General features: G+C 52.8%; 4 protein-coding genes across 8 annotated transcripts in view; 3 read left to right on the top strand and 1 right to left on the bottom strand.

Annotated features, from left to right (window-relative positions):
- Positions 1 to 52, bottom strand: part of ABHD17A (abhydrolase domain containing 17A, depalmitoylase) — an 8,742-nt gene extending 8,690 nt beyond the window's left edge. Inside the window, exon 1 of the mRNA XM_045831843.1 lies at positions 1 to 52. This exon is cut by the window's left edge and continues 96 nt beyond it. The gene's annotated coding sequence lies outside the window, so the exon portion shown is untranslated.
- A 12,376-nt stretch (positions 53 to 12,428) lies between these two features.
- SCAMP4 (secretory carrier membrane protein 4) lies at positions 12,429 to 33,806 on the top strand. 3 transcript variants are annotated; one of them, XM_045831552.1, is made up of 7 exons: positions 12,429 to 12,512; positions 19,274 to 19,321; positions 22,179 to 22,307; positions 22,631 to 22,787; positions 23,818 to 23,919; positions 29,881 to 29,998; positions 31,786 to 33,806. In XM_045831552.1, the coding sequence occupies exons 2-7, from the start codon at positions 19,315 to 19,317 to the stop codon at positions 31,963 to 31,965; spliced, it is 693 nt and encodes a 230-aa protein (XP_045687508.1). In that variant the 5' UTR covers positions 12,429 to 12,512; positions 19,274 to 19,314; the 3' UTR covers positions 31,966 to 33,806. The 3 variants fall into 3 exon arrangements, with proteins under 3 accessions (XP_045687508.1, XP_045687510.1, XP_045687509.1); XM_045831554.1 differs by lacking the exon at positions 12,429 to 12,512 and adding an exon at positions 12,729 to 12,877; XM_045831553.1 differs by lacking the exon at positions 12,429 to 12,512 and adding an exon at positions 12,759 to 12,883.
- On the top strand, positions 12,435 to 18,180 carry ADAT3 (adenosine deaminase tRNA specific 3). Of its 2 annotated transcripts, none has more exons than XM_045831550.1 (2): positions 12,435 to 12,512; positions 16,714 to 18,177. In XM_045831550.1, the coding sequence occupies exon 2, from the start codon at positions 16,731 to 16,733 to the stop codon at positions 17,793 to 17,795; it is 1,065 nt and encodes a 354-aa protein (XP_045687506.1). In that variant the 5' UTR covers positions 12,435 to 12,512; positions 16,714 to 16,730; the 3' UTR covers positions 17,796 to 18,177. The 2 variants fall into 2 exon arrangements, with proteins under 2 accessions (XP_045687506.1, XP_045687507.1); XM_045831551.1 differs by lacking the exon at positions 12,435 to 12,512 and adding an exon at positions 12,779 to 12,883 and having other exon boundaries at positions 16,714 to 18,180.
- An 8,812-nt stretch (positions 33,807 to 42,618) lies between the features above and the next one.
- Positions 42,619 to 66,766, top strand: CSNK1G2 (casein kinase 1 gamma 2). 2 transcript variants are annotated; one of them, XM_045831139.1, is made up of 12 exons: positions 42,619 to 42,891; positions 56,900 to 57,137; positions 63,672 to 63,712; positions 63,845 to 63,914; positions 64,016 to 64,164; positions 64,287 to 64,521; positions 64,587 to 64,672; positions 64,748 to 64,832; positions 64,951 to 65,099; positions 65,498 to 65,581; positions 65,668 to 65,774; positions 65,888 to 66,766. In XM_045831139.1, the coding sequence occupies exons 5-12, from the start codon at positions 64,066 to 64,068 to the stop codon at positions 65,940 to 65,942; spliced, it is 900 nt and encodes a 299-aa protein (XP_045687095.1). In that variant the 5' UTR covers positions 42,619 to 42,891; positions 56,900 to 57,137; positions 63,672 to 63,712; positions 63,845 to 63,914; positions 64,016 to 64,065; the 3' UTR covers positions 65,943 to 66,766. The 2 variants fall into 2 exon arrangements, with proteins under 2 accessions (XP_045687095.1, XP_045687093.1); XM_045831137.1 differs by having other exon boundaries at positions 42,620 to 42,891; positions 56,900 to 57,334.
- The last annotated feature ends 1,985 nt before the right edge of the window (positions 66,767 to 68,751 follow it).

Below are 68,751 nucleotides of genomic sequence, written 5' to 3'. Positions count from 1 at the left end.
CTCTGCACCGCTGCCGCCGCCGCCGCTCCCCCGCGGGCGGAAGTCAGCCTCGCTCCCGGCACCGCCCCGGAAGTGACGCGAGTCCGTGCTAAGGCTAGAAGGTCTGCTTTGGTTTTCGGGAGTCTAGTCCCCTCATCATTCATTCCTTCTTTTACTCACACTAGGGCCGGGACTAAGGGGAAGCGAATGAAGCACGGTTGCGGAAATGCCGGGTCTGATAATGCCTTTATTTAAAATCACGATATTTTGGCCATGATCGGTGTGGCTCTGCTGCTTGGGTGTCGTCCTGCGACGCGGGTTCAATTCCCAGTTAGGACACACGCTGGGAAGGGACTCATGGGAGACGCAACCAATCTCTCTCACATAGGTTTCTCACCATGTCTTTGTTCCTTCCTTCCCTCACTCTAAAAATAAATATTTTCCAAAAAGTCATGAATTTTGTTCCTCCTGGGTTCTTTTGCACATTTCATCTTTTTAAGTATTGCATGAAAATACTACAAATTCTGGTAGCTCAGTTTTTTGGTGTTCCTTAAATTCTGTACCTAAGGCAAGTGCCTTGTACTCCTTACCCCAGTCCTCCCCAGCTCTGCTCACCCTACAAGGAGAGGATAAAGGCTGGGAACAAAATAGGGAGTATGGCCAAAGATGACAGGTGGCCAAGCCATCTTAGGAGATAACAGTGACAGAGTCAGGAAGACTGCAGAGGCCAATAGGGCCCAGCTTGAGGCAAGACTGTGAATTAGTTGGGCACTCTCGCCCTTGCAGGCCACCTGCCTTTATGCCTTGCCCCCTGCCTGCCCTTTCCCAGCTCAAAATGCCCCATCCCCAGCCAGCAGTCCCCAACCTACTCTCACCCCCACTGCTTCCCAAGGACTCTAATCTTTAGCTATATTTACAGAGATAAGCCTGAGGCTCTGGGCTTCCGAGCCAGACCTCCTCCTCCAGGGCCCCATTCTTCCAATCAGCTGCCTGTAGAGGACTCAGGCTCAGGAGTAGACACTGCCCAGGGCTGTTTTCCTCTGGTCCCCAGCTCTGGCCCTCTGACCTGGGCTCAGTCAGCACTTTGGCCTTGCCAGGTTCATTCCAACCTCAAGACTTTTGCATAAGTTGCACCCCCTGCCTGGAGTGCCCTGTTGCCAAACAGCCACATGACTGGTTCCTCATCTTCAGGCATGCTGTCATATGTCACCTCTTCAGAGAGCCCTCCCTGGCCACTGCCTCCAGTCCAAGTCCCTACTACACATCCCATCCCATCACACTATTTCTTACATCATTTTATTGAGCTGTTTCCTTGTTTATCATCTGTCTTCCCCATATTTCATCCGCTTCCCAGGGCAGGGACCCAGGCTTTCATCCACCATGTTCCCAGCTGTCACTTAGGCTGTCTGATGAATTGAAGGATGCGTAACAAATGGAATAAAAATAATTCCCAACCTAGAGGATGATTTCTGTGAGGGTGGGAGGAGACTCACTGAGCCTTTTGAGTGCCACCAAGCACAGACCTCAGGCCATCCCTCACTCTCTGGTTGACTTGAGACACACAATCTGTTTGGAAATTAATTTGGCTACAGGAATCAATGATCGTAAAAGCACTCCCACAGGGAACCATGAATTCCAGTCCCCAGCTCTCCAATATGGAACCATTAACCCCACGTGGTACTTATTACAGTTAAACGAATTGATTAAAAATCAATAAAATTTGCCCTGACTGGTGTGATTCAGTGGAGTGATTGCTAGCCTATGAACCAAAGGGTCGCCAGTTCGATTCCCAGTCAGGGCACATGCCTGGGTTTTGTGCCAGGTCCCCAGTAGGGGGCGCACAAGAAGCAACCACACATTGGTATTTCTCTTCCTCTCTTTCTCCCTCTCTTCCTCTTTCTCTAAAAATAAACACATAAAATTTTTTAAAAAGTTAATAAAATTTTTAATTTTGTTCTTCAGTTCTTGAGTGCTCAAAAACCAGTGGAACTGGTGGCTCCCATATTGAATGGCATAGATGGAGAACATGTCTATCAACAGGAAAGTCCCAGAAGCACCAGTCTACACAGTGAGTCCCACCAAGAAAGGCATCTGTGTCTATATTTCCCCATTGTGTCCCCAGTGCCCAACTCAGGACTTAGCGTTCAGTAAATGTTCAATAAATGTTTATGGAAGAAGAGAAGGAAGGAAGCAAGGGAGGAATTCTCCTTCTAAAGATCTAAGTAAACATGGAAAAGTTATTTGAACAAATAATAAAGGAGAACTTTCCCAATCTGGCAAAGGAAATAGACTTCCAGGAAGTCCAGGAAGCTCAGAGAGTCCCAAAGAAGTTGGACCCAAGGAGGAACACACCAAGGCATCTCGTAATTACATTAGCCAAGGTAAAAATGAAGGAGAGAATCCTAGAAGCAGCAAGAGAAAAGGAGACAGTTACCTACAAAGGAGTTCCCATCAGACTGTCAGCTGATTTCTCAAAAGAGACCTTGCAGGCAAGAAGGGGCTGGAAAGAAGTGTTCCAACTGACATAGCAAGGCAAGGACCTACATCCAAGATTGCTCTATCCAGCAAAGCTTTCATTTAGAATGGAAGGGCAGATAAAGTGCTTCTCAGATAAGGTCAAGTTTAAGGAGTTCATCATCACCAAGCCCTTATTATATGAAATGTTAAAGGGACTTATCTAAGAAAAAGAAGATAAAAAGCATGAACAGTAAAACAACAGCAAACTCACAATCATTAACAACCACACCTAAAATAAAAACAAACTAAGCAAACAACTAAAACAGGAACAGAGCCACAGAGATGGAGATCACACGGAGGGTTAGCAGCAGCGGAGTGGGAGGAGGAGAGAGGGGGAAAGGTATGGAAAACAAGTAACATAGATGGTAGGTAGAAGATAGACAGGGGGAGGGTAAGAATAGTATGGAAAATGTAAAAGCTAAAGAACTTATGGCACATGGACATGAACTAAAGGCGGGAATGTGGGTGGGAGAGGGTGTGCAGGGTGGAAGGGAGTGAAGGGGGGAAATGGGACAACTGTAATAGCATACTCAATAAAATATATTTTAAAAAATAAAGATCTAAGTAAACAATATGAAGCACAGCGGCCCTGGCTGGTGCAGCTCAGTGGACTGAGTACCAGCTTGCAAACCAAAGGGTCACCGGTGTGATTCCCAGTCAAGGCACATGCCTGGGTTATAGGCCAGGTCCCCAATAAAGGGCACGTGAGAGACAACCACACATTGATGTTTCTCTCTCTTTCTCCTTCCTTCACCCTCTGTCTAAAATAAATAAATAAAATATTTTTAAAAAACCACCATGGAGATGGTCACTTTTTCTGTCTTGACCTATCTGCAATGCTCTCATGAAACCCCCAGGGCTGACCACTGCTTGCGTATTCAGTCCTCTCTTGTTGGACATAGAGGTTGATTCCCTCTCTGGCCAAAATAGAAATAGCATGTGAGATTTTCACCCTGAGGGGCAGGGACCTTTCGGTTGGGGGAGGCATGGAGGAACAGATGATTCCTGGAAGAAGAGGCTTCTAATGAGAAGGTCCACTCAGCTGCATCCAGGAAACGAAACCATCATAGGTTCCTCCCAATTCTGCCCCTAGAAAAACACACCACAATGGGAACAGGAGTGACGTGGGAGGATGAGAAGACGGATGAGTTTTTCTCTTCTTCACACTTTGACATCTTCTGAGTTTGTTCTGTTTTTTCTTGGCAAAGGATGTGTTACACTGTTATGATCAGGCAGAGGCTGAAATAAAGCTAGATGGCTAAAAAATCATGCTTATACTTCTTGGTAGGCGCCCAGAAGAATTAAAAGCAGGGACTCAAACAGGGACTTGTACTTGATTATTTGTAGCAGCATGATTCACAATAGCCATGGATGGATGAATGGGTGAACAAAATCTGTTCCACCCACCCAGTGAAGTAGTATTTAGCCTTAAAAAGGATAGGCACATTCTGGCACCAGTGACCACGTGGATGAACTTTTTTATAAGCACTGATTTTTAATATGTTTTATTTATTGATTTTAGAGAGAGAGGAAAGGGAAGAGAGAGAGAGAAACATCGATTTGTTGTTCCACTTATTGATGCATTCATGGGTTGATTCTTGTATGTCCCTGACTGGGAATCAAACTGGCAACCTTCAGGGTGATACTCTAACCACCTGAGCTATCTGGCCAGGGATATGTGCATGATTCTTGAGGACATTAGGCTGAGTGACATAAGCCAGACAGAGAAGGACAAATACTGTGTAATTCCGCTCGTGGGAGGTCCCTAGAAGAGTCAGATTCATAGAGACAGAAAGTGGATGGTCGGAGCCAGGGGATGGGGATTTAGTGTTTAATGGGGATGGAGTTTCAGATTGGGGAGATTCTGTATATGAGAAAGTTCTGGATATGAGGAAGTTCTGGAAATGGATGGTGGGGATAGTTGCACACCTTGTGAGTGTACTTAATGCCACCAAGTTGTACCCTTAAAATGATTAAGATGGTAAATTTGATTTTTAAATGTTTATTTTTTAAAGACTATTTATTTATTTTTAGACAGAGGGGGTGGAACAGAGAAAGAGAAACATCATTGTGTGGTTGCCTCTTTCACACCCCCTACTGGGGACCAGGCCCGAATCCCAGGCATATACCTTGACTGAAAATCGAACCACAGCACTTTGGTTCACCGTCCAGTCCTCAACCCACTGAGCCACACCAACCAGGGCATACATGTTTATTTACTGATTTGAGAAAGAGAGAGGAAGGAGGTGGGGAGAGAGACATCAATTTGTTGTTCCACTTATTTATGCATTCATTGGTTGATTTTTTTATGTGCCCTGACTGGGGAATCAAACCCACAAAATTGTTGTGTCAGGATGATGCTGTAACGAACCCAGCCATGGCAAGATGGTAAATTTTATATTATGTATATTTCACCACAATAAAATAAATAAAGTTCATAAAACCATGAGGTTGGGGGAGAAACCCAAGTGCTTGGAGAAGTGACAGCTTCATGGGCTGAGACCTGTGCGGTCACTCAGGGCTTTGACCTCAGAAGGGCACCCCCCATGACTTACTGCCCTGTGGCTGCTGTCTTGGAATTCCTAATAATTTTTTTAACAAGGGGTCCTGTATTTTCATTTCAAACTGGAATCTGCAAATTATGTGGCCTGTCTTGGTTTGGGGAAAGGACCAAGAGGCCCAAGGTCATGGTCTGGGACCCTGGCACTGGTAAAGAAGCACCCTAACCTGCAGGTTGTCTGCCCCACCCCAAAGGGAGAGAGCGAGACCTAGTCAGGAAGTGGGCTCCTGACACAGCCAGGAAGGAAGTGTGTGTGTGGCGTGAGGGGGGGTGGCTCCTAAAATAGCAGCAGTTGCTAGCTGATTGGGTAAGGGGTGGGGATGGGAGGTTGGACAGGAGTGAGCCAGCCACAGGAAGCATGGGGTCTTTCCTAAAGAATCCCCTTCCCTGAACTGGGCCCTCTTCCATCTACACAGCCAGAAGTAATGTTTAAAAAATTAAATCATGCCCTGGCTGGCATAGCTCAGTGGATTGAGCGCGGGCTGGGAACCAAAGTGTCCCAGGTTCGATTCCCAGCCAGGGTACATTCCTGGGTTGCAGGCCATAGCCCCCAGCAACGGCACATTGATGTTTCTCTTTCTTTCTCTCTCTCTCTTTCTCTCTCTCCCTCCCTTCCCTCTCTAAACAATAAATAAATAAAATATTTAAAAAAATTAAATCATAACTTACAGACCATATGTGCACAAATCTTATTTGCACAACTTAATTAAACTGCACGCATACGGGTAAAACCATGGGTGCAACAGAAAATCCAGTGATGCGAGGGCTGGGGGGAAGGATGAATACACAGAGCACAGAAGATTTTTAGGGCAGTGAAAATGCTCTCTGCCTGATGCCATAATGATGGACACAGGTCATTATACATTTGTTCAAACCCATAGAACATACAACGCTAAGAGTGAACCCCCATGTAAACTGTGGATGTTAGATAACAATGACGCGTGTCAGTGTAGGCGCATCCTTGAAACCAGTGTCCCCCTGTGGTTGGGGCACATTGATAATGGGGGAGGCTGTGCATGTGTTGGAGCAGGGGTACATGGGAAATCTCTGTAGCTTCCTCTTGATTTGCTGTGAACTTAAAACTGATAAAAAAAAAGTCATTTAAACACACACACACATACATATACAAGCCTCTGGATTGTAATCCACTTCCAACCCCCAACCTCGTGCCAGAGGCTCCCTCCTATACTGTCCTTGTCCTTTCCCTCCAGAGACCATTACTAGTTGACTTCTCTAGGTGCTGACTCATTCATTCATTAAAAAAAAGTTTTTTTACTTTCTGTAAATAAAAGCATACAGTACGCTCACTTTTGTGTTGGTTACTTTCACCCCACACTTGGTGCATGTGTGTAGCAGGCGTTCGCCTTTTTCATTACTGCATTTATTCCATTGTATTATTGCACCACTTTTGTTGATGCATTCTCCTGCAGATGGACGATTGGGTTGTTTACAGTTTGGGGCTATTATGAACGAAGTTGCTGTGAACATTCATAAGTGTTTTACTGGGCACAAATACTCATTTAATTGGATGCTATATTAGTTTGCTGGGGCTGGCATAACACAATTGGATAGGGGGGTGGCTTAAACAACAATCATTGAGGTTCTTCTAGTGCTAGAGGCTGGAAGTTTGAGATTAAGGTTTCAGCAGGGCTGGTTCTTCCAGAGTTCTCTCTCCTTGGCATGTGGATAGCCATCTTCTCCCTGTATTTCACATGGTCTTCCTCCTATACAAGTCTATATTCTAATTTCCTTTTCTTTTTTAGAAAAGATACTTTATTTGTTTATCTTTAGAGCAGGGGGAAAGGAGGGAGAAAGAAAGGGAGAGAAACATCAATGTGTGGTTGCCTCTTGCATGCCCCCTACTGGGGACCTAGCCTGCAATCCAAACATGTGCCCTGCTGGGAATCGAACCAGCGACCCTTTGGTTTGCAGGCCAGTGCTCAATCTACTGAGCTGCACCAGCCAGGGCTGATCTCTTCTTATAAGGACACTGGTCATGTTGGATTAAGACCCAAAGCAATTATTTCACTTTATCTTAATCTCTGCTTTAAAGACTTTGTCTTCCAACACAGTCACATCCTGAGGTCCTAACAGTTAGGGCTTCAGTGTATGACTTGTGAAGGACACAACCCAATCCATAACAGGTTATCCTTTCAGGAGCTGATTAGCTGGATCATAGAATATACATGAGTTCAGTTTTAGTGGAAACTGCCAAAAGGTTTCCCAAGTGGCTGAGCTCTCTGGCCTCACTCCTCCATGTGCCCCAGAGCTCCCCACAATTTACCCTGTGGGATCTTCCTGGTTTGCATATGCCCAGCCAGGGCCTGCCTCAAGACCTTTGCACAGGCTGTTCCCTCTGCCTGGAACACTCTTCCCTCAGAAAATCTCTCATCACTCAGGGCTCAGGGAAAGCGTCACCTCTGCAGAGATATCTTCCTTGACCACTCCTTTTACCATAGCCACTCTGTCACCATGCATTCCACTGGAAATGATCTCATCTTTATTTTATTTTGCTTGGTGCATAGCAAGCGTGCAGTAATGATCATCTCTTCAACATCCAAGCCATCAGGGAAATGCTAACCAAAACCATGGTGCATAGTGCTTCATCCCCTCTAGAAGCTGTACCCGAAAAGATAGGTAATAACAAGCGTTGGGAAGGATGTGGAGACCTCTAAACCCTCACATGAGGTAAGGGGAGTGTAAGGAGCAGCTTCTTTTGGAAACAGTGTAGCACCTCCTCAAAAGGTTAAACCCAGAGCCACCATCTGGTCCAACAGACCATTGCCAAAGGTCTCACACTATGGTTAGCATGCCTGTTCGGCTCTAGGACAGGATCTCTCTCCCTTGGCACTATTGACATTTAGGTGCTGGATGATTCGTGGCTGTGGGGTCATCCCGGGAACTGTGGAGGGTTGAGCAGCATCCTTGGACCCCATCCACTCAATGCCAGGAGCACCCCCAGTCACGATGACCACAGATGTCCCCAGACATTGTAAATGTGGGGGAACAAAGTCACTGCTCCCTCCAGGGCCTGGTCCTCAAACCTGAGCATGCACTGGAATCTCCTGAGGGCCAGATCAAGCCCCTAGTTTCTGATTCAGTAGGTTTGGGGTGAGGCCCAAGAACTTGCATTTCTAAAGGACCCCAGGTGCTGCTGGAGCCTGCTTGGATCCCCACTGCTGATGCACCGCCCCTGCCACGCAGGACCTGCAGCCTGGCTCTAGTCTCTCTGACTCTGAGGAGCCAGGGGCAGTGGCTGTGGCTGTTTTTGGAAGCACTCAACAAAAGCTGCCTGTCCCGCCTGGAGTCGAGAATTTGTCTATTCCGCCTTTTGCCGGTAGGTGGCAGCAGTGACTGTTTGATAAAGGTGGCAGGTCTGGGGAGCGAGGGATGCCTGGGTAATTCCATTTGTCTTGCCAAAATAATAACAATAATAACAACAACATTGTCTGTTCACATGACTGGGTGCTCACCCTGGGCCAGGCAGTGGGGATCTGCAGTGAACAAAATTTCTAGTCCTCGTGGAGCAGACACTCTAGATAAATATCACCAAGTGATAGTAAGCAGTGGGGAGACAGTGAAGTAAAGAGTGAGCCAGGAGAGAACAGGACCACTGGAGATGGGGGCTTCCCTCACACCTCAGTCCCACGTGGCCAGTGGCCAGGGCTTTAGGGAGAATTTGCTGTGAAACTGTGTACCTGGTGGGGTGCACTTCTAGCCCCCCGACCCGTGAAGGCTGTGGCACTTACACTGTCCTACAGACTTGTTGTAAGGATTAAATGAAATTATGTAAAGTGTTTAGAATCAAAATCGTGTCTGGTTCCAAATAAGTACTCAGTAAATATTAGCCATTATTAATTAGTAATAATGACAATTATTGACATTAATAATGACTATTGCATTATATCATTACATCATTAGTGTCAGCCTCTAAAACCTGGGAAAGCAGAGAACCAGCTTGGTTATTATTGTGTTCAAACTAAAAGTTAAAGGTCTATGAGCAAAGAGGTTGGCTTTTTAAAAATTTTATTTACTTATTTTTAGAAAGAGGAAGGGGATGAGAAAGAGGGAAACATCAGTGTGTGGTTGCCTCTCATGCACACCCCACTGGGGACCTGGCCCGAGACCCAGACATGTGCCCTGACTGGGAATCGAAACAGCGACTCTGTGAATTGAAAGCCTGCGCTCAATCCATGGAGCCACACCAGCCAGGGAAAGAGGTTGGATTTTAAAATTTGGTGTTACTTGAGTTTGCTTTTTGGAAACCGATGTTTTCAGGCCAAGGGAAGTGACCAGTGGTTGGTGGCTGGTGAATTCCGTGTGTGTGTGTGTGTGCGCGCACATGTGCATGTTTGTGTGTGTGCACATGTTTGTGTGTGATGGGGTCCTGGAACCCTCTAAGAATCTGGGCAGGTAGGCAGAAATTCATTTGTCAAGAGATCGGCTGGGGGCAGCATAGTGTTCTATAACCGCCAGGAAACAGGAGGTGGCACTTTCCCGTCCTCTTCGAGGTCCAGCAGGCTTTGTCTGGCCTTGTTAGGCATTTAAAGGAAGTCCCCTCACCTCACCCTTTTTCTGGAAGGAGTTTGGCCTGAGGATCACCACAGAAGTGGGAAACACCTGAGGCCACACTGCTGCCCCTTGCAACCTCAGAAAGTCAGCGGGATGATGAACTGGGTAAACACAGGCCACACAACTTGAGAGGAATGTGCAGCTCAGGGAGGCTTTCAGGGAAGCCCCTCACCTCCCACAGACTCATTTCTTGACAGCCTCGCAGAGGTAGACAAGCTTATGGCCACCCAGCTGGTCAGCAGCTGACCCAGGCTTCAGACTGACTCCAGGGCACTTTCTGCTGCCATTAAGCTTACATTTGGGGAACCAATTCCATGTGTTTTTTCAGCCTTTTGGTGTTGGACACGAACCTGTTGCCATGAGTTTTGAGGGTCATGTTATGTGAGAAAGGTGCTGGATGATGAACATCAAAACAAAAGGGACTTTATCAGTTGAAGTTCATGGTCTATAAAGGACTGAAATCATGACTCAAATTAGTTTAAGTCAAAAAAGAAAAAAACGACCCCCCCCATACAGGAAAGCTCAAAGGCGACCTGACTCAGGCATGGCTGGATCCAGGTTCATCAACAATGTTGTCAAAGCATGGACTGCTTTTTCTCTCTGGGATCTGCTCTCTTCTGTTTTGGTTTCATTCACAGACAATTTCCACTGCTAGGTGGCAAAAATGATTCCCAGTACCTCCAGGCTTACACCCTACTCTGTATTTCAAAGACCCAGGAGTAATTCTCATTGGTCTTACTTGAGTCACATGTCTATTTCTGACCCAGTCACTGTGGCCAGGGGGAGGAAAATGTTCTAATTGATAGGGCTGAGTTGGCCATGGGGTCCTGGTACTTGAACTGAGAGTTGGGGAGGGACAATCTCCCACAAAAACAACTGGGATGACAGGTCCAGAAAAAGTATCTGGGTGCTGAGTGGGCAGAATGCAGATGCCACCTGTAGCAGGGTTTTCACTTTAGGGGATGCCAATCTATCCATCTCCTTTTCCACCCAATCTGGGTCCTGGGAACATGAGCTCAGGTGGTTCCCTCACCTCTTTCTGACCAGGGGCTAATGCTAAATAAGATTCCACTATGTGATGAACCAGACTTTGTGTATTCATTCATCTGTTTAGGAGTAGGTAAGTTTTTCCACCCTTTGGCTATTGTGGGGAATGCTGCTGTGAACATGGGTGTACAAATATCTGTGAGTGCTTGCTTTCAATTCTCTTGTGCACACACTATACTTAGTGTGGAACTGCCAGGTCACAGAGTAATTGTGTTAAACTTTTTGAAGAACCACGAAACTGTTTGCAAAGGCAGCTGCACAATTTTACACCCCTCTCTGTATGTCTTTTTGCATTTTGAGAAATTAAAAACTGGCAGAAAATTACATTGATGAGATTGGTTTGGGGAGAGGGGGGTACTTCATTTTTTACATGCAGAAAATTTAGGCATTTAAAAAACAATTTTATTAATTTCATATGATCTCACCTTTAACGGGAACCTAAACAACAAAACAAACAAACAAGCAAAATATAACCGAAGACACTGAAATAGAGAACAGGCTGACAGTGACCAGAGGGGAGAGGGGAGGGAATTTCAGGTGAAAAGGGGAAGAAGGGTTTACAGGAAGAAGTATAAAGGACACATGGACAAAAACTAGGAGGGGGCGGAAGTGGGAGGGAGGTGGGAAGAGCTGGGGGGATGGGCTGGGATGAGAGTAAAAGACAGAGACTATATTTGAACAACAATTAAAATAAAAAAATTAAAAACCCCACAATTTTATTCATTTATTTTTAGAGAGAGGAGAAAGGAGGGAGAAAGAGAGGGAAAGAAACATCAATGTGAGAGAGAAACATTGTACCTTCCCTGACCAGGGACTAAACCAGCAACCCAGTCATGTGCCTTGACTGGGGAATCCAATCTGCAACACTTTGCTTTGTGGGTCAACGCCCAATGAACCGGGCCACGCCTGCCAGGGCTAGGCAGTATTTTTAATAACATGCCAATCAGAGATCACCGTCAATTTTTTTTTTTTTGACTAATCAACAAACAGGGGTCCTTTCAGACCTGGGTTTTTCTCTTTTCTTAGCAATAGGGTTAAACCAGGGTTTTCCAGCCTCTGCACTGTGGGCATTTGGGGCCGATTCTGTTTGTGGCGAGTGTCCTGTGTACTGTACGGTGTTGAATGGCATCCCTGGCATCCAGGTTTTGATGTCATTGTATGCCACGTGCACCTCCCAGTCACAACCGCAAATGTCCCCAGACATATCGCCTCAGTGCCCTTTTGGGGTGGGGTGGGACAACTGCCCCTGATTGAAAATCACTGGTTTAAACCTGTTTAACTAGAATCAGTAACTGGATTCGCTCATAAAATGAGAATGGCTTGTCTAGGAGAATCAAGAGGTCCCCTTCGCCCACTATATAGCTGGGAAAACTGGGGCCAATAGTTGACCAAAGACCCAGACCAGAATTGGAAGCTGATTCCATCCAGTGGGGCAGCTCCCGGAGAACTACGTGGCAACAGCAAACTGGGCGCGGGTGAGTGACTGCAGCGGGTGTCATGTGCTCCTCTGACTCAGTGTCCTACTCTGCTGATTTCCCAAAAGGCCAACTTTTCCCCGCCCGCTTGGGTCTCGAACCTACAATTCAGCGCACTCCTGCGCTCCTGCGGTTCGTGGGACTAGAGGCCAGGGACCGGATAGGTGAGGGACTGGCCGAGCCCAGGTGGCCACGGGCGGCTCTGTGGGGATTGTAGTCCTGACCCCGCCTCCCTCAGGCACCGCCCTCTCCCCTGGAACTACGCTCCCATCGTGCTCCGCGGTGCCAGGAGGAGGCTGAGCGAGCGGGCGGGCTGGTTGCTAAGCCTTGGGAAAGCGCAAGGCTCACGCCTTTCTCCTCAGGTAAGCGCGCGGCCTCCGGCTCTCGGGCTCTCGTGTCCCAGGCTTCCGGGGAGGGCGGGCTGGGGAGGCCACGTGGGTCTCGGCTTCGGGTGGCGCTGGCCGCGCTGGGGCGAAAGGGCATCCAGGCCGGACTGGCACGCGCCTCGGACAGTCCGGGGAGCGTCGCGTGTGCGCGTGCGCGCGCGCGTGGGCCGGGCTCCGGGACCTGGCTCCATGCGCCCATCACCCTTCTGCGCGTGCGTGCGCCCCTGAGGCGCGGCCCTAGGACCCCGTGCGTCCAGCGGCTTCGGGCGCTCCCTGCTCTCGGGTCTTCAGGACCAGCCCTCTGCCTCCGGGCTGGTTGACCATCTTCCTCCTCGTCTTAGGTAAAGGTCCGTAATCTTTCCTGTGTCCTGAACATCGATGGTTCTCTTTCTGATACTTATGGGAAGTGTGAGTTTTCAAGGCCCTTTCTAAAAAAAAAAATATCGTCACCCAGCGGTATGTGTGTTGATTTGAGAGAGAAACATAAATGTGAGAAAAAAACTTAAGCCTGTTCCCGCCTACCCATAGATGCCCCAACAGGTATGGAACCTACAACCTAAGTATGTGCCTGGACCTGGGATCGAACCTGTATCTTTTGGTGTATGGAGGATTCTCCAACCAAGCCACCTGGCCAGTGCTTAAGGCTTTTTCTGATCTCAACCCAAATAAGGGGCTCTCTCCAACTCCCCACAAGCCCAAGATTCTTGGACTTTCATGCACAGAAGGCCCACTTGTAGGGTACCACATCTAGCAAATGAACATTCAGGATACCCAGCTGAGTTTGAATTCCACAAACAATGAATACCTTTTTTTTTTTTTCTTAGTATAAGTATGTCCCAAAGATTGCATGGGGCACAGTTACACTAAAAAATTCCCCCCATCAGGAATTGGAATTTAACAGGGTGTCCTATGTGTTATCTGGCAACCGCACTCCATGTAGGAGCTTGTTAGAAATGCAGATTGCAGCGCCCTGGCTGGTATAGCTCAGTAGATTGAGCACGGGCCTGTGAACAAAAAGGTGGTCAATTCGATTCCTAGTCAGGGCAGATGCCTGGGTTGCTGGCCAGGTCCCCAATTAGGAGTGTGGGAGGGGCAATCACACACTGATGTTTCTCTCCCTCTCTTACTCCTTCCTTTTCCCTCTCTAAAAAATAAATAAATCTTTAAAAAGAAAGAAAGAAAGAAATGCAGATTGTGGCCCCCTCCCCGTTGTGGGGTGAGGTCCTAGAAAATGTATTTAAAACTGTGGGTGTATCTGAGGCTGCAGCATTGGTTATTCCTTCTGCTCAGGTCTTCCTACCCTGCTTTGATTGTTTTCTAGGCCCTGCTGTGGGTCACTGCCTCTGAAGAGGTGAATTTTCTTACTTTGTGCCCCTGTGTGCTTGCATGGTGGTGATGGATTCCCTTTTATAGAGGGGGAAGCTGCAGTGTGGGGGAGGACAGGGCCAGGCTCTGGTCTTTCTAATCCACGGATAAAATAAGTCCTCCTTGAGGTTTACATTGTCGCCTGCAGAACCTGACTCAGCTCACTAAATAAGCACCATTTCCAGTGTCCCTCCCAGAGCCAGAGTCCACGCCTGCTGAGACCCCGCCCACTGCCCTCCCTACCAATCTCCCAGAGTGCTGCTGCCCAGTGTCCCCAGGAATTCCATCATACACCTGTTTTCCAGTTCCATGCCATTGGAGGGCAATCTTAAGCTGCTAAGAGGACTTGCAATTGGGGGTCTATCTCACTGGTCCACCAGACCTTCCAGGGGCTGCCAGTGGAGTTGAGCCTCTGGCCTTGGACAGTTGGTGCCCAGGGCAGAGGTGCCACCACCATAAATGTAACTAGGTCATCTGAAGAGGCTCTGGCTGCCCCCTGGAGACCAGAGGACTGGCATTTTTAGAAGGCAGCTAATGGTGCAGGCAGAGGAGATGGGCACACCCAGAGAAGGGACTGAGCTAGACAGGATCACAGAGAGCTGGGTGGGGTGGGGGTGGAGCAGACGGGTGGGTCACAGGTACAGTCAGGGCGCCTGGAGCTTGGGGCTTCGAGGATGGAAAGAGGAACCCCAGAGCAGCAGCCGCCTCCCACTGTGCTTCAATCCCTGGATGTGTTTAAGCAAAAATGTTTGTGTGTGTTCAGTTCACATGTGGACTGGCACTCCCTGTAGGGTTTTTGGGGTTGCGGGCTTGGGTGGGTCACCCTCTGTAGAACCTGTTTATTTCTCATCTGTGGAGTGGGGTCAGGACCCCTGTCTTGCAGAGGAACTCGAAATGCAGAGTCAGTAAGCTGGTAAGCACCAGCCACATGCCCTGGTCAAGGCCCTCCACCTCAGGGAGCCTGGTCTTGTCCTATAGAAAGGGAGCAGTCCCAGGTCTCTGGGAAGGGTAGAGGAGCCCACTCATGGAGATGTGAGGACACATGGTGTTACGGAAGGGCAGCTGTCATCCGAGGCAGGCCTTGTTTGGGGTTTGCTGACCTAGTGACTGCCTGATGTCCTTCCCCTGTCCATTTTCTTTCATAGCAGCTTTACTGAGATGCAGTTCACGCATTTAAAGTGTATGTTTTAGTGGTTTTTAGTATAGTCATAGGGTCGTGGATATGTCATCACTATCTAACTCTAGAACATTCTGTCACCCCAAAAAGAAACCTGTCCCCATTAGTAGTCACCCTCACCCCTCTTTCCCAGTCCCTGTCAACCACTAACCCACTTTCTGTCTCTGGATTTGCTTGTTTTGGACATGTCATATACATGTCACATGCATGCGCACACACTGCGTGGCTTTTATGTCTGGCTTCTCTCCCTGAGTGCCATGTGTTCAAGGTCCTTGTGTGCTGCAGTGAGTGTCAGAGCTTCACTCCTTTTCCTGGCTGAGTAGTACTCCAGTGTGAGCACGAACCACCTTGTGTTTATCTATTATCTGTTGCTGGACACAGATTTCCACCTTTTGGCTGTTGTGAATCCTGTTGCTGTGAACATGTATATACAGGTTTCTGTGTGGATGTGAGTTTTCTGTTTTTCTGGGCACATACCTAGGAGTGGAGGGGAGTTGCTATGTCAAATGGCGACCATCCGGTGGTATTTATCTGTTCCCTTTAGAAGCTGGCCAAGCCAGACATGTCCCAAAGGCACCGCCTTTATTTGTCTCTTGTTTTGCTCAGACAGAGGTTGAACTCGGAGAAACAAGTAAAGCTGTGTCTGTGTTTTTCTTGCAGATAGTGAGAGTTTTCATGGCCCAGGACAGGCCATACGGGGTGTGGGGTCCTGGGCACACTGTGTACTGGGAGCAGATTTAGAGTTGGCACTGTGGACGCTTCTGTGGGCCCCACCCAGCACAGGCATTATGGACGCATGAAGGGCACCCTTCGCACGTTCCACTTCTCGTGGCTGCTATTGGTGTCCTGGTTCACTATGTTTGTCACACTTGTATTGTGAGCTTAGGACGCATTGTGGTGGGTGAGGACCTCACATGCCCTGTGAAGGGCCTGGCCGATGAATAAATGGGGGCCCATGGGGCCAAGGAGTACATGGCAGGGCACATCATGAGCAGGAAAAGCCCACGGTTGTAAAATGATTTCAGTATTTCCTCTCCACAGGGGAGAGGTGGGAGGGGCTGGTCCACTCCAAGTACCTGGCTGGGCAGCATGTTCTGGGCGGGCAGCGGCACCTGAGCTACTCTGGAATCTAGCTGAGATGATCTGTGGTTTATCTCTAATGTTCGCCAAGGCAGCTCTGACCAATAGGAATAGAATATGAGGCACATATGTAAAGTCAAGTTTTTTGGAGGCCACACTTTTAGGAAGTACAAAGTAACGGTTACAGTTAATTTTAATAATGTATTGAAGTTAACCTAACACATGAAATGTTATCATTTCAACACATAGTCAATAAATAAAAAGTAATGAGATAGTTTACATCCTTCCTTTCACATTAAGTCTCTGAGGCTCAGTGTTCATTTTTGCTCACTGCGTATCTCAAATAAAAAGGGGGAAAAGTCGATGGTGGGTTAAGCTCTGCAGACCAAGAGCTGGTAGGACTAAGTGAGAGCATGACCAGCGGTGCGTTTCACTCAGGCTGGAGCTCTTGGACGAGGCCTCAGATTCGGCACGCTCCTGGGACGGATTCCTCGGCTCACCCAGGCCTCCTGTGGCTGACAGATGATGCTCTGCTCCGATCTCTGTCTCCCACAGTCAAAGCTCTGCCAAGGATGGACCCCCTGGGTACCATGGAGCAGTGTGAGGACAAGAAGGCTGGGAGCCCACACCCAGAGCCTGCTCCGTGGCAAGCCCTTCCTGTCCTGTCGGAGCAGCAGTCCAGGGATGTGGAGCTGGTGCTGGCCTATGCTGCGCCCATCCTCGACAAGCGCCAGACCTCACGACTCCTCAAGGAAGTGTCAGCCGTCCATCCACTGCCCGCCCAGCCTCACCTCAAAAGGGTTCGGCCGAGCCATGATGCCAGCTGTCCACACACACTAGAGATACTGTTGTGCTTGGCGGGGCCGGCTGTAGGCACACGATCTCTGGCTGAGCTCCTCCCGTGGCCTGCAGTGGACCCCCGTGGCCTGGGACAGCCCTTCCTGGTGCCCGTGCCTGCCTGGCCACCCCTGACCAGGGGCCAATTTGAGGAGGCGCGAGTGCACTGGCCCACATCCTTCCACGAGGACAAGCATGTGACCCGTGCCCTGGCTGGGCGGCTTTTCTCGGCAGAGGAGCAGGCTGAAATGCAAGGCCACATGGAGCGGGCTGTGCGGGCAGCACAACAGGCGGCCACCAGGGGCCTAAGGGCTGTGGGGGCTGTAGTGGTGGACCCAGCCTCAGGACGGGTGCTGGCCACAGGCCATGACTGCAGTAGCGCAGCCAGCCCTCTGCTGCATGCCACCATGGTGTGCATTGACTTGGTGGCCCAGGGCCAGGGTCAAGGCACCTATGACCTCAGGCCTCACCCCGCCTGCTCATACACCCCAGCTGTCACCCCTCTGGGTGTCCAGACCATCTCTGTGCGCAAGATGGACGAAGACGCAGACGTGGAAGAGGATGGCCTTCCCTACGTGTGCACTGGCTATGACCTCTACATTACCCGTGAGCCCTGTGCCATGTGTGCCATGGCCCTGGTGCACTCTCGTGTGCAGCGTGTCTTCTATGGGGCACCTTCTCCCGACGGCGCCCTGGGCACCCGCTTCCGCATCCACGCGAGGCCTGACCTCAACCACCGTTTCCAGGTGTTCCACGGTGTGCTGGAGGCCCAGTGCTGCCAGCTGGACCCCGACACGTAGGCGCCGTGCTTGCTGGCTCCAGACTGTCCCCTGCTCTGCCAGCCTCAGCTTCCTCAGACCCGTGTGGGCCTTGGCTCCCTCGTTGTCATCCAGGGGCTGCAATCCTGTTTGTGGGTTTCAGGGACACGCCTCCGGGCCCTGGAGCCCGTGCCCACACCATTCCCACCAGTGCGCGGGGCTGCATTTCTGCCTGGCCAAGGTTTTCTCTGGGCTGGAGCTTAATGGGGGTCTAGTCAGACCTTGTCATCGAGCACTCAGGCCTCCCTCCTTCGTCCGCCTTCACACTGAACCCACAGGTGCACTGGGGTTGTGTCCCCTTTGTCTCATCTGACCCGTGAAAATAAACACAACCCCCAAACCGGGTTGGTGTCTGTTGACATTTGTGGGGCTGGTTCCACGGAGTGCCTCAATGTGCATGGGGAGGGGAAGCTTCTGAATCCACTGTGAGCAGAGCTTGCTCGAGTCCTGGCTCTGGAAGGGTGTAGCAGGCTAGGGTGTGGCTGGACTCAGTTGATGGAAAGGCTCCTTTGGGGTTGTCATTTCCCATCCTTCTTAGGTAGCCAGAGGAATCCCCAAAGACTGATTGCCACAGAGCAGCCAGCACTAGAACCAACTTGTGTGGGACTCCCAGCAGGCCGCTTGTCCATCCAGCAGCCATGCACTATCTGACCATAAAGACATTGCAAGGATTCCAAAATATCCTTGTCCCAAGCTGACCCTTAGGCCCCTGGGGATGCTCCCAGGCTGTGGGGACAGGGCAGGCAGGGGCCCCTACCTGGGAGCCAATGCACTGGACAGATATGGGTGAGGCATGAGCCTGCTTGCCTTGGCTGGCAGGGTGAGCCAGCCAGGGCAGGACAGAGGGTCTCGGTGAGAACATCGATTAGCTGAGGGATGGGCCCTGGGCACCTCAGCATCACTGGAACCTTTTTGCCTGCACTGTGGGTGAGAAACACATTCCCAGTGCCTGGCCCCAAGTATAACTCCTGGCCTCCTTTGGTGTAAAGTGTCCCCTGGACCTCCACTTGGGTTGTAGTGGGGCCCTTGGCCCTGCAAGCCTCGTAGTGGAGGAAACCAGAGAGTCAGTGTGAACCTGGTCCTGGTGATCTGGAAGTTGGGCCCTGCATCTGTAATGAGGCTCTCAGAGCTATCTCTGGATAAAGGGTGAGGGAGGATGAGGTGGCAGGAGGGTAGTGTAGGTGGTCACTGGATTCCCAGAAATGGCCTGGCTTCAGGCTGGCCTGAGGTTGTCAGGGGGCTGCAGCTTGACCTCCCGCCATTGCAGATGCTGCCCAGGGGGCTCTGAGGTGAAGTGATGGCTCGGGTCACTTGTTAGGGGTGGCCTTTCAGGTAAGAGCCCAGACACCCCATGAATAGCCTGGAGGTTAGAACTCTGTTGTAGCCATATGGGCTGCAGCTGGTGTTGGGGTCACCTAACAGCCACAGGGTCCCCCTGACTGTTGCTGTTTCCCCTCCAGGTGGCTGCAGGCTTCAGCCTCACCAAGTCATCACAGCAGAAATGTCAGGTGAGTCTTTCCTAGGGGCTCCGGGGGTTTCTGTGTCTGTTCCTCTGGGAAGTGTCCCCAGGTGGCCAGACCTGTTATGACCACTGCAGGCACCTACCTCACATTCCTCCTTCCACAGTGGCTGTCAGAGTTGCCTCCCAGCACCGAGCAGGTGACAGGGAGGTGCCTGGTTTCCACATGAGCTGTCAGCCAGCATTTGGCCCAGCCAGGCCTTCTGCTGGGAGTCGTTTCGTTGTTGACACCATGGGTGGACCCCATGGGTTGGCCAACCCTATACTTGGTAAATAAATTGAGTCAGGTGACCCAAAGTTTGGTCACCTGAGTTCATGCCCCTACATGTAAGATGACCCCCTCATTTACTCATGGAGGCTGTGGTGAGCCCCCAGGGTGGCCTACCTCGTCCTGCTTGGAAATGGGCAGAGCATACAAGTGAAGTCAGGTGGACCGTAGTTAGCCCACTGGGGGCCGATCTGGGATTTGAACCCAGACACATGAGTTCCAAGTCAATGCAGAATGTCTCACCAGGAAAACAAGGTGTCAGGGGCCTCGAGATCCAGCTGGTGGTTTTCTGCCTCCTTCCTGTCATTGTGTGTTCTGGTGGGACTGACTGCTGGGAATATCACCCCGTTCTTCCTGTGGGGGCTGGACGTCTGTCAGGAAAGGAGCGGGTCCCAAGGGCCGCGGGAGCAACAGGACCTGGGGCTGGGTGGCTGGGTGGGGGACTATGGTTGGGGTCTGGGTTGCCTGGCCGCAGGGCTTGGTTGGGGACCATCAGTGGGGTTTGAGGCCAGCGCGGAGCTGGCTGCCTCCATGCTGGGGAGAGTCCTCCCTGCCGGCTCACAAGGAGGGCAGAGGGCAGAAGCCCTGCCTCTCATGGTCTCCTAGAGATACCCAGCAGGCAGCATGGGGCTCTCCAGGCTTCCTGTGTTGTTGGGATGGCCAAAAAGTTCATTTCGTTTTCTCCATATGATGGCTCTAGTAGTGCTTAGTTGTCTTTTTCATTAGGAAGAAATTTGTTAGATTGTATTATAACAGCTGTCATATCAGCGTGCACTTTTTAAAAAACATCAGAATTGGTGAATTTTTATTTAGCCATTTTAATGTTGAAGGTGGAAGAAAATGCATTTTCAGTGTATTATGTTTTATTATTTCAAGAAAGGTAAAAAGGATTTGTGTATGGAGAAGGTCCTATGACTGATGGAACGTGTCAAGTGGTTTGTGACGTTTCTTGGTATATTGACATTTTGGCCCAATAATTCTTCACTGTGGGGCTGCCTTAATGCATTGGAAGACATTTAGCAGCTCCCTGGCCTCCACCCACTAGAAGCCAATAGCGGGAGATAGCTGACTTACTCAAAATATCCACATCAATAAAATTATGGGTAAAAATGAAAAATAGGTCTTTTATTTTATCGAAAAAACTAAACAGATTTTTTGGCCAACCCTATAGTTGGTAAATAAATTGCTGAGGCTTTTCAGTGACCCTCAAGGTATGGCTGTCCCCACCTCCTCCTTCCTCTAGCTCCTGATTGTGCTGCTCTTAGACAGGCAGGAGCTCACCCCAGGGCCTTTGCACTGACAGCATCCTCTCCCAAAATCCACTGGGCTCCCTTCTTCACCTCCTCAAGTGCAAATGCCGCCCTTTAGTGAGGCCCACCCTGGCCCTACTTTTAAGTCACAGCTAACTGACATCCCTAGCCTTGTCCCTGGTGGCCCCACCTGCTCTGGTGGTTCCTCTTTACACCACTCAGCACGTGTCAGCACACTGCACAGTTACCCATCTGTCACGGTGGTTGTTGGTCCCCCTATTGAGGTGGAGCCCAAGGACAGGGCTCCGTGTGTGTTGTCCTTCACACCCTGGCAGGTGCGCAGGAGCATGCCCTGTGGTGGTGGGGGTGAGCAGAAGCACACTGAGAGGCGGCAGGGCAGCCCTGGCCTCACCCTGCTACTGGTCAGATCATGCCCCTAAAGAGACGTGTGCAAGTCCTGACCTCTAGTCCCTGTGAAAGTGACCTCATTTGGGAATAGGTATATTTGTAGGTGTATTTGTTAAAATGGGATCACACTGGAATAACGTGGCCCTAGTGAAATAACAGTTGTCCTTATAAGAAAAGGGAAATTTGGACACCAACACACAGAGGCCATGTGGCCAATGGAGGCAGACACAGGGCTGATGTAGCCATAAGCCAAGGAGCCCCAGAAGCTGGAAGAGGCAGGAAGGACCCTTCCCTTGAGCCTTGGGAGAGAGCATGGCCCTGAGACGCCTTGATCCCAGACCTCTGGCCTTCATATTATAAGAGGATAAATCTGTTCTTTTAAGCCTCCAGTGTGTGGCTGTTTGTTACAGGATGCTTATAAATTCCAAGTACCAGAACCATCCAGTCCAGTCTATGAATTTGTGAGTTTCCTGTGTTGGCGCCAAGAAACCACCGCAGATGTAGTGACTTAAACAGGATTTGTCAGGAGATCGACATGGGCCTCATGGGGCTAAACCCAGGCGTGGACAGGGCCAGTCATTCCTGAGACTCCAGGGAGAACCATTCCAGCCTTTTCCAGCTTCTGGAGGCGCCGCTTCCCTGGCTCATGGCCTCTTTCTCCATCGTCACAGCCCGGAGCGTAGCCTCTTGCATATCTGACTCTGACTCTTTCCTTCCTCTTAAGAGGACCCTGTAAGGACACCAAGCCCCGCTGAGGAACCCAGGATCATCCCCATTCTTGGGGCTTTGACTTAAACCCATTTGCAGAGTCCCTCTGCCATGTGAGGCAATACGTGTACAGGTCCCAGATCAGAATGGGGACATATTTACCTTGCTGCCCCAGCCTGGTTTAGTCCGATGGTGCTCTTGTGTCCCCATAGAAAAGGAGAACAACTTCCCGCCACTGCCCAAGTTCATTCCTCTGAAGCCTTGTTTCTACCAGAACTTCTCCGATGAGATTCCCATTGAGCATCAGGTTCTAGTGAAGAGGATCTACCAGCTGTGGCTCTGTGAGTGGTGGGTCGGGCTGCGGGAGATGCGGGCGGCTCCTTGACCATTGCAGAGACCCAGGCCATGAAGCTGCCCTGTCCTTGGGCTGGAAGAGCCTAGGGTTTTTGTAGTAAATTTCCTTTCTGTTACAACTCGGTCCCAAAGGAGGCATGGTGTGGCAGATGGGGCAGATGGGGCTGGCCAGCTGGGCAGGAACCTCTGTCCCCTGAGACTTCTCTGACCCTTGCTCTTTGTGCAGTGGGGCAGAGGGTGTCCTGGTGCTTGTGATGCTTGTGCGCTAAACCCTAAACCCCCATTCAGCCTCCTTGCCTCCCCTCCCCAGTCTACTGTGCCACACTAGGGGTCAACTTTGTCGCCTGCCTGGCCTGGTGGATTGGCGGTGGCTCAGGAGCCAACTTCGGCCTGGCCCTGGTCTGGCTGCTGGTCTTCTCTCCCTGTAGCTACGTGTGCTGGTTTCGGCCTGCCTACAAGGCCTTCCGGTAAGTGGGGCCCTGGCCGTGCCCTTGTGGGGCCTAGGGGTAGCTGTGCTGGCAGTGGGCTCAACACTGAGTAGCCAGGATGCCCCCAACCATGTGTGCCCAGCTCAGTCAGTTCTTGTACTTGGAACCTGCGCCTGCTCTGTACCTGTCACCCTAGCCCAGGTGCTAGTATTCCTCCTTCTCTCCAATTTGACTGGCAGCTTGTATCAGGGCCTACGCACTATTACCCAGTTACCCACAGATGCCTGTTATGTTGTGTCTTTTAATAGCTCGCATTCCATGCAACTCACTTAACATTTAAGCATTTTTAGAGTCCTCATACGGTTGTATAACCATCACCTCCAATTCCAGAACATTCTCACCACCCCAGAAGAAGCTCTGTCCCCCTTAGCAGTCACCCCCATCGACTCCCCAGCTCCTGGCACCCACGAAATGAATCCACTTTCTGTCCCTGTGGATGTGCCTGTCCTGCACATCTCACACACATGGAACCACACACTGTGTGGCCTTTGTGTCTGGTGTCTCTCACTGAACATCTGTGTCCAAGGTCCATCCACGCTGTAGCGAGTGTCAGAGCTTTGCCCCTTTGCATGGCCGAGTGATGTTCCACTGTGTTTATGGACACGTGGTCTATCTGTTCACCAGCTGATGGACACTTAGGTTGTGTCTGCCTTTGGCCATTATGAATCCTGCTGCTGTGAACATTCGTCCCCAGGTGACTGAGATGTGTCCAGTGTTTACCCCTATGTGGTCCCTAAATCCCGTCCTTAGGAGGCAGGAGAAGGCCTCAGACTCCTTGCCAGCCAGGAACCCCTCAGTGCTGTATCTTCTCAGAGGGGTGGTGTTCAGGTCCCTCGTGGTCAGAGTTCGGTGTGAGCATGTGTGCAGTAATTTGTGCCTGTGGGCGCAGTTGTTGGTACTTGAAAAGGGGAGAACGTCTCATCTTTTGCTGTCCCTGCCTCATCCTCCTCTGGGTTGTTGTCACTGAGAGGCTGCGGCAGCTGTAATGGTTGTTCCTCTCCCTCTCCAGGGCCGACAGTTCCTTCAATTTCATGGCGTTTTTCTTTATCTTCGGAGCCCAGTTTGTCCTGACCGTTATCCAGGCTATTGGCTTCTCGGGATGGGGTGCCTGGTAAGTCAGTGAATGTGGCCACTGTGATGCATGTTAACATGTGAGTGCATGCATGTCCATCCGTGAAGGCCGAGTGCGGTAACACAGACCCCAGCTTCTGACAGCTTCCTGATCTTGTGAATGCTCCAAGGAGGTGCCGGGTTGTGGGGTGGGACGTCTGCCCCCTCCCCACCAGCACCCAGTGCCTGTGTGCAGAGGCTCTGCCCATGCTGTGCTGTGCGTGCATGGTCACCAGCCACTCTGGGCACAGGGGAGAGACCGGGAGCATGGGCCAGCAGCCTGTCCTGGGAGGAAGAGTTCGGAGAACATCCATCTGTGCCCTTACCATCTAGAGAGATCTGGTCTTCTCTTTGCTGAATTTTAGGGTTATCATATATTTTTGTGGCTGCTGTAACAAATTCCTCCCAACTTAGTGCCTTATAATGAAACAAACTTCTCGTTTCCAGTTCTAGGGAGTTCACCACAGATCTCATGGGCTGAACCCAGGTGTGGGCAGGGCTGGTCCTTCTGGAATCTCCAGGGCAGAACTGTTTCCTCTAGAGGTGCCGCTCCTCTGGCTCGTGGCCCCTTTCTCTGTCTTCACAGCCAGCAGCGCAGCCTCGCCCACCTCTCTGACTGTCCTTTCTGCCTCCCTCTTGTGAGGATGCTGTGATGACACAGAGCTCCCCAGGGAATCCAGGGTCATTCCCATTTCAGGGACTTAAATTAACCTCACCTGCGAAGTCCCTTCACCATGTAAGGTGACATGTCCGCAGTTCCCAGGACCAGGACATGGGCACCATCAGGGCTGTTACAGACCACAGGTGGCGTCTTCAGCATCCAGTGTTGGGTAGGAGGCATCTGGGGTGGCTCTCTTTGCATGCATACTGCCTGGAGTGTCCTCATTTGCTTGGTCTCTTGGTTGATTTTTCTTCAAACATCAGGAGCTCATTCTGTCTGTGCAGTTATAGCTCCCAATGCAAGGACTTTTTTTGGTGTCATGTCCTTGAGTCTTGCCCTACTTTTTCTGGTGTTTTCTGGGTCTGTTTTGGGGTGCCTTGTGGCCATCATTTCCATGGCTTTCCTCCCTATAATGTCCTTGTATCCCCTGGGAGAGCCCGCGTGGCCCGTCCGCCTCAACAGTGAGAAGTCACACAGTTTCATTTGCTTCTTGAGGCTGGTGTGGGTTTACATGGTCTCTTCAGCCCCTCCGCTCAGCTCCTTCCTTACTCTCCATTTCCTGCTACGTCTGCTGCCCTTCTCTGTACGGAGTCTTGAAATCATCTGCTTTTCACCTGAGGTCATTTCCAGAACGTATGTCCCTACATCTTCCTGTTGTTGTTCCTTCCCACTCTGCGTGGACCCTGAATACTGGCTTTCTTCTTGGATGATGCCCTCCCTTATCTGGGTGTGGAGGACTGGTGAGGTACTGTGTCAGGGTCCCCTGGCCCACTCCAGGTACAGGGGTTTGTGGTGAGGACCCCAGGACTCAGCAGACAGTTGTCCTCTTGCCTATGGTTTATACAGAGGCAGGACAGCAAAGTGGGCCAAGGGAAAAGGTGTGTGGGCAAGTTGGGGTGGGGGGATCAGGTGCAAGATTCCAGAGTCCTCTCCCAGTGGGGTCCCCCAGAAAGACATGTGACAGCAGGCAGATGTTATATACAAGGTTCTTATTGGGATTGGTCATGGCAGGTACAAGATCCTAGATTCCAGGAGGGGAGCAGGTGTGCAGCGTGAACCACGTGTTTGCACAGATCTTTTAGAGCCAGGAAGCTGCCCCTGTCAGGGAGGGTGCTGGGAGCCTCCAGAGTCCAGTTCCCAGATGTCTGCCTAGCGTCCTGTTTTCCACTGTGGTTAGCGCAATCACCATTTTCCTCCGGGGCTGAGCAGGGCCGGGGCGGGGGATGGGGAGGGATAAGTGCCAACCATCTGGGGACCTCAGGGAAGGGACAAAGTGTTTTTCTCTAATGTGAGATTAAGAAGAGGAAGCGAGTTTTGATAACGGTGGTGCTTGTGCAGGTGGGGTCTGAGCAACTCTGTGTGTTGACTCTTCTGCTTCGTCTCCTAGAGGGGTGTCACAGCCCCTATTCCACAGAAGGAGAGACTGAGGCCCAGGACTGGAAGGGGAGGAGGGACACTGGTGTCTGAGGCCCCATCACTTCCTTTGAGTGAATGGCCAGCAGCCCTTCCTTGCTACCAACAATCCTGCACTCGGACCTCTGGGCTCTGGAGAGGGCGCCTGGAGGACACTGTGCTGGGCCTTCTCTAGGCCTGGTGCCAGGAGTGCTAGGCAGGGAGCTGCGACCCCAAGGTTCTGCGGCTCCAGAAACCTATACTCGCTCCCTGCTGGGTCTCACCCTCCCTGCCCTCCTGGCTCTGGGTGGCTGGCAGTCCGAAAGCTCACCACCTGAGGGCGTGAGGACCTCAGCCTCCATGGGGACTTCCTGGTGGGGTGGGAGCAAGGATCAGTAGGGGCAGTTCCCTGAGGAGACTTTCAGCTCATCCCCAAGCAGAAGGGATGCGCTCAGGAGTGCCCCTGTCCCAGTTACCCGCCCCAGCCAGTCCTGCGTGGTGCAGACCTCTCACTCCCTGCACACTCGTGGTCTGCCATGCAGACACACTCCTGTGAATCTGTGAAAGAGAAGGGTGCTTCAGAATATGTTAACATATTATACATAAATATGACCATGATTCCATCTCACACCTAAGACTCCCACATTTCCTTAAACTCAGGTGCTCAGAAGTGTGTATACTATTTCTTGTTCCTTTAAAAAAAAAAAGATTTAATTATTCTCAGGGAGAGAGAGAGAAACATCAATGTGTGGTTGCTTCTCACATGACCCCCACTGGGGACCCGGCCTGCAACCCAGGCGTGTGCCCTGACTGGGAATCAAACCGGCAACCCCTCGGTTAGCAGGCCAGCAGGTGCTCAGTGGATTGAGTGCTGGCCTGCAACCCAAAGAGTTGCCAGTTTGATTCCCAATCAGGGCACACTCCTGGGTTGCAGGCCAGGTCCCCAGTAGGGGATGTGCGAGAGGCAAGCACACATGATGTTTTTCTCTCTTTCTTCCTCCCTCCCCTTTTATCTAAAAAATAAACAAATAAAACCTAAAAAAAAAAATAGCCTTTTAACCTTAGCTACTCTGAGGTTAACAGAACACACGGAGACAGGACAGAGTGCTGCCATCCAGCTGTCACCCTGACACCTTTGGCTCTACCCAGACTGCAGGCTCCATTTGCATTTCTGCAACATTCCCATGAAAGCCCGTCTTCTGTTCAGGACCCCTTGTAGCATTTACTTAGCTGTCACTTTAGTAGTGTGTTCACATCAAGCCCAGGTGAACGGTGCCCATTTCTGTGGGTTGGTATCTCTCTCTGACTCTCCCTGACCTGCAGGCGCCACTGTCCCGTGCGGTGTCCCACGATTGGGGTTTTTACAGTAATAGCTTTATTGAGATACATTCCACGAACCAAACATTCACCCTTTAGTGACCAAACACTGATGGACAAATCAGTGTTTTTAGTATATCCACGGGGTTGTGCAGTCATTACTTCACACCTGTTTCCAGAATATTTCCTCACCCCCGAAAGGAAACCCTGGTCCCATCAGCAGTCACCCCATCCCTTCTCCCAGCCCCTAACAACCATTAATGTAGTTTGTCTCCTTGAGCATTTGCCCATTCACCATTTCACGCAAATGGAATCACGCCCTGAGCGGTGTGGCTCAGTTGGCTGGGCATCGTCCCACAAAAGAAAAGGCTGCCGGTTTGATTTGTGGTTAGAACACATGCCTGGGTTGCAGCTTTGGGTACCAGTCAGGGAGTATGAGGGAGGCAACCAATTGGTGTTTCTCTCTCTCTCTCCCTCCCTTCCCCAGTCTCTAAAATGAATAAATAAGTAAATTCTTTTTTAAAAAATGCAATCACACACCTTTTGTGTCTGGCTTCTCTCACTGAGCACCATGTGTTCAGGGTTCACCCGTGTTGTAGTGAGTGTCAGTGTTTCACCCCTTTCCATGGCCGAGTGATGTTCCATGTGTGGGTGGACCACACGGGATTTGTTTGTCCATCCATCAGCTGATAGACACTTGGGTTGTCTTTATTTTTTTGCTATTGTTAGTAGTGCTGCTGTGAAATTTCTGTGTGTTTTTGTGTGGATAGGTGTTTCTGTTTCTCTCAAATACCCAAGAATGGCATTTCTGGGTGACATGGGAGCTGTTTTAATTTTAACCTTCTGAGGGGCTGCTAGATTCTCCCACAGATTTTGCAGGCTGCATCCCCTGCTGTCCTTTCTCATGTTCTGTCTCCCTCTCCCTGGTTCTGGCCCCTCCAGCCCCTGGCTGAGTGGCTCTGGGGGAGCACCTGGCGCCCCCACCCCGTCCCTGCCCTCTGTACCCAGGCTGCTCTCCACCCTCCTGTTTCTGTATGCTGCGTGTCTAGGCCTCTGGATACAATTGGGGTGCAGCAGGCTCACTCACTCACCCGTTTGTAGGTGATTGAGGCCAGTTTGTTACCTCCTCTTCTGGGTGATGTCATTCCGGGTTGTACATGGGCTTGTTCTTCGGGAAGCTGGCAGTTGCCAGCTCACTCCTGGGTGTCTAGGAGGTGGTGCCTCAGCGCAGGCTCCCCATTCCACACTCCCAACTGTTCACCCTCCCCAGAGATCCTGATCCTTGGGCTAGGGCCCCCACCTGCTCAGCCCCTTGTTCCAGGGCCCGTCAGATCTGGGGGATCCCCAGCAAATACAGTACCTCTTACTCCTCCAGGATCCTGAGAGTGCTGCCTCCTCCTCCCTCCCCGGCAGTGTCCAGCCACCCTGCCTGGCTCAGTGGTAGTTGCCTGTCCATCTCACCCAGCGCACCTACCTAAAGTTTCTACTGCCTGGTTTCGCCCACACCCCTCAAAAGTGCATATGAGTGTGCATAGAATGTTCCTCCTTCATTCACAGAGTGGGAGTGGGTACTGTGTTCACATGTGCCTGTAGCGTACATATGTGCACACATGTATGTCTTCATCCACAATCTCTAGAAGGATACATATCAGGTAGATCACGTTGGCTCCCTATGGGCTGGGGAGGGGGTTTGGCAGGAGAGAGACTGTTTGCTGTATATTGAGTTTCCTGAACCTTGAACCATATGTTTTTACTAGTTAAGAAAAAAGTGTTCTCAGAAATACTGTGTTTCTTGTCTCCCCCTCCAAGAGGCAAGCATGAATAAACAGATGGATGTTGATCTTTTTTTTTAAGATTTTATTTATTTATTTTTAGAGGGGAAGGAAGGGAGAAAGAAAGGGAGAGAAATATCGATGTGCGAGAGAAACAGATTGGTTGCCTCTTGCACACCCCCAACTGGGGACCTGGCCCACAACCTAGGCATGTGCCTGGCTGGGAATCAAACCAGTGACCCTTCGGTTCACAGGCCAGTGCTCAATCCACTGAGTCACACCAGCCAGGGCAGATGGACATTATTCTTTTTGTGGGCCAAGATGTGCTTGTTTCATAGGACCTTACTTTGCCAACTGAGCTTCAGCTTCCTTTCTTGCCTCTTATTTTCCTACCATGTCCTTAGTATTCTGTTGAGTGGTTACAGCATCATTCACGCTCTTCTTGTTCCTAGCCAGTGGACATGTAGGGTCTTCCCAGCTTTTCATTATTCCAAAAGATTGCTGTAGCATTAATTCTTGGAAGTAGAATAGTTGGGGTAACTAAATCTTTTTACTGATAATGCCCCATTGTCTTCCAAAAAGGGTATACACTACCACTAACAGTGGTATTGGTGTCTCCGTTTTCTTGAACAATGACATTTGCCTGTGTGATGATAGGAAATGATACTTACTCTAACCTGCACATCTTTATTGGTGGGTCTGAGCCTCATTTTGTGAGTTTGTTGGCTTGTTAGTTTGTCAGAGCTCTTTACAGATGGAAGTTAGGGGTTCCTTGTCTGGTGAACATGCTAACACCCACACTTTCTCTTTCTCCTTGCAGTGGTTGGTTGGCAGCGATTGGGTTCTTCCAGACCAGCGTTGGGGCTGCCGTGATCATGCTGCTGCCGGCCATCATGTTCACAATGTCAGCCGCCATGATGGCCTTTGTGATCATGAAGGTAAGTCCTCTGAGTGCTGAGACGTCTGCCTTCTTCCCACATGTCCTCTCACCTGACCCCTGGGACTTGTCCTATTCCTGTTTCAGGAGCAACAGACTGAGTGTCGGGGAAGTGACATGATCTGCATCAGCAGGGAAGTCGCTCTCAGGGTCTGGACCCTTAACTGCTCAGGCCAAGGCCCAGCCTGTCTCATCTGTGGTGGCCCTCCAAGGAGGAATGACCTGGGGAAATGGTGGAATGTGGGCTAATGGCGACTACATCTCCCTTTATGGGTGCCCCCAGCACACACCAGTCACAAAGATCTGTCCACGGTGGCTACATGTTGCCATTTCTGGTTAAATTCAGATGAAGTAAAATTAAATATCCAGTGTGTCCACTGTGCCCAGCTCATCCCGTGTGCTCAGTGGCTGCGTGGGGCTGGTGGCCTCATGTTAACTGTTTGTAGCATCACGGGAAACTCCCCTGGGTTGCACTGCTGTGATATGTGTGCTTCCAGCGAGAAACATTTGCGCTCTAGTCCTGGAGGCACTGGCCACTAGAGGGTTGTCCTGGAACCACGTGAAAGCCGATGGGCTTTCAAGGTTGATGATGTGTCCACCCCAGCCCTCCCGGAGGTGGCCATCTCTGCTGCATGCACAGGGTTGCTGCTCAGTTAGGTTGGCTGTGTGCTGGGCTACAGGATTGCCACAATTTTTAGAGCTGGGTGTGGAGTCCCTCCCGGCCTCCTTGCCATCTGGTTCTAGCTGTTGTAGCATGCTTCGAAGCTGGGCTATTCAGTTGGCGCACTTGACTGTCATTGAGGACAGAGGAGTGCCTGTCTTCCTCATTTCGCATCCCAGCATCCTTTCAGCTATAGGACAGTCCGAAGGGACACACCAGCATACACCATGAGCGTACTTAGAGATACCACCAGTGATTGTTGGTGAGATTCCAGAGCAAAACCCATAGGGAAACAGGTTGCGTCCACCAGGAACTTTTGCTCAGCAGCACACATGTAACAAATATGGGAGAGAGAAGCTGGGAAAAATTCCTGCACAGTGTGGGAGAGAAAGGGCTCAAACCAGACTGAGTTCCCCCCAGAGATACAGGCAACTCCCTCTGGCAGGTCCCCAGGGCCACCCCAGGTTTGGGAATTTGCTGGGAAGAGATTTGCATAGAAGGAGGACGCATTCCTGTGGAAAATGACAAAACCATTTATTTTCACTAGTAATCAAGAGCCTCATGTTAAAACAAACATTGGTTATTGAATTTGCCAGGGATTCTAGAAAGAGAACAGCCAGGTGTTCCCAGTGGTGCAGCTGGGGGCAGGCAGCACAGCCTTTCTGGACAGTGGTGCAGCCCCAGGGGTCCCTGCTGAGGACGGCACCACAGTCCCCAGCGATGGCTGTGTGACGAGCAGGGTCTAGGGCCTGACACTCCCATGGCAGGAGGGCATCAAGTAATTACCACAAGCTTCTTGTGGGTTTCTCTGTGCCAAGCCATTGCCTACAAGTACACTGGGAGAGACAGGCCCCAGATCCATGACAGGACAAGCCTCTCTCCGTGACAGATGTGCTGTGGGCCTCACAAGACAAAAGAGGTCAGCACCAAGAGGCACCAGGGGGCTGTGGCTCAGGACTTGGTTTTCTGAGTTAGTGACCTTGGATTCTATGTGTCTTCTAACATTTCCACAAAGACTATTCTATGGCCTTTGTATTCCTTTAAGAAAAGCTAGACCTTAAACGTGAGTGCCTTCCCCGGCATTCACGGAAGTGCTGATCTCTGTCCTCCACTACCACCCTCTGCAGGTTCACAGGATATATCGGGGAACTGGTGGAAGCTTCCAGAAAGCACAGACAGAGTGGAGCGCAGGCACTTGGCGGAACCCACCATCTCGGGAGGCCCAGTTCAGCAACTTCTCGGGGAACAGCCTTCCTGAATACCCTACTGTGCCCACCTATCCAGCCAGTGGCAGCCAATGGCCTTAGAGGGTGCTGACTGGCCTTGCCACCCGCCTGCCATTGCCGTCCCTCCTGCTCCTTCCCATCCACTCCTAGCGGCCATGCTGGGGCTGGTGAGGCCCTGGGCATCTGTTCTCTGCCTTTTCCAGGTGGTAGGTAGGCACCCCCTCAGCCAGGACAGCAGCAGGGGTAGTGGCCACCCGGAGCCCCCTCTGTTGGGATGGTGGCCCTGGCAGCCCTCGGGGACCTGTGCTCATGCTCATCTCACTTCCAAGAGTGGGGCTCCTGGCGGCACTGCCCAGAAGCGGCCAGCTGTGCCGTTGGGCAGAGGGATACCCCTCTGGCTCTTGAAGACGTTTAGTCATGTAATGTGTACTGCCACAGCCATACCCTCTCCACTTGGGGTCTCAGAGAGCTGACCCTGGGCCTCCCTGGGCAGTTGGGAGCAGGCTGGCTGCCCTCCGTCCCAGGGCTGGTGATGCTAAGAAGGGCTCCAAGAATTCCCCCACCGCCATTTAGGACCATCACCCTCGCCCAGTGCTCGGGAAGAGGGGTGCCTTTTCAGTGCCAGGTTCCCTCCCATGCTGGTGATGTAGATACTTTATGTACGGCTGGGTCCTCAACATTCTTACCTTCTTGAGTTCTCTGTTCATTTGTAACCAGGGGCTCATGGGATGGCCAGAGGACAGTTCACCACCTCAGTGCCAGGATCTCAGCTTCTGCCTGTCCATTGTCCCAGTTGCTTGCCTCCAGCCTTCCTGCCCACAGTTGCTGTCCCCCGGAGATGCTCTCTTTCCCTATAATGGGTGTTAAAACCCCAAATCCTGGGCTGCTTGTACCCATGCCAGGAACCTGGGCAGGATGTCCGTCTAGATCTGAAACCTGGGGTGGAACCCTTTGAGAGAAGGTACCGGCTTCTCCCCCCATCATGCAAACAGGAAAACAGGTGCATCTCATAGTGCAGATGGCCTCGAGGTCACTGTCGTACAGGGGCCTGAGTGCTGGTCCAGCCACCACTTTGGCTGTGATCCATACTGCCATTTCTGGATACGTGGAAGCAGGTGTCATTTCTCAGGAGAACAGCGTTTTAGGAAGAAACAAGCTGTGACAAATCTGTGCCTTACTGAGGAATATGAACACCGTCACTTTTCTCCCCCAGATTCTTCTAGCTCTTTCTGAGGTGGAGGAACCAGATGTCCTGTGGGCATCGCCACACCTTTGTGAATGAATTGGCTGAGGGATGTGCCCTGGTGGCCTCTCAGCCCATTGGCCAGGCTTCCAGCACTGTTGTCCCTCAGCTCCCGACTGCCTGTGCCCTGGGGCAGGGCCAGGGACCCATTCCTGTCACACCATGCTCCACTGGGCTGTCAGTCTGCAGAAGCCCTGGCACAGGTGGAACATGTTCTCACACATACTTGCTTGCTTTCGTTTCTTCTGCTGAGTGCCACATGGCAGCCATGGGTGGCCAGGGTCCCTGAGGAAGCACTTGGGCCTGACTCTTGGGGTGGTCACCCAACTGTGGTTTCCTTTGGGATCGTGACCACCCCAGCTGACGGGCTGGCCTTGAGGGCCTGGAGGCCTTCCAAGGGCGAGTACTCCTGAATAGAGAACATGAGCCTCAGTTTCCCAGGTTCTTGGTAACATCCCCCAGCCAGCTCCCTGCATGGACAAGGGTCCTCTCTGTGCTAACTGTGGACTGAATCTCATCTTGGCTGACAGTAACATAGCTGATTAACCAGTTGCAGGATGAACATACACGAGCACCCTTCAGCCCCACCCCACTGTACGTGGCACCTTTGTTACATAATTGTAGTAGATTTTGTTACTTGACAATATTCTGGAAATAAATACATCCTTTCTGCAGCAGACCAAGCCTCCCAGGGGCCGTCTGTGGTTTGTGTGGTGTGTGTGCGTGCCCCTGTGTGTGCCCGTGCGTGGTTTTACCCCACCTGGGCCTCCTGTTGAGCACCTCAGCTCCTGCGGCCTCCAGCAGAGCGACACCGGGACTGGCCTGCGCACCTACACCCGGGCTTGTTGGTGGGCTGCCCCTGCTCGCAGCAGGAGCCAAACCTCCCTGTGCACCAAGGACGGGCCCCAGCACTGCACACCCCAGGTGTCTCCGTGCTCATGTAATGTCCATACTCTGCTACAGTATGGTTTCCTTCAGGTTTTTCTTTTAAACCATCTTGTTTCTTCACGTTCAACAGTTTTCATTTGAAAAAGGAAATTCACAGAAAATGACAATCCAGTTTGTGTTATCCAAAGAGTGAGGTCTGAGAAAACCTCAAGGCATTGTCTGTCAGCTCCAGAGAATAACCCAGAAGACCTGCTGTGACACACGGGTTTATTAGGGTTTGTGTGCACGCTGGTGGCAGCCAACCAGGGCAGTTTCCTGCCAAGTCCCATCCGCCTACAGATGGGCCGCACCGGGCGAGGCTGGGCGGTGAAGTTCGCTGCCACCCAGACTTTCCCAGTGCAGGCTTCCAGAGTACAGAAAACGGCAAAGTGGGGCATGCAGGGGGTGGGCACGCTCGTACGGACGCTGTGTGAGATCAAAACGGAAGGCATTCCTCTGTGGTTGTTTACAGTCCAGGTTCACATCTGAGAGCAGTTTCTGTTTTGTCATTTCTTTAAAGATTTTTTTTATTGTAGAGAGAGGAGAAGTGAAGGAGAATGAGAAGGACAGAAACATCGATGTGTGAGACAAACAGGTCTGTTGCCTCTTGTACGCCCCCAGCTGGGGACCTGGCCCGCAACCCAGGCATGTGTCCTGACTGGGAATCGAACCAGTAACCTCTCAGTTCACAGGCTGACGCTCAGTCCACAGCCACACCAGCCAGGGCATGTTTGGTCGTTTCTTGACTGAGGTTCTGGCCAGGCTCCTGAGGTCAGTCCCAAAGTCCACTTACTGATGGCCCTAATCATATTCCAAGGGGGTGGGAGGGGGACTTGGAGTGTGGGAAGAGGCCCATGTTCTCACATATACAGCCTACCATAAAGGAAAAATAATGGTGGGTGTAGCTGGACTAGAAGTGACTCTGTCTTACAGAGGCCCAGCTAGAGGACCTCTCCCCAACCCTGGGGCTTGTGGGGGCCTGCTGGTGGCAGAGAGTAGATACCCCCAAGCAGACATGGGACAGAGGGTGGCAATCTTATTCCACAGGACACTGCTGTGGGAAGGAAACCAGACTCAGAGAGGAACCAGACAGTGTTCCCCCAAATTAACATGTGGAAGACCTTATCCCCTGGGACCTCAGAGTGGACCTTATTTGGAAAATAGGGTCTTTCCAGGTGTAATTAGTTAAGGTGAGATCATACCAGAGCAGGGCAGCCCTAATCCAACCTCTATAAAAAGAACACTGGACACAGACAACACAGGGAGGTGCCACGTGAAGGTGGAAGGAGGGTGAGGCTGGGGGACAGACTCATCTATGAACCAAGGACACCAAGGGCGCCAGTGCCGCCAGGAGCTCTGAGGGCGGGAATAGCAGGAAACGGGAGTGGAGAGATGAAGAGTGAGGAGCCCTGTGCCTTAGGGACACAGCCAGTACGTGCAGGTCACAGATTGGGTGTAAGTGTCTTGAGGACGGAGGGTGTGTGTCCCCAGCTGGGTGGGAGATGGGCTTGGTGACAGGGCAAGGCAGGAAAAGAAGAAACCAGGAAGGTGAGAAACAGGTGAACAGCGAGCAGGTGGTGGGCCCCCAGGCCTGGAGACGTGAGGACACAGGATGGGGTAGAATTGAGAGAGGGAACTGATGACGGTTGAGAAGGGGCTGTTGGCAGGGTGGCAGTGACAGATGAAGGCACCACAGATGGTGTCTTCAACTGCAGGGATTTATCCTCTCCCGTGGGGCCAGAAGCCCAAACCCAAGCTGTCCCGGGGGAATGGTCCTTCCTGCCTCTTCCAGCTTCTGGGGGCTGTGGCATCTCTGGGATTGGGGCCACATCACCCCTAGTCTCTGCCACCATCTTCACCCAGCCATCTCTATTTGTGTTTCTGTTTTATAAGGACACCATCCTTATATTTTGGGTCACTGTAATCTGGGATGATTTAATCTTGAGATTATTTTCTCCTTTTTGCTCAATCCCTCCACCCTCTAACCACTCCAGTCTTGAGGATTTTTAAAAAGATTTTTACTTGTATTTATTCTTGGAGAGGGGGAAGGGAGGAAGAGAAACATCAGTGAGCGAGAGAAACACTGATTGCTTGCCTCTTGCACATCCCCACCTAAGGACCTGGCCTGTAACCCAGGCATGTGCCCTCACTGGGAATCGAACCGGTGATGTTTCAGTTCTTGGGACAGTGCTCCAACCAAGTCACACCAGCCAGGGTGATACAGGTTTGAAAAGAAAAATTCTGGCTGAGGAACTATGTACTAGGTATGTGTACTAGATCCAAAAGCTTGGATCCTAATGGATAATTTCCAGAAGTAATTTTAAGTGTGGAAGGGGTGATTTGGATTTTGATGCTCCATCAACCCAGACCCAGGGCCTTGGGCCAGGGCAGGAGGGAGGTCCACAGTGTGAATGGTGGGACCTGTGTTAGTGCCCAGGTCAGTGTTATGATGGACCCCAAACTGGGTGGTTTTAACAGGAGGAATTCATGCTCTCACATTCTGGGGACCAGACGTCCTAGAACAAGGTGTCATCCAGCCACACTCCCTCTGAACCCTCTAGGGGAAAGTCCTGCCTCTCCCAGCCAAATACTAATATTTATTATGTTAGGATTCAAGACAAATTTATAAACATTTGTTAATGTTATTTAAAAATAAATTCATTATATTTTAACATTTAAAAAAAAAACAAGTCTAAGAAAAGATTAGCCCTGGCTGGGTAGTTCAGTTGGTTAGAGCGCCATCCAAATATGCCAAGATTGTGGGTTCAGTCCCCGGTCAGAGCACATACAAAAAGCAGCCAATGGGCCATGACTGGTGTGGCTTGGTTGGCTGGGCATCATTCTGCAAGTGAAAGGCTGCCAGTTCAAGTCCTGGTTAGGGTGCATGCTGGGTTGCCGGTTCAGTCCTGAGTCGGGGAGTGTGCGGGAGGCAACCGATCGATGTTTCCCTCTCCTTCACATCTATGTTTCTCTCCCTCCCTTCCCCTCTCTCTAAAAATAAATAAATGCAGTCTTTAAAAAAGCAACCAATGGGTGCATAAGTGGGTGAAACAACAGGTCAATGTTTCTCTCTAAAATCAATAAATAAAATTAAAAAAAAGAAAAGTGGTGTAGTTTTCATTTTGCAAATCTCTAACATCTGGCTTCATAGGGTAGGACAGCTGGATCTTCCAGGTGGCTGCTGCATCCAGCCTTTGGCAGCATGACATTTTGGCCCCAAGACATATTGAAGGCAAGATGTTTACCTGGAAGGTGAAGGGAAGTACCTACGTAGGTGGACATAAACGAACAGGTCACAGCTGTGGGCATCCGGGGCTCAACCCCTCTAGGCCCTTTGGGAGGCACTGGGACCCTGTCTCAGGCTGTCCTGCCAAGGGTTGGGGTCGCTTAACCTCCAAATTCTACACAACTGGGGCGGGGGCCTTGACTCTGCCCTCAGGTGGAACGGTAGGTGCTCGTCTGACTACATCTGTATGTGTGTACATATGTGTATGTCCAGTGTGCATACATGTGTTTGTGTCTTTGGGGGTGTGTTTTGTGTCCCTCCCAAAAATCTGTATGTTGAGGTCCTAACCCCCAGGACCGCAGAACAGGACTGTCTTTGGAAACAGGGTCAGTGCATATGGGATTAGTTGAGATGAAATTATACTGGAGTAGGCTGGGCCATTACAAAAGGGGAACTGTGGACACAGATACACACACGGGGAGAATGCCATGGGAAGACTGGGTTAACGCTGCCACAAGCCAACAGAAAGGTCTGGAACAGATCCGCCCCTGGGGCCTTCAGAGAAAGCACAGCCTACCAACACCCTGATCTTGGGCTTCTGGCCCCCAGAACTGCGAAAGAATCAATCTGTCTTTTCAGTCCCTCAGCCTGTGGACGTGCTATGTGGCCAGTGGGGAGGACCAATTGCCACGCTTGGTGGATCAGCTGGGAGCTGGCTGTTTCCATCAAAAGCTCCACTTTTCAAACCTCAAACAGGACTATTTGATGCTCTCTTAGGCTCCTGGGGCTGCTGTAACAAATAACCACAAATGGGGTAGCTTAAAACAGCAGAAATTTGTTCTCTACTAGTTCTGGAGGCCGGAAGCCCGAGATCAAGATGTCAGCAGGACTGGATCCTTCTGAGGCTATGAGGGAGAATGTTCCAGGCTTCTCTTCTAGCTTCTGGTAGCTCTGGCAGTCTTTATCATTCTTGGCCTGTAGATGCGTCACTCCAATTTTTGTCTGTGTTGTCACATGACTATCTCCCTGAGCGTCTGTATCCAGATTTCCCTCTTCATATAAGGACACCGGTCATTACATTAGGGCCACCCCTACTCCAGTGTGACTTCATTTTAACTAAGTTTCCAAATAAGGTCCCTTTTACAAGTATCAGGGGTCAGGACTTCAACATGTCTTTTGAGGGATGCAGTGGCCAAATCCAGGCCCACATCTGTATGATTTTCCTGGAGCCACCATAACAGCACCACAAAACCCAGTTTATCCCCTCACATTCTGGAGCCCGGATGTCGGAGACCAAAGTGTTGCTCCCTCTGGAGGCTCCAGGAGAGGCTCTTTCCTGCCTCATCTGGCTTCCTGGGGGCTCAGTGTCCCGGGGCTTGTGGCTATATCACCATAGTTTCTGCCTCTGCCTTCACACAGCTGTCTTTTCTGTCTCTCTGTGTTTCTCTCTTCTTTTTATAAGGACATCAATCATTGGATTCAGAGCATACCCTAATCCAGCATGATGTCATCTTACCTCATTACATCTGCAAAGACCCTATTTCCAAATACGGTCACATTCTGAGGTTCTAGGTGCACATGGGTTTTCGGGAGGATGCGATTCAACCTCCACCTTGCCCAGGCCTTGGCCCCCTGGGAGTGGACTGAAGAAGGAGCTCCTCATTGTGGATCTTGGTTACAGGTAGGACACTGCATGCCCCACATTCAGGTGACTGAGCTATCCTGATTTGTCAAGACTTCTGGGTTTTAGCACTGACAGTCCCAGGAGACCCAGGAAAACTGGGGTACCTGGTCACCTTACACTGTATCACAACAATGGGGCAGGCAGTTGCCCAAGAAGCCACCTGTGGCAGAAGGCCACTATCTGGTCACACATCACAAATCAGTTGCCTCCTTCCATTGAGCAATCCTAGAGGATGTGATTGGTTTACTTTGGGCCGATCAGAGATGGCTGGGCTGTCACATGGTATAGACCTCACTGCTGAAGGATGTCCTCAGAGGATGGGGAGACTCTAGAGATGGACAGCTCACCCCAGGAGCTTCTGCAACGTTGGGACCTCAGTGTTTTCAAGGGTGTCCCTCACTGCCTCTCCCATGTGTCTTCTGGCTCATTTTCCCTCCATTGTTCACAGCTTCCAAAGAGAGAGAACTCTGACTTTTCCCAGTCAGTCCTGTGCATAAGGTGCTATGCCCCACATTATGATTGACAACTGTCTTCCACTGCAGCCACTGGGGTTGGGGTTGGGGTCCCAGGCACTCCCTCAGAACAGTGGGATCTGACACCACCCACTGGTGGAAGGCAGCAGCACTGGAGTTTCAAAGCTGGGGGTCAGCCCTGGCTAATGTGGCTCAGTGGATTGAGCACCAGACTTCGAACCAAAGGGTCACCGGTAAGGTTCCCACTCAGGTCACATGCCTGGATTTCAGGCCAGGTTCCCGGTAGGGGGCATTTGAGAGGCAACCATATATGGATGCTTCTCTCTCTCTCTAAAAACAAATAAAAACATCTTTAAAAAAACAGTGTTGGGTGTCAGTTAAGTCTCTTCACCTCTCTAAACCTTAGTTTTCACATACTGAAAATGGGAATGTGCAAGTTTAAGCATATCTCTGCGCGGTGTGGGTAGAGGCCTGGCTACAGGGGATGCTAATTAATTCAACCTGACAAAAGTCAACCAGGGCAACTGCTTATGCCTGGGCTGGTGCTGGACACCAGGACACAGCCCTGGGCCTGTCCTGGGGTCTCGCTAATGAGGGGAACACAGATGGATCTTCTTGTAAGAGTAAAAAAAATAGAAGGTGGTGCTTCCTGCTGGGTCCTCTGTGAAATCCAGTTTGGGATTTACTGGCAAGGATACTATTTGAATTTCTGGGGGGTGGCGGAGAGACCAGCTCATCCTCTGTACACTGTTATTATTTTATCAAGAACCCCAAGGGGGCCATTTTCCACCTCAGCTTTCCCAACAGTGTCCCCATAATCAAAGCGAGAGAACACAGAAAATGTGAACCACATTTGAAGTGGGTTAAAAATGAGAAAGCTGGAGAGGTGGTTTGCTTTTTCAAAGATCCCAAGTGACTAGACAGAAATATGTTCATTTGAGGCCAAGGGTCCTATGCTACATTTTTTTCTTTAAGATTTTACTTATTTTAGAGATGGGGAAGAAGGGGAGAAAAATGATATGAGAGAGATCATCGATTGGTTGCCTCTTGTATGTGCCCCAACAGGGGACTGAACTCGCAACCCAAGCATGTGCCCTGACCAGCAATCGGACCAGGGACATTTCACTTTGTGGGACATTGCCCAACCCACTGAGCCACAGCAGTTCTTTATTCATTAACTCACGGACTCCTATGATAGACTCAAGGGAACCAGAGTTAATCCTAATGTACAGATGAAGATGCGGAGGACCAGAGGTCAGTGACCCACCCATAGTTACACAGCCTCTGGCGGGCACGATCCCTAACTTGGCCTCACTTTCTGCATTCTGCCTGCTGCAAAAACCACCCAGCCTATTACAGGGCAAGGCTGGAGCTCAGGTTTAAGGCCAAAATACCTCTGGAGCTGAGGCAACAATGCCACTGGCTTCCCTGGGAGTTGAGGGCCTGAAAGCAGGCTTTCCTGAATGCCTGAATGCCAGAGTGGAGGAGAAAAGATGGAACAGGGAAGTCTGAGGAAGGCCAGAATTTGGGAGGACCTTGGAGTTCATTCATTCCTTCTTTCCTTCATCCACCATACACAGACTGAGTGCCTAGTGTTACGTGCAGGCACAGCAGTGAGCGAGAGTCAGTCTGCCCTGGCATGGCTGGAGAAGGAAGTTGATTTTAAGCACACTCCTTTCTGGTATGGTTCAGGTTGGAGAGTCAGGATGCAGTGAGAGAGGACAAAGGGGTGGGAGCCGTGGGTTGGGCCCCCTAGAGCCACTGCCCTGCCATGGAAAGCGGGACTGCAGGACTGGGGCAGAACAAACCTGAAAGGTTGCCTCCGAAAGGGCCTGGCTTGGCGCCAAACCACTGCCATTCCACTGTCCCATTCCAGTTGAATTATCCTACCCACTTTTTCTTTTTTAAAGCTTTTATTTATTATTTTTTTTTTTACAGAGAGGGTAAGGAAGAGAGGGAAAGAAACATTGCTCAGTTGCCTTTCATGTAAGCAGCCCAACCAGAAACTGAGCTCACAATCCGGGCATGTGGCCTGACTGGGAATTGAACTGGCGACCTTTGGTGCTTTAGGGAATGACACCCAAGTAACTGAGCCACACACCTGGGCAACTGAGCTTACTGGTCAGGGATCCTACCCCTACTTTTTCTTTGCACCTCATCTGGCTTCTAGTCAGTGGGACAATAGTCAAGACCAAGGGATCTTCCTCCCATCTGATGACATGTAGCTTTAGCCATTATGGTGCGGCCCAGTCACTCTGCCCCACGACACCTTGAAACACCCTCTGAAACCAACGTGTCTATTTATTTAACGTCCTGTACCCACTTCTCCCCAGGACTGAGAACTCCCTAGCAAGCGACGGCAGAGTCCAGCTCACCATTCTATTGCAAGCACTTAATAAACACTTGAATGGAAGGGTCTCCTCCCAACGTTAAAATGCTCCCAGGAGGTACGCGGGGCATGCGGGCGGACAGCAGTTTACCCAGATCCTGTCCTGGGTGGAAGAGGGCCTCACAGTGTATAGATGGCCAGTCACCCCCTCCCCCGGCCTCCTCTCGCCTGGGCGGTGAGTGGTGGGCATTGAGTGCCACCTGCGTGCAGGGCCTGTGTTCCGCAGGGCAGCACAGTAGCATCCCGTGCATTGGGCGACCCACGGGGGACGCGGCCCATGCTGAGCGCTCCTTTACTACTCGCTGACGTTACCACTTATTAGGACTTAGCGAAACTCGGCCACACCGCTTACCTAACGCCCTAGAATCCTTTACTCTTCCCGGCCCCACCTAGCTCGTCTCCGGCCTCCTGCCCCGGAAGTTAGCCGGTACCGGCGCTGACCACGCCCCCGGCACCGCCCGGCGGTGACATCAAGTGGCGAGACCGTGACGTCACAGAAGCGCGGCAGGCGGCCGGCCGGCCACGCCTTGCTATGGCAACGGCTGGATGAGCTCGGTGGACAGCGACAGAACCGCCCCTCAAAGGGTGGGCGCGGCCAGGCCCCCTCTCGACCCTCAAGCTCCCTCGCAGCTGTAACATTTTCGTGGCCCCACGGGCAGCGGCCTGACCACCCTCGAGCAGCCGCAAAGCGCGGCAACCGTCGTTCGGCGTTACCCGCTGCCGCAAAGCGGCGGATGCGCCGCTGGTTCCCACCCCGCGCTGTGACGTTAACGCGTGCCCAGCGGCGGCGGCGGCTGCGCAGTGGGCGCCGCGCCCTCCCCGCGACGCTGGTGGCGTAAGCGCGGGCCGCGGCGACGCTGCGAGACGGGCGAGCCGGGCGCCCGCGCGGCGGGGACGGCCCGCGCCCAACATGCGGAGGCCGGTGGTGCGGGAGCGGGGGCTCGAGCGGGCGCCGGAGCCGGAGCGAGAGCAGGACCCGGAGCGGCGGCCCGCGCCGCGCTGCTGAGGGAGTCTGGGCCACCCAGCTCGGCCGGCTGGTCGCGGGGCCACGGCGGAGGAGGAGAGGTAACGACGCGCGCGCCCTCGCCGGCTGCCGCGGCCACGCGCCCGGTCCTGCGGCCCCACCCCCGCGGACCCTGGACCCGCCGCCCCTACACCCAGCGGACCCCGCTACTCCTACAACCCACGCTCTGGACCCCCGCACTTCAGATTTCTGGGTCCGTACCACTCGCGGACCCCCGCACTCCGAGTCCTGCTAACCCCAACTCCCACTGATCCCACAATCCGGAACAGTTTGCCCCAACACTTCCTTGACCCTCACACCACACTCGGACTCCACTCCACTGAACCTACAGCGCACTGACCCCTATACTCTAGACTCCTGTTTCTCACTCCTTTCTCTCCGCTCTCTCGATGTTGTCCCCCCAGTGACCCCCAAACTTAGGCCTTGCCATATCTCACATTCCAGGCCCAGTTGCTCACACTGACCCCTTCCTCCAGACTCAGATGCCTTCACTGTCCCCTCAGCTTCAGACCGAGCTGTGTCCTCTGATTCCTCACTCCAGACCCTGCTGTTCCCACTGTCCACTTAGCCCCACCCCACCTTCCTCCAGTGCTCTTCCCTGGACCCTTGCCCACCTGGTCCCTACATCCCTACCCACAGTGTCACACATTTCCTCTCTCCTTTGTAGTGTTGAAGGTCTTTCCAGGAGAGCCCAGAGGAAAGGTTTTGGGTGGGCAAGGGGTGTGCAGTAAGGAGAGGCCTTAGCTGGGGTGACCTGTTGCAGGGTGCTGCTCAGGAACTCCCAGCTTTCAGCCTGACTTCGCCCTCTGCCTTCCACCCTCACCACTAGCTTTGTTGTCTAGAAAGGCTTCAGATCCCAGAGGGGTGTGGGAGGTCTGTCCACCTCCTCTCCTGGCCACACTGATCCCACTACTGATTCCTGCCTTGTTGGGACAGTGTTTCCCCTGCTTCCTCTACCCCAACTTTCTTCCGGGGGTTAGTGGCTGGGGGCCTAAAACTAAAAGAAAGCCTTACAGTGATGTTGAGGTTGTCATCCTGGGAGGTCCTGGACAGCGGAATTATTCCCAGCATTGTCAGAAGAAAATGGCCCTGGAGGGTTTCCTGCGTGTAGGTGGAGTCTGGCATTTTCTCCCAGTTGCTTCCACAAGGGCACCCAGGCCTAGCCAGTGTCTGGGACTCCAGGAGTGGCTACATGTCCATCCGGTGGTGCTCCATCTGGTGTGGCTCTGGCTCCCTGGGTCCTCTGACCCAGCTGGAGTAGGGGGCACACACAGGCTCCCTTGGCATTTGCCAGCCCAGGCTCGTGGGAATGAGATGAGTGGGGGAGCACAAAGGCTCTGATCGAAGGGAAAACCACCTACCAGGAGCTGCTCTGATCAGAGAAGGGGTGCCACCACAAGGGATAGAGTCACCCCTGTGAAGAAGAGATTGTGAGCCAGGCCCACAGGTTTGAAAGGGGGAAGTTTGCTGTGGTTGCCAGTAGTCAGTTTCTGTTTTTCGCTGTGTTTCCACCAAATTGTGCTCTGAGAAGGGAACCACTCTGGGCTCTGCAGGCTGATGGGCAGGGGCTTGGTGCAGCATCTGCAGATGCTCATCTCCAGGGCTCAAGTGTTTGTAAATTCCTCCGCGCCCCGGCTCCTTTAGGTTCTCTGGCCATGCCTCTCAGGAATGGAACAGTAGGGCTGCTTGGGGAACTGGGAGTGGGCCCAGTCCCAGGTTAGGGGGCCAGTTGTGTCTGCTGCAGGTGGAGGTGTGACCACGTCACGTGTGGGGAGGCTCTCTACAAGGAGCTGGCTGGACTCTCCACCCCAGCAGCAGGGACATCACAGGTCTGGTTTGTCTGTGCACCACTGGCAGTCAGCCCTTTTCTTGTAAAGTGGCTTCTTGTCTGGTTCCAGTCCCTCTGATTTCTCTGAAGCAGATGATGACGGGCATCTCATTACCTGACTCTGGGCGTTCCTGTGCTGTGACAGCCACCCTGTGCAGACTGACTTTTTTAATGGCTGGTTTTGGCTGTATCTGACTCTTGTCCTGATTATGTAGTAATTTTCTCTGGGTAACAAGAGGAAGCAGGTGAGGTTTTTAAAACTGAAAACCCTCCTATGTGCTCACCCTAGCTTTGGGGGAGCGAGCACGCCAGCCAGTAATTTGGGAAGCAGACTAGCCGAGAGGCATCCTGGACAGCTGTGGAGCCACTTGTGACCTTGGGGATTTACTGGTAGGTCTGAGCAAGGTCCCTGCAAGGCTGAACTTAGGGACGGTGACATCGGCCCTGGGATACTGCTTGTCCCATGGTTAATTTTGCTTCCCCTTCTGGGTCCCCAGGAGCTGCCCCAGGCTACCTCAGGAGCAGCAGGGTTCTTCATCAGTGTAGTTGTGGTGAGGTTGGGTCCCTGTCTTGGCATATTCTTTCTGGGCTCTGAAAACCCAGGGGTGAATGGGCCGGAGAGGCAGGGCACCTTTGGAGCAGGGCACACGTTACAGTGTGGCCAGGGGCTACCAGACTTCTGGCCTTGGTGGTTTGGGTGGGTTGGCTACCTTCGTTTTAAACCCGAAGGAGAAGTCAGGTCCTTGTGAAGGAGCCCGGCACGTGGTTGGGATCTGGTTCTGGTAGTGGAGCAGTAAAAGGGGTTTCATCTTCTGTCAGTGGCCGCTGTTAGGCGCGGTGGAGGCCTTGCTGTCCTGAGTCCTGGCTGCCTGGTAGGGACTGTCCCTATAGGCGGTGTGCGTCTATACTGGCATTGCTGTGGTTCCTGAGCTAAGGCCTAGTTGGTCTGGGAGGCCCCTGCCTCAGGCAGCTCTACGTCTGTCCCCTCTCATTTGGGAGCTTTGTAGAGCCCTGCTGGGTATCCTCCTGAGTCCTCAGTGCATGGATGGGCAAGGCAAGGCCTTTTGGTAAACAGGCCTGGGGCCCAGCCCAAATTACTGTGCCCCCACCTGGCTCTGCTGTCGCCTAAGACCCTCTCCAGATCCTGTTTGGGGTCCCCTGCCCTAGAATTCCTTAGGGCAATGTGAGGGCCCCTCCTCAGAGCCTTCCCCCTTTCAAGCCAGCCCCCTCAGCACAGGTCCTTTCTTGTCTAGGAGTCCAGCGGCATGCGCATTTGGAGGCTGAGTAATGGTAAAAAGCAGCCTCCTTGCTGTAAGGTCTTGTCGGCCTGCGTTCAGAGTCAACTGAAGTAGTGCACTAGGTGTGGGATGCAGTCTGCTCCTAGGTTATAACTGCGACCTCCGCAGAAGCATGTTGATGAGGAGGGAGGACATGCATGGCCGCGCTCATGCAGGTGTGAGAAGGTTCCCATTGAGGGCAGGGCAAGCACTGCTTACTTGGGGTGTAGCCACCCCTGTAGATGAAGGCCAGAGAATGCAGGGCACACTGGCTGTGCAGGGCAGGACTTCTGTCCTTGTAGCAGGTTCACCTCCAGAAGCAAGAGTCTGGCACAGGGGGCTGTCGAGCTCATTTTCACTGGGGGCCACATCAGCCTTGCGGTTGCCTTTAAAAGGCTGAATGTAATTTTAGGACTGTATAAATGTAACTACTCATTAACTAGGGGCAAGGAGCTTGGTGCTGCCACTGGGTAGAAAAAAGGTGCCCGACCGGATAAAACAAGGTGGAGGGCCAGATTTGGCCCAAGGGCCGTGTGTTTGCCACCCGTGGTCTGGCAGGATGTTCTCGGAAGACTGGAAGAGCGCCCGTGGTCCTTGGGCCTGTCGTCCTCAGAGCCTCTCCCACCAGCAGCAGGCCCGGGGCCCCAGGCGCAGGCTGGGTGCCCAAGATAGTCCTAGGTCACTCTGAGTTGTCCTGGGCCATGGTGGGGTCCGAGGTGGCCCCGGAGCAGGTGGTTGCTGCTTAGAAGGTGGAGATGTGTATAACATGTCGTTATGTGCCATGACTTTATGTTGGTCCACGATTCATCTTAGAGTCTTTAAAAAAATTGTGCTTAAAGATAACCAACTCTCATTTACCCAGAAATCTCTCTCTGAGGATGTGGAGTTTCGGGGCAGTGTCACTGTAGGGCCCTCAGCCTCCATGGGAACCTTGTCTTGGAGGTAACCCTGAGTCGGCAAGTGTGACTTGTCTGTCATGGGGGCCTCTGCTTGCTGTGGTCCTGGCAGGACCAGGCTGGTGGGCATGTGATGGACAGTGGGCACCCCAGGGAGCAGCCTTGACTGCCCAGCAGGGAGAGAGCCGAGCAGCTCCAGTGCCTCTCACATTTTCCCAAGTTCACCGGGTGCCTGGGAGAGGAGGAATCCTACACAGAACATTATGGGTTGGGGGCTCATGGAGAGACTGGCACAGACCCCGGGGCTCACTGCTTCTAGAAAGGTTCCTGGTCTGGTTTTTACAGAGCCTTTCTCATGTGGTGCGTGAGGCCGCCTTGGGTCTCAAGGACCTCCCAGGGATGGGGTTTTCCTCGCAGCAGCTCTAGTCGTGACAACCACAGGGGTTGTCAGGCCCAGAAAGGACATCCTGCTCTCGCCTCCAGGAACTGGAAGGCTAAGGAAGAAGGTGGGGAGGCCAGTGAGGGGGGCTGGTGCCCCCAGCCTCGCCGCTCTGCCCTTGGGAATGAGGCCCCTGGGCTCCTCTGCGTCCTCCTGGCCCTGTTCCCACCTCCAGGCTGTCAGGGGTGGATTACACCTGTGGCCCTGCTTTCTCTGGCTTCCTGTACAGATGGGGCACGCCATTTTTCCGGACACCTGCTGGACAGGAGACAGCTAGGTAGCTGATTAGGAGACCACACTCCCTGTTTTAGGAGAGCACATAGCACAGTGGACAGCTGCTTTGCTGTCCTCCCTCTAAAGCAGGAGGTCCAGCTCCGCTGGCCCCAGTGCACTTTGTGGCTTGTACCCTCACCTGGTGGACTGCAATGGGAACACCAGGTGCTTCTCAGTCCCAGGCTTGAGCTTCCCTGTCTGGTGGGGTCACAATGGTACCTGGCTCATGGGCAGTGACAATTGCTTGGGAGGGACAGGTATTCAAGATCCCCGGTGAGAATGGTAGCCCAGATGTGAGTCTGTGGGTACTTCCCAGTATGCCAGTAGCCTCATTGAGGAGCCAAAAGCAACCGGTGAAAGTTATCTTAATACATTTTATTTAACCCGATATGTTTAAACATGTAATGGTTAAGAGAGCTTATTCTTTCTTGAGTATATTTTACGCTGAGAGTTCATCAGTATTTGGACATTAAATTTTCATCGGAAATGCTTGGTTTTAAGAAATACACAGATTTGAATAGAAAATGGTATCCTTGGGACCAGCAGGTCCTGCTGGCTGCTCTGTCAGCCCTGCTGTGGGCTGTGCGCCCCTCAAATAGGCCTTAGCCTGAGGGTGCCAGGTGCCAGGGGCAGAACAGCTTCGAGAGCAGCTTCCTAGAGGTGTGGCCAGATACAACAGGGTAGGTGTTCGGCCAAATTGAGTTTCAGACAAACAACCCAAAATTGCTTGGTATGAGCGTGTCCCAAATACTGCTTGGGATACACTTACACTAGAAGTTGTTCGTTGTTTATTAAGCTTTAGTGGTGATGGGGTGCCTGCACATTTATGCCTGGGTGGGTGTGCTGGGCTTGGGTTTAGGTTCGAGGTGGGCGGCTGGGTGACCAGGTGGGAGGTGGAACCTCACAGCTGAGTGGTGACTCCTACCCCAGTTGTTTGGCGTAGGTCCTCAGGCCCCACCTGGCCACCTGCACCGGCATGTTGGGGGTAGGCTGGAAATCTGTGGTTTTAGCTGCGCCTCAGGTGACTGTGATCCAACCTTCTAGGCTTTAGGGCCTATTCTGCCCCAGGGCTGACCCGGGAAACCAAATTTGGGGTGCTGCGTCTTCATCAGTATGAGACAGCGGTATTGCCGCATCTGTGGCCAGAGATAGGACTGGGCAGCTCTGGGGTCTCCAGGTCTTTAACTGGTCACCAGTGCTATGTGGACCACCTGTGTGAGGATGGTGTGCCCCGGAATGTGCCCAGGGAGGCTGACTCTCTGAGCCCCCTGAGGTTTGAGCCCTGTGTGTTTACAGATGTGTGTGAGCCCCATGTGCGTGCCGGGGAGGGGGAGCTGTGCAGTCATCCTGACCAGGTTTGAAATGCTGGGTGTGCTGTGTGAGCTCCTCGACCCGGGGACCAGACCTGTCCTGGTTGGTTTGGGGGCCCTCTGCGCACCCTCGGGCCTCACTCAAGGCTGCTGGGAAGGGCTGAGGCTGGCGTGTTGGTGTCAAGCTCTCATGCCTCCAGGAGGCAGCCCCTCCTCTCCCTACTGTCCGGCCAGTTTCTGTGCCTCTTTCTCTGTGTGGGTACACACCTCTGATTCCTTTGTGACAGAAGCCTGTTCCACAGGGGCCCAAGGGCACCTGGTGTGGCTCTGCCAGTCACCCTGCATGCCGGCTGAACTTTGACCTGTACAGGGACCAACCCTGCTCTCCAGGCTGCCAGCTGGAGCCACACTCACTGTGACTTTTTGTAATTTTTAATTTTTTTCATTGATTTAGGAGAGAGAGAAAAAAACATTAATTTGTTGTTCCACTTACTTATGTATTCATTGGTTGATTCCTGTATGTACCCTGACCAGGGATTGAACCTACAACCTTGGCGTATTGGAACAATGCTCTAACCAGCTGAGCTACCTAGCCAGGGCTCACTGTGACTTTTAAACAGCTTTATTGAGATACTATATACTCCCCATTTCTGTTTGAGATGTAATTCATCGACCATAAAATTCACTGTAGACACCTCAGTGACTTTTAGTGTTTTCAGTGTTGTGCAGCCAGTACCTCTGTCTAGTTCCAGAATGTTCCATCACCCCAAAAGAAACTCTGAACCCTTAGCAGTTATTCCCCAGCCCCTGCAACCAGGAATCCACTTCCTGTCTCTGTGGGTTTCCCTGTTCTGGACGTGTCACATAAATGGAATCACACAGTGTGCGGCCTTTTGTGTTGGCGTCTCTCACTGAGCATGATGTGTTCAAGGTTCACCCATGTTGTAGCAAGTATTAGAGCTTCGCTCTTTTTAATGGTTGAATGACATTCCAGTGTGCAGATGGAGCAGTTTATCTGTTCATCAGGTGATGTACATTTGGGCTGTGTCCACCTTTTGGCCTTTGTAAATCGTACTGTGTAAGCATTATGTGTAGGTTTGTGTAGGTGTGTGTCTTCGGTTCTCTTGGGCACCCACCGAGTAGCTGGGTTGCTGGGTTATTGGTATCTCTGTTGAACTTTTTTTAGAAATTGCTGCCTGTTTCCCACAGTGGCTGCACCATTTTATATCCTGCCTGTCACGGATGAAGGTTCACTTCTCCACATCCCTCCACCCCCACCCTCCCAATTCATGTTTCAGTGTTTGTGCCCTGGCTTCTCTTTAGTCCGGTTCTGTCCTGTCCTGGGCTCTGACCTGTTATCCAGGCAGCTCTTCCTTCTCAGAGTCTGGGAACCCTGAGCAGTGCTCAGAATCCCACCTGTCCGCTGCTCTGCGCTTTCCAGAAAGTCAGAAGTTCTGAGCCAGTCCTGTGTCCCAGTCACTGCGGCCGCACTAGGCAGGGTCCTGCACTTTGAGACTTTCACAGACGGACAGACAGCCTGTGGCCTTTGGCCATGGCGGGTTTCATGGCCACCCTCCCTTCAATGCTCTCCCAGGGAGGTGTGTCTGAGTCTTCAAGTGACTGAAGAAACCAGGACCTGGTGTCCCGGCAAGTGAGACCACAAACCAACATCCTGTTCTCGGTATTTTTAAGTAGCAAAAACAAGGTGTGCACGTTGAAGACAGCGAACCTCACAGCAAAGCATAAAGACTGCTTTTGAACAACCACTCAGCACCCAAGAGGTGGGTGCCATTCACTCTTGAGGTCCCTCTAGACACCTGAAAACATGACTTTATAAAGGGGACCTGGCACAATAGACCTACATCCCCTGGGAAGTGGCCATGGGCTCCCTCCGTCCCAGGCTGTGCCCACTCCTGCCTATCAGCTTCCAGCCAGGTTGCAGTCTGGTCCTGAAGTGGTGCTTCCGAGAGCCCGGGGTGAGGGTTCTATGATGGAGTCTGGGAGGGAGGTCCGAGAGCCCGGGGTGAAGGTTCTGTGATGGAGTCTGGGAGGGAGGTCCGTAGGGGGCTGCTGGTATGAGGTCCCAGGCGGGTGTGCTGGGCCCGGGTTGGGCTGCCCTTCTGGGAGGACAGCTGCCTAGCATCTCCGGTGTTGGCTCAGGCCATCCTCCTGGCCTGGCCCTCAGTCCAGTGACGTGTCCAGTTCTGGGAGATGTGTCTGATATAAAGGGTATCTTCTTACCCCAAGGGAGCTGGCAGACCCTCTCCCCATCCTGGAAGTGATCAGGTCTCTTGAGGAGGGCTGGCCCCTGTAGATGATGCTGGGCCCACCCCAGTAAAATTGGGGGCTAGGCAGTATCACTTTCCATGCACTCTGGCCAGTGTGCAGGTGTCTTGGGGGCCCTTTCATTTACTTCAGCGTAGATCGCACCAGAGTTTTCAGCCGTGAAGTCTCCAACCCTGTGTGTTCCCAAGCTTTGCATCTGCTCACACCACCCCACCCTGACAGCTCTGAGAAGGGAGGCGGGAGGCTGAGAGCACCCTCCCCACCCTCCTTTCCCCACCGTGGCTGAGTTTAGGAAATGCAAAAGTATTGTTTTCGCCGTGCTCACAGGGAGGAAGGAAAGTGGATTCAGGCCTGGGAAGGGTAGAGAGATGGGTACTGCCGTGGAGCCCAGCCCTGGGGACCACTTCCTGGGCTTTCGCCCACCTGCAGGAACAGCTTTGTGGGGCTGCACCATCTGCCGCTTCCTTTCTGTGCATGGGCTGTTTCCTGACCCTGTGGAGGGTGGGGACAGGGCTGCACCTGCATGGCTGTCACTGGTGCTGCTTCGGTCGTTCCTTTCGGTTGTGTGGCCTAGATAGAGAGCCTCATTTACCTAAATGCCATTGTTCCTGTTTAAAAATCAAAGTCCCCATTCTCCACACTCACTGCTACTGAATGTTACTTCTTTTCTAAGCCCAACGGGCTGAGAAGTGAGAGCATCTCTATTACTCTCTTCTGCCTGTGCACTGGGCAGGCAGAGTGCCGTGTGTCTGTGAGGCTGTCTTGTGCCTCTTCTGTGGCTTTGCCCACTTTTTCTTGGATCTGTTGGTCTGTTTCACGTCACTTGTTTGCTGGTCTCTGAGTCCCTGCGTGGTGCCACACAAAAGGCCTCGTGTCCTTGAGGAGCTCGTTGTCAAGGGGCAGGCATACAGTGACCGCATATGTGCTGCTCCATGGCTGAAGGGTTCAGGGGTGGGGTCTCGGTGGGCTATGGGGGTGGCCTCACAGGTGACATTCGAGTAGGGACCGTGAGTGGGCGCCGTGCACCTGTGCTTGAGGGAAGGGCAAGAAGGAGGCCACCAGAGGAGATTGTAGGTTTGGGTTTTTAAAAATAAACATTATTTGGGGAAGGGTGGTAATGGGAGGGAAGTGGGGAGGGTTGGGTTGGGTGGACTGGATTGGGAGTAAAAGGGAGAAAACTGTACTTGAACAATGATTAAAATAAAAAAAGAATGTAAAAAAAATAAACTTTATTTTAGGGCGGTTTTAGATCACAGAATTACTGTGAAACAGGTGCACACTACGGTGTCCCCACGCCCCATCCGTGCCCTCTGTCAGCGTGGTGCCCTCATCACAGCCGATGAGCCAGGACTGAAGCGTCATTAATAAGTAAAGTCCATATTTACTTGGGTTTCTCCTCAGTTTCCCCTGACGGCGCGTCTCTGCCCCAGGCCCCCATCAGGATCACACATGACTCCGTCATCGCCGTTCTTAGATCCCTCTGGCTCAGATGGTTTCCCTCTTCCCTGTGTGGGTGCTGGGGACTGTCATGTCCTGCGTGACGTCCCCAGTTTAGGTTTTCTGGTATTCGTCACACTGAAGGACATGCATGCCTTGCTCATCTGTCACCTTGGGGCCCCTGCTGTCCACACAGCATCTCACTGCTGACACTGACTGACTCTTATGTTCCTGCTGGGGTGCTGGTCAGGAATTTCCACTGAGAAGTCCTTTGAGGCCAGAAGTTCAAGATCAAGCTGTCACAGGGCCACATTCTCTCCAGGAGGATTGGGAGGCGGGTGGTGTCTTTCTGCCTCTTCCAGCTTCTAGTGGGTGCCAGAGTTCCTTGGCTTGTGGCCCCATCTCTCTAGTCTCTCCCTCCATTGTCACGTGGCCTTCCTTTCCTGTGTGTCTCTGTCTCTTCTGATAAGGATACCAGTTACAGATTAGGACCCACCCTAATTTGTGAATAAGGTCACGTGCCCAGACATCAGGCGTTAGGAACTGTCTTGTAGGGGACACATCTCAGCCTACACCAAGGACTGATATAGTGCTGAACTGTAGTTACACCACGTAGCAGAAATGCCCAGGATGGGTCTGGCCTTGCCAGAGACCGTCATGTGGGCCGGGACATCCCTCAGTGTAAGGTGCGATGAGGGCTTGACCAGGTGTCTGTCGGGCCTGTGGGGAGAGAGCAGCTGTCAGGAACACACGCTGAGATCATGGCACGTGCCAGACATGCCACTGTCCAGGACGGTGTGCACAAGCCCCAGGTGGTAACAGGCGTCTGTCATCAAGCAGCATATCCCCAGGCAAGAGCATGCTTTCCCTGTTGGCTGTCTCCCAGCCCCCCTCGTATTCCTCCTCTCAGCTCTTTAGTAGGACGTTTTCAGATGTGCCCAAATGTGGGCACCTCCCGCCCGTGGGCCCATGGTCCGGCCCAAGTTACCTGCATTTGCCCAGTGAACTCGGTCCCCCCGTGTTCTCTGCGGCATCGCAGCAGGTTCTGGTGGAGCCCGTCATGAATCACAGCCGGTGCCTGTAGTCCTTGGGGCCCCTGCTGTCCACACAGCATCTCACTGCTGACACTGACTGACTCTTATGTTCCTGCTGGGGTGCTGGTCAGGAATTTCCACTGAGAAGTCCTTTGAGGCCAGAAGTTCAAGTGCCAGCTACCGCCAGAGCTGCCACATGTGCTCCCATGTCTGCACCTGTCCGGGAGATGCACTTTTACAACCCAGACTGTTGTGCTTGGTTTTTGGTTGCCATGGTCTGAGGTGGCACAGTTTGTAGTAGCAGCCTTGTCTTTTTGTAATCTTAATTTTGGAAACATTTCAAGTCTGTTGAAAGCATGCAAGGGAAGTACCTAATCTCCTCTGCTCCTCATGGGCTCACTGCCACCTGTGGCCGTGTTTGCTTTTCCAGAACTGTGTGGGAGCATCATGCCACCTCGTGACCATCGCCTGTGAATCTCTGGCCCTCTCCCAAGAACGTTGACGCATCTAGTCCACCTTTCCGTGATGGGTGCAGTGACAACTGTCCCTTCTCAGAGGCCTGCTTCTTTTCCTCCATCCAGTCTAGTCAGGACTTCAGATCGGGCACTGTGCATGCCCTCTGGGGCAGCACTGACTGGCGCCCACGCCCTGGATCACTGATGCAAGATCTCAGGCCACCTGCATGCCACGCTCAGTGCCATGTCCATGCTGCCTGCTGGTGGCACTTCCCACCCCCCCATCCCCAACCTAGGTCTGGACGTTTCCTCGCTGCCCTTGGTCTATAATTTGGTGCACTAAGACCAGTTTCTGCTTAATCCTTTTTGACACTGACCTTGTCCCTAGAGGCTGGGCAGCTGGTTCCTATGCAGTCATCATGGGGCACTTCCTTCCTCTTTGCCATGACGTGATGTTGCATGGCCCCAGGGTGGGTATGTCTCCTCTGTCCTTGTCCCTCTTGTGGGGGTATGGGGGCAGTGTGCAGACACCAGGATGTGGCACACTGGGAGCTCATCGTGGCTCCTGGGGTGCCATGTTGCTGGACCTGGATGAATCCTGGGGAGGAGGTCCTGCCTCTATCACTAAGTCCCCAGGCAGAGGTGGGCTCCTACTGTGGGGGACACACACGCATGTGTCCAGAGTTGCCTAGAATGGGCTGTAGCCAGGATCACCTGAGTCTGGGTGCATTCCAGGCTGTACTCACAGTGGGGTCCACTGTGTGGCCTGTGAGGCCATTCCCTGGGGAGGGAGGCTGCCCACAGCTCCCTCAGACTTGCCCAGGGGCTGTGCTGGTGATGTCAGCCAGGGACTGTGACATCACTGACTGGAGATGGTCAGAGAAGAGGGTTTCCGGGGCCCCCCGCAGGGGAGCCAGCCCCTGGCCCTGACAAGATGGAGGACCCCAAAAAGAACAGGGCAGGTAACTCCCCTGAGGTGCGCATTGACGGAGGAGTACGGATGGCCCTGAAGTGGAGCGTTCTCTGTGAGACCTCAGTGTGGACATGGGTGGGGCAGCAGCTTCCAGGGGCCTTCTGGGGATCATTTCAGCACAAAACTGAATTTGGCTGTGACGGTCCACGTGGAGCCCATTCCCCTGGAGGGCCTTCCTCCCTCTGGGGATGTGGAAATGGGGGCCATGCTGGTGCAGTTGAGGCCTAATGAGGAATGGGAGGTCCTCTCCTCCAGGATAATTACTTTTAGCTTCTGCACCGGGACTGAGGTCATATACTTCCTTCCCCTTAGGCTTTACGTCACTTGCTTCCACCCAGGTGTGCTAGGCTGGGCATTCAGCTCTGGCCCTACCCCCACCTTGGACTTTCTTCCATGCATTCCCCCACTGTCCAGTGCATGGCTCACTCTTGCTACCCGCTGCAGGTCCCATCTGGCTCAGAGCAGCTGGGAGAGGACCCAGGCTGCCCCCATGTGGCTGGGAGTGAGCAGCACCTCTCACAGCCCCTGCGAGTCTCTGCTGCCCACTGGGTTTGGGGTGGCAGCTCCTGTTTGTGGGGTGAGTAGGGCAGGGGCTGGTGTCCTTGGGGAGGAGTCAGGCCCTTCACCTCCCTTCCAGTAACTGCACACCTGGCCTGTGTAAGGGGCTACCTGGAGCCCAGGCACCCTGTAGTAGGGGTCATTGGGGGTCATGTTGCAGGCCCAGGTGGGGCAGCAAGTACGCCAGAATCTTCATTCCTGGCTGGCCGCTGTCTCCCCACAGCCTGTGCGGTGCCAGGACCGACATGTATGTAGAACCTCCATTTTTTTCAGGGCATATCCTTTCTCCGTGTTGGCTATGCTCAGGCCCAAGGGTCACGTGCAGGTCAGGCACCTTCTTGTGCCCGGTTATGCATGCAGCCCCTCTGGAGAGAACTGCCAAGTGTGGGAGGGTGTGGACATATGTGTGGGGTGCATGTGTATGAACATGGAAAAAGGGTGTGTGTGTATGTGGGTATGTAAGCACAGGAGGGGGTATGCACATGTGTGAGAGCACAGCAAGGTGAATATGTGTGCTACACCTCCGGGCCCTTGCTGTCTTGTGGTCCCTCCTCTCCATGAGCACATGGTTGAGGTTCCCCTCCGTGGAGTTCCTGCTCCTTCTGTCTCTGAGGCGTGGGGCTAGCCATTCCTGGAGCCAGAGTGAAAGACCAAGGGCAGGCTCTGTCCTTGGCCTGGTTCTCAGAGGGCCCCCACTTCTGTCCACTTCCATCATTCCCAGGGCTTTGTTCCTGCCTCAGGGTGAGGGAGCCCCATATCATGTGAGATACCCTTGGGGTCCTTGCCTCCAAGGCCTCATGGTGTCACCATGTCCAAGTTGCTACTGTGTCTGTAGCTGGCCAGGCGCTCAATTAATAGGCGGTGCTCTGTAGTCTGTTGTCTTCCATCCTCAGAGGAACGACCCCTTGCCTTGGGGGAAGGGGCTTTGTGCTGGGTGGCTCCTGCCCCTTTCTGCATCCAGGTTAGGTTCTCCTCCTGGTTCTGGGGCTTCTGTCACTTGATTGGCTGTCACTCTTCATAGTGCAGTTGTCCTCGAGCTGTGTTGCGGGCCAGCACGCAGCAACTCGCATCTTACACCACCTTGACATGTGGCATTCACGGTGGCCTCTGCCCCCACACCCCCAAAGTCACAAGCCACACTTGTGCCTTCATATAGCTGCCCAGAATGCCATCCCACTGTGCCAGCCTCCTCAGACTGTGCTCTGGACCTTGGACCCTGGGCTGAATTGTGGGCAGGTGGGTGGGTCTCAGTCTTCTGACCCATGTTTCTGTTTTCTCCCCAGCTGGGAGCCACGAGATTTGAGGCAGCAGGACCTATCAACAGAATGTGTCCTCTCCCTGCATGCGACCCTGAGGCCACCGAGAGGAGTGCTGCGGCCTGGTCCTTGCGAGCACCCACGTCTCACTAGCCAGGAGTCTGCCAGGCGCCATGGTGTTCTAGCCCCGAAGAGCCGCCTGCGACCTCAGGTCTCCACAGACCCGGGATTTGTACAGCAGCAGAGTCACCGTGGAGAGGCCAGGGTACCACAAACTTATGGATTTTGACAAGAAAGGAGGGAAAGGGGAGTCGGAGGAGGGCCGGAGAATGTCCAAGGCTGGCGGCCGGACCAGCCACAGCGTCCGGAGCACGGGGACCAGTTCTGGGGTCCTGATGGTGGGCCCCAACTTCCGGGTCGGGAAGAAGATAGGCTGTGGCAACTTCGGGGAGCTCCGGCTAGGTGAGCCCCGCTCGTTTGCATTCAAGGGATGGGGTGGGGGGAATGCTACCCAGTGGGGTCACAGCCACTCACCGGTGGCCTCCCTCATTATTGCAACCAGGACACAGGTAAGTGCGTGTGAGTTTCTGTTCCCCAAGGAGGGGGTTGGGTAAGGGGGGTAGATTCCTGGCCTTGCCCCTGTGTGTCTGATGGCCAGCTCTGTTGGGGGACTGAGCCACACACAGGAGGGCTGACATGGGTGCTGCCAGTGTCTAAACTGGAGCAATTTACAAGCTCAGCTCCTGCTCGGCACTTGCCTGTAGAGCTGTGAGTGGCCCTGGGTTTGGAGTTTCTGAGCCTACATACTATCAGGCTGGGCACAACTCTCTGCTGGTGGGAGGGGCATGCAGAGTGGGCACTTGGCCATCGCATCAGTAACTGAGACCAGTGGGAGAGGGAGAGCCAGGCACCTCCCCAGAACGTGGCCCATGCCCCTAGCCTGGCCTGCACGGAGGGGCCCAAGCAGCACGGTGGCTACCTCTTCAGCTTCCCCTGGATGGAGCTACCCTGCTTCCCCATTAGGGTATGCATATGCGCACACATGTTTTTGAGAGTGTCTGTGTTTTACATGTGTCAGTAGCTAGTGGCCCTTTGTTACTCTGTCCATTTATGCGACTGCACCCCATTTTGTTCATCGGTTCTGCTCAGGGATGCTGGGCTGGGCCCAGATTTGGGCTGTTGTGGATAAAGCTGCCCTGAGCGTCTTTCTCCAGCCCTTGTGTGTGAGTGTTTGCTAAGGAACTGGGTTGCCAGGGAGGTATGCTGGCTCCGTTTTCAGGGTGGTTGTGCACTTCCATCTGCAGGCAGCGCATGGGAGTTCTGGGTACCCTGCATCCTTACCAATGTTTTGGGGTTGTCAGGCTTTTTCTTGTAGTAGGTATGAAGTGCTGTCTGTGGATTTCATTTGCATTTCCTCGGTGACTAATGTTGAACATTATACCCCTGTATCTGATGTGTCCTTTTTCCTTTGTTTCGAAGCTTTTCTTTGGTTTCAGGTTTTGGTTCTGCACTATTTAGGTGTGGTTTTCTTTGGGTTTATCCTGCTTGGGATTCACTGGACTTCTCGGATCTATATAGTGACACTTTCTCATTGAATTGGAAAAAACTTTGGCCGTTATTTCTTCATTTTTTTCTGCCTCATTTCACTGTCTTCTCACTCTCAGGTTCCAATTATACATACGTTAGGGGTGGATATACTGTCCCCCAGTTCCTCAAGCTCTTTTCCATGGTCTTCTGGCCTTTTTCTCTTTGCTTCAGTCTAGACAGTTTTTCTTCCCTGCATTCTAGTGTCCAGTTTATTGTTGGAGCTATCCAGTGAATTTTTTATTTCATACACAGTATTTTTCACTTCCATTTGACTCCTATATTTTTCCCTTGAGATTTTCCATCTGCTTGTTCATTTTACCCATCTTTTTCTCCAAATCCTTGAGCATGCTTGTACCTGTTCAAAATGCCCACGTCCTAGCTGGTGTGGCTCAGTGGTTGAGTGCCGGACTGCGAACCAAAGGGTCGCCAGTTCGATTCCCAGGCAGGGCACATGCCTGGGTTGTGGGCCAAGTCCCCATTAGGAAGCATGCAAGAAGCAACCACACATTGATGTTTCTCTCCCTTTCTTTCTCCCTCCCTTCCTCTCTCTAAAAAATAAATAAATAAAATCTTCAAAAAGAATGCCCACATATGTGGTGCCTTTGACTTTTTTCTTGTTACAGCTCTCATTTCCTCATTGTTATGTGTCTAGTGATGTTTTATTGTATATTGGACATTGTGAGTGGTGCCACATGTCACAGACTTTTAAGCCTGAGGACTTTGTGCTGAGGATTTATCTTGACTCCATTGGGAACTGAGTTTGGCTTTCTTAGGGCAGGTTGTGAGCAGATGTTACTCGTGGGCTGGAGTTGCCTCGTGTGTACCTTCTGGATTTTTAGCCTAAGGTTAGGAAAGTTCATGCCCTGGCTATTGTGGCTCAGTGGATTGAGGTCTGTCCCACAAACTGTGAAAGGTCACCAGTTCAATTCCTGGTCAAAGCACATACCTGGATTGCAGGCCAGGTCCCCTGGTTGGGGGTGTGTGAGCTGCAACCAAGGGATATTTCCCTCACACATTGACGTTTTTCTCCCTTTCTTTTTCCCTCCCTCGCCCCCCTCTAAAAATAAATTTAAAGTTTTTTTAAATGACACTTTCTAAGGTTAAGGGAGTTCACAGAGGCCTCCCTGCTCTGGATGACTGCATCTCTAGTGTCTTCCCGTCTTGCATGGCCTCCAGAATCTTCCTTCTGCTCACAGCCCCTTGGGAGCTGTTCTCTGCCAGGCCTTGCAGAGCCTTGCACCTTCTGCGTGCACAGCTAAAACTGGTAATGTGAGCACTGGTGAGCCTCTCAGAGCCCAGAGCACCTGAACTACTTCAGAAATCTAAATCCACGGACTTCAGGTGCGTTTGTGTGTGTGCGCGCGCGAGCACTTTACACATGCGCGCGCACACACACATGCACACTTTGACCTCAGGCTGGACTCCAAGGACTTGGGCTCTCCTTAGAACTCATGCACAGTCAAAACATGAGATTTCTTCACCGAGACACAATAAAATGCCCGTTTACTATAAAGCATCAGTTAGACTTCATGAATGTTTAAAATGTTTATCGCAAAATGTTAAGAGCTGGACTAGGTAAGACACAGACTGGGAAGAAATATTTTCAGAGCACCATTTGACAAGCGCTGGTGTCCAGGATACGTGAAAGGATGACAACTTGATAATAAAAGGACAGACACTCTAATTAAAAATGAGCAAGAGAGTTGAACAGACACTTTCCGCAGGCACATGACGAATGCCCGAGGAGCACGGAAGGCACCAGCCTGCGCTGTGCTCCACGTGTGCGGCGTGAGCCATCAACGCTTGGAGAAGTGACCGGCCTGCCCACAGAAAGGCCCGTAGGCCACGTTCACTGCAGCTCTGCTGTAACGGAAAACGGGAAACAACCCAGGTGTCCCTGTGCTGACTGGGTATGTGCCTTGGTGGGCAGGTCCCCACTCAGCTGCCAACAGGAACTGTGGACACACGACATAGGAGTCTTGAGCCCATCACGCCATGTGCAAGGAGCCAAGGAGGAGAGAGCATGCCGATGACCCCACCTCGGTGCAGGTGGGGGCCGTGGGGACACTCTGTGTCTTGATAAGGGTACAGGGTGCACAGGGCCATGCGTTGGCCAAAGCTCATCAGTTGGCAAACTTCAGATGTGTTCATTTCATAGGTAACTGTCATGTCCAATGGGAGAGACAACACCTCTAAGTACACACTGAACTTAACCTGTAGGCTGGAGCACTTAGGGGCCGCTACTGATGGCTGAAAAATGTATCTGTAAATCAGAGATTCATGACCGACAGACGCGCGACAGAACCAACAGTGGATTGTTCGTTGCGTTATCTAGGCGGTGAGGGTGTGGCTGGCTGTTCACCGCACAGTTCCTTCAGTATTTCTGTGTTTGAAACTTGCATAATAAAATGGGGGGCGGGGGGTGTGCAGGGAACACAACAGGCACACCTATTTTTATCAAAACCCAGGAGCCAGGACGAGGAGGAGGTTTGCTTGCCTTGGTTGTTGGTGTTGTGAAAAGTTGTGTATTATAACCACTGGGCACCTCCCCTCACCCTTAGCGGACAGTGGCGAGGGGAAGAAATAAAGGGTAAAAAGATTGGGAAAGAAGAATTACAGCTGACAGTCCCCAGTCACACCTGTGTCAGCGAGAGGAATCTCAGCAAGCAGGTTGGGGGCGCGGTGAGCGTAGCAAGGCTGCTGGTCGAACCCGCACAGAGTCCAGCTGTAGTTCTCCGCTCAAGCAATGACAGACAATGAAGGGTTAAAAACAATGCTAATCATAAGAGCTCTCTTCTTGGCTGGAACTGCCATCGTAATCCGCCAGAATGACTAACACAAAGGGAAAGAGGGGAGGTACCCCCTGTACTTTCTCTAGGCCTTTTAGAAAATGTGGAGTTCCTTTGGCTACATGCCTGCGAATCTGCAAGAAAGGCGACACTGCAGACATCGAGGGAATGGGCACTATTCGAAAAGGAACGCCCCACGAACGTTCCCATGGCAAAACTGGGGGAGTCTACGGTGTCACCCAGCATGCGGTGGGCGTCATACACAAACAAGCGCAAGGGTCTTGCCAAGAGAATTAATGTACGTATTGAGCATATTAATCACTCTCAGAGTTGAGACAGTTCCTCAGATGTGTGAAGGAAAACAATCAGGAAAAGGAGGAAGCCAAGAGAAAGGTACCAGGGTTCCTTCAACTGAAGCGCCAGCCTGCTCCGCCCAGAGAATCGCACCGCAGGAAGGAGCCTGAGCTGCCGGGACTCGTTCCCTGTGGGTTCATGGCATGATGAGGGTGAAAAAAAAAATAAAAGACTTCTGTACTGATTTGTTTAAAATGCTAACTGTATAAGTACCACGCGCTAACCGATTGCGTGCCACTGGAACGGCAACATTACTAATTGTAAGAGTGCCAGAATTCATCAGGCGTTTCTGGAATAAATCTGACAGAGGCTGGGTGAGCTCTCTGAGAACTACAAAGCATCTCTGGGAGAAGTCCGTTCCAGGGTGTACGGGACGGTTTAGTATGAGATGTTGCCGTCTCCAGTTCTGCAGACTCCAGGACACTGCAGAGCTCTGAGAAAGTCAGTAAGCTGACTCTGAACCACCATGGAAACCAAGGCCCTAGAATAGCCACGGCGGAGCGGAAGACATACCCACTGCCGGGTGTCCCAGTGATGTGGACACCTCGGCGCATGCCAGGATGGGGCAGTGACCACGACCAGTGGAGCAGATTTATGTGCTGGGGAACCCTGGCCTCAGCCTCTGAGGTTGAACACTGCGGTGTCTGCTGCCGTGTGGGTGGGGCGGAAATAGCTAGAGTGCAGGTGTCAGCCAGGCTGTCCTGCTGCAGCAGGCAGAGAGCAAGGTGAGGCCCAGTGGTGCAGACACATGTTGTGGGGCTGTGCTCTCAGAGTACTGTGGTCCCAGGACAGAGTCAGGACAGGATGACATGGGGAGGGTCCGCTAGACCAGAGATGGCAGTGCAGGTACACACAGCACTGCACACTAACTCGCTAAGGCACACGAGGGGCTGGTGGCTGGACCAGCTGGAGCTCTGTTAGCATTAGAGAACGTTAACAGGTGGAAAGCTGGATTTCGTCAGGTTCTGGAACTCACGTTTGTGCAGTTCTGTGAGGTTGGGCACATGAGCTCTTTCTTGGTGGTCACCTGGAGATCCTGGTGGGTGGCTTTGCAAGGCCTGCTCTAGGTGGTCTTAGTGTAACCTGAGGGGGACTGGTCCCCTACCCTGGTCTGCTGGGTTCTGTTGCCTGGGGAAGCCAGCCTGGGCTCTCCTGCCTGCCAGCACTGTGGGCAGGGTTTTACCACCTGACACAGTTGACACGGGGGTGGGGATCTCAGTCCCAGGGTGGGGATGCAGAAGGAGGGCACGAGGCACCTGGGGTGAGTCCTCTCCAGGTCATGACCAACCTTACAGGGTGGATGTAGGGTTTTAGCCAGGGATCTTTACTCCACAGTCACGGGGAGGATGGGGGAGTAAGGTGCTGGGATGAACCATAGGAGGGGGGCAGGGAAGGGAGGCAAGGACGAGGTCCGCTGGTGGGAGGGACCCACTAGGTGGGAACCGGAGGCAGGGATATGGGCTGATCTGGGCTATTTGCCACCTGTCTGCAGGCCCCACGTGGAGGCATTGAGTGGACTGTACCCATGGGGGCCCCACGGGTAGAGCGATGAGGGAAGGGGAAGATACTTAGGGGATGTGGGTGTCTTCGGTTCCCTTTGCTTCAGTGGGTGCTGAGAAGGGCCATGGGTCAAGTTGGGGTCTTTGCTCCATTTTGATGGGAGAATTGGAGCACATTGGTATGCTTGTTGGGGAGGTTCCTGCTCACGAGTTGGAGATAGCTGCTTGAAGGGGAGGAGGCGGGGTTAGGAGGAGTGCCTGGGTGAGATGGGGGCTGGAGTCGGGAGTACAGAGAGGGTGGCAGCAGAGGCTGTGGAGGGGAGGGCAGCAGTAAGGGTGGGGCCCTGGGATGTGAGCATGCGGAGCAGTGGGGACCTAAAGGGGTGCGGGTATCTTGTGGGTGTCCTTTTCACTCCCAGGACCCGGGAGGACAGGGCCAAGTTCAAGGGGGCTACTGGGAACAAGAGGTGCCCCTTGGAGGCGGGTAGGTCATGTAGGGTCCCTTGCCTGCTGGGGGTGGGAATTGGGGGCCAGGTGGCCCTGCTGTGCTGATTCCTCTCTCCTTCACAGGAAAGAATCTCTATACAAATGAATATGTAGCTATCAAATTGGTGAGTCCAGGTTCTTCCCCCAACAGCAGAGACTCCCCCCACATGAAACCCATCTAAGTGGGGTCTGGGGCAGGAGGAGGGGGCATGCTACGCTCTAGGTTACCCTTCACCTCATCCTCCTTGTCGCTCCAGGAGCCCATCAAGTCCCGGGCACCGCAGCTGCACCTAGAGTACCGCTTCTACAAGCAGCTCAGCACCGCAGGTACCCGGATGGGGACAGTGGGGCAGCGTGGGTCCGGTGTGGGGTGGCAGTGGGTGCCTGCTGCAGGCCCCTGTAGGCATCTGTGCATGCTCTGTCCGCAGAGGGTGTCCCTCAGGTCTACTACTTCGGCCCGTGTGGGAAGTACAACGCCATGGTGCTGGAGCTGCTCGGGCCCAGCCTGGAGGACCTGTTCGACCTGTGTGACCGCACGTTCACACTCAAGACCGTGCTCATGATCGCCATCCAGCTGGTGCGGGGCTGGGCTATGGCACCCCTGGCTGCGAGGCAGGACGGGACTGTGGCTGGGAGAGGGGTGGGAGTGGGGCCTTGCAGGGCCTGGGCAGATGGGGACACTGGCCCACCCACCCCCAGATCACCCGCATGGAGTATGTGCACACCAAGAGCCTCATCTACCGCGACGTGAAGCCGGAGAACTTCCTGGTGGGGCGGCCGGGCAGCAAGCGGCAGCATGCCATCCACATCATCGATTTTGGCCTGGCCAAGGAGTACATCGACCCCGAGACCAAGAAGCACATCCCGTACCGCGAGCACAAAAGCCTGACAGGCACCGCGCGCTACATGAGCATCAACACACACCTAGGCAAGGGTAAGTGGCACACAGGCGGGAGCTGGAGGGGTGGGAGGAGCGTGCTGACCTGCTCTCCCCTGCAGAGCAGAGCCGCCGTGACGATCTGGAGGCGCTGGGCCACATGTTCATGTACTTCCTGCGTGGCAGCCTGCCCTGGCAGGGGCTCAAGGTGGGTCAGGCCACGGGAGTGGGGATGTGGGAGCGTCACGGCTCCCAGCGATGGCACTGACCACTCTCCCCACAGGCGGACACACTCAAGGAGCGCTACCAGAAGATCGGGGACACCAAGCGGGCCACACCCATCGAGGTGCTCTGCGAGAGCTTCCCAGGTAAGGGCGGCCCTCAGCCAATGCTCCCTCTCTTCACCGCCTCTCTCCCTGGCCCCCAGCCCCCTCCCCTGCATGCCCCCCTCCCACATCCACCCCCAGCCCTGCCGGCTCTTCTCAGAGGAGATGGCCACATACCTGCGCTACGTGCGGCGCCTGGACTTTTTTGAGAAGCCCGACTACGACTACCTGCGTAAGCTCTTCACCGACCTCTTTGACCGCAGCGGCTTCGTGTTTGACTATGAATACGACTGGGCGGGGAAGCCCCTGGTATGTGGGGACAGGGCCTGGGTGTGGGGTGGGTCCTGGACATGGGGGCTTCACCCTGGGTATAGTGGGGAACTCTGGAGGTGGAGGGCTTTCCCTTGGATGTGGGCAGTCCCTGGGCATAGGGGAGGTGGGACCCTGGTTGTGTGGCCTTTACCCTTTATGTCAGGGGGTAGGGCCTGGACATGGGGGGAGGCGGGGCAGGACCCTGGATGTGGGGGGCTTTGCCCTGCATATGGTAGGGGCCCCTGGGTATGGGAGGCAGGACTCCAGACCTGGTGGTTGTGCCTGGACGTGGAGGAGGCCCCAGGCACCCAGAGCCTTGGTGCAGATCCGGGTGAACCCTGGTTCGTGGGGAGAGCGATGCTGGACTTCATCACCCTGTCCTGCCCATCCTGCAGCCGACGCCCATCGGCACAGTCCACACTGACCTGCCTGCGCAAACTCAGCCAAGGGACAAAGCCCAGCTGTACAGCAAAAACCAGGTGAGGTGCCAGGCCAAGGACGCCAGCAACCCTGGGGGGCGTGGGGATTGCAGCCCACGTGACTTTCCTGCTACCCACCCGTCTAGGCGCTGAACTCTACCAACGGGGAGCTGAATGCGGACGACCCCACCGCCGGTCACTCCAATGCCCCCATCACAGCGCCCGCAGAGGTAGAGGTGGCGGATGACACCAAGTAAGACCCAGGGCAGCGTCGGGGTGGAGATGGCTTAGGCCTCGCTGGTACCCCATGCCCAGCTTGCCCGTCACACCCATGCCCACTTTTTGTGTCCCCCTTCCCTGCTCCAGGTGCTGCTGTTTCTTCAAGAGGAGAAAGAGGAAATCGCTGCAGAGACACAAGTGACCCTGGCGGTGGCGCCCCATACCCTTCTGCTGCAGCTCCTGGGGGAGCTTGTCCGGGTGACCCACAGCCAGGACATAGACTGTGGCCCCGAGCTGCCCACCCCCACGTGGGTTACTTCCTTCACATAAGACTTTGGCCGAAATTTCTACACCTGTGTCTAGTCCTCCCTTCCAAGAGCATTAACTATTTAAAACAAGGAAAAGAAAACACAGCGGCCGCCCTCCCCGCGCCCCTCCTGCCATGTCTGCTAAAGTGAATAGTGTGACCTGGAGGCGCCGGCGACCCGTGCCGTCAGCCCACCAGCCCTGTTAGTGTCATAAAGTCCAGCTTGTCTCCCTCTATCCAAAGGCCATTTTCTCGAGGGGGAGCTGTGGGGCATGGCTGCCAGGGGTGAGCCTGCCCTGGGCCTCCCCAGATCAGACGGGAAGACGGGGTGGGGAGGCACCCCAACCAAAACGCTGCACCAAAGCTCGGACGGCACGGCCCACAGGTGTTCTTGCTGCGCCTGCTCCTGGCGCCTGGGGCAGCCATTCATGTGGCTGCGTGGGCCAGGGCTCTGCCTGGTGTTGGGGCTTCTTGTGTCCACACTCAGTGCCGCTGAGCCACAGGAGACAAGCGCCTTAAAGCCCCGTCTCAGCCCACAGGTGCGGCAGAGGCCAGGCAGCCGTGTGCGGGCAGCCAGAGCCTCTGGGGCATTGGCAGCGGCGTGTGCATCTAGGTGTTGCTTTACAAAGTGTACAGAAATGGCACTTCGTTTCTCTGATGCTTCCTGGAAGCCATAGAACTTAGGGGCTTTTTTAAAAAAATAAAAGAAAATGAAACCAGTTCTGAGTATGATCAGTCTTTATGAGAAGCTAGGGTGAGACTGGCAGCGGCTCAGATTTTACCCACGCCTCTCGGAAGGGACCGGCTGGGAGGTGTTGGCAGGAGGGAGGGATGGTCAGAAACTAACAAGTAAAGTAAGAGCTGGCTTTGGTTGTGTTCTTGGGGTGTAGGCCAAAACACCACTGTCAACTGAGTGATGAGAATGGGGGAGGTCACAGGTACTCGAACCACAGGATGGTGGGTGACTACACTGGCTCCACACACGTGGAGCGCAGCACTGAAACGGCCTGCTTCCTGGGAGAGACAGGGCAGCTGCCGTTGCTTCGGGACGGTGGGCTGTGAGTGCATACGGGACCGCTGGTCTCCTCGGCGGCTGTGGGCCTGCTGTGTCTCCCCACATTCCTAAGTTGACACCCACCTTCCCCGGGAGCATAGAGTTAGGATGGAGGGCCCCTGGGAGCTGGTCAGGATTAGATAAGGTCAAAAGGTGGGCCCCTCACAATAGGGTTGGTGTCCTTGTCAGGAGAGGAAGAGACCAGGGCTGGCTCTTCACGTGAGAGGATGCAGCCAGGTGGTGGTCAGGAAGGAGGCCCTCACTGGGAGCGGCCCTGCTGGCACCTCGGTCTCAGACGTGGAGCCTCTGCCATCATGAGAAGTGTCTGCGGGAGGAGCAGCCCAGCCCGTACTGTGCTGTTAGAGCCACCCGGGCAGGCTTCCGTAGCAGCCAGCGTGGCAATGATAAGAGCCAGCGTTGGTTTTCCTCCTTGATTTTAGAGCAAGGAAAGGAGAGAGAGAGAGAAACATTGATTTGTTGTCCACTCATTGATGCATTCATTCATTGGCTGATTCTTGTATGTGCCCTGACCAGGAATCGAACCTAGAACCCTGGCATATTGGGGTGATGCCCTAACTGACTGAACTACCTACCCAGCCAGGGCTAAAGTCAACATTCCTGAAAAAGGTTTAATGGGATTTCCAGGTCTTCGAAGACAATGGTAGCCTTCTAACAGATCCTTCGAGCATTTTCCATCCAAACAACAAAGAGCCACCAGAAAATAGACCAGGTGTGCACAACACCCTGTTCGCACTTCCCTGTGTGGTGTCTTGGCCTTCTGCCCACTCTGATCCCTCCGACAGCCCACGTGGGTGCACGGGCAGGAGGGCTGGCCGGCCGGGTGGCCAGAGGCAGAGGGGAGGTTGTAGGGAATCCAGCAAGTGGCCCTCGCCCCTGTGGATGGGAAACCCGCTTCCCCAGGTAGAAACCTCAAAGCCCAGGACGGCCAAGCTTGCCCCTAACAGCACTTGAAGGTATGAAAAACACCTGGGATCAGAAGTTCATAAAATAAGGACAGAAATGGGCAAGAAACAACAGGAAACAGTGGCTTGAACTGAAGAAGGAAATGTGAGAAAACAAAATATTTTAGAAACGAAGTACGAGGTGCCAGGACGCTGGGTCAGGTCTGGGGAAGGGCTTCGGAAACAGGAAGACACGGGCCAGCGAGGGACTGCCCCGGAGGACGAGGTGCGGGGAGGTGGCGGTGATATCAGGCCAGCGGAGAAGGCAGGCGTGTGGTCGAGTCCTTGAGGAAAACCGGACCTTGTGTTTCACACTAGCTCAAGGGAAACACTCCGTAGCAGGCGGAGGAGGAGGTGCCCCCGGGCACACGGGAGACCATTACACACCTGATGGCCGGCTCAGACGGTGGTTTCAGAGATGAGCCTCGGGGCCTGCAGGTGTGAAGACGACACAGAGTACGTGGCAAGAGAATTTGTCGTCAGGCTTTTCAAAACAGACACATGAAGCAAGGGGCCTGGATTTTAAGGATTTCCCTGATGAGACCTGAGTTGTCAGCATTGTTTGCTTTCAAAATATGGTACCTTTTTGTCTGGCTGCTTTTAAGAGTTTGTTCTTTATATTTTTTATTTGATGATGGTGTGTGGTTTTCTTTGTGCCCTGCTGGGCACTTGCTGAGCTTCTTAGATC

This window comes from Phyllostomus hastatus, unplaced genomic scaffold (assembly GCF_019186645.2).
Source record: "Phyllostomus hastatus isolate PE091 unplaced genomic scaffold, TTU_PhHast_1.1 phas_contig_159, whole genome shotgun sequence".
In the NCBI taxonomy this organism is placed as follows: domain Eukaryota; kingdom Metazoa; phylum Chordata; class Mammalia; order Chiroptera; family Phyllostomidae; genus Phyllostomus; species Phyllostomus hastatus.
Note: the sequence above shows the minus strand (reverse complement) of the source record. Positions and strands in the feature narration are given on the sequence as shown.

Bases quoted from the DNA above. Each gene is read 5' to 3' on its own strand.
- ADAT3 (XM_045831551.1), top strand. From the start codon at position 16,731: ATGGACCCCCTGGGTACCATGGAGCAGTGTGAGGACAAGAAGGCTGGG.
- SCAMP4 (XM_045831552.1), top strand. The intron at 22,308-22,630 runs GTGAGTGGTGGG...TCCCCTCCCCAG, and splicing joins GATCTACCAGCTGTGGCTCT to TCTACTGTGCCACACTAGGG. The intron at 22,788-23,817 runs GTAAGTGGGGCC...CTCCCTCTCCAG, and splicing joins CCTGCCTACAAGGCCTTCCG to GGCCGACAGTTCCTTCAATT.
- CSNK1G2 (XM_045831137.1), top strand. From the start codon at position 57,151: ATGGATTTTGACAAGAAAGGAGGGAAAGGGGAGTCGGAGGAGGGCCGG. The intron at 64,522-64,586 runs GTAAGTGGCACA...TCTCCCCTGCAG, and splicing joins CAACACACACCTAGGCAAGG to AGCAGAGCCGCCGTGACGAT. The intron at 65,775-65,887 runs GTAAGACCCAGG...TCCCTGCTCCAG, and splicing joins GAGGTGGCGGATGACACCAA to GTGCTGCTGTTTCTTCAAGA.